The sequence below is a fragment of the Myotis yumanensis genome, unplaced genomic scaffold (assembly GCF_028538775.1).
Source record: "Myotis yumanensis isolate MYYU_CA2020_CCGP unplaced genomic scaffold, mMyoYum1.0.hap1 SCAF_43, whole genome shotgun sequence".
Lineage (NCBI taxonomy): Eukaryota > Metazoa > Chordata > Mammalia > Chiroptera > Vespertilionidae > Myotis > Myotis yumanensis.
This window is the reverse complement of record NW_027223794.1, coordinates 245,334-317,210: the sequence shown is the minus strand read 5'-3', so window position 1 is coordinate 317,210 and position 71,877 is coordinate 245,334. Positions and strand designations below refer to the sequence as shown.

General features: G+C 48.0%; 1 pseudogene; it reads left to right on the top strand.

Annotated features, from left to right (window-relative positions):
- The first annotated feature begins 35,090 nt into the window (after positions 1–35,090).
- On the top strand, positions 35,091–66,540 carry LOC139000925 (sulfotransferase 1C4-like; annotated as a pseudogene).
- Positions 66,541–71,877: the final 5,337 nt, after the last annotated feature.

Sequence of the window (71,877 nt, the reverse complement as noted above, 5' to 3'; positions counted from 1 at the left end):
ACGAGAAGAGATAAACCCAATAACTTACATACTTCCATGCACAGCCCATGGACACGGGCAATAGGGGGTGAAGACCTGGCGGGGGCGGGGGCGGGGGGCGGTAGGGGCTGGGAGGAGAGGGATAAGGGGGGATGGGAGATATCTGTAAATATTATCAACAATAAAAATATATTTAGCCGAGGCCGGTTTGGCTTAGTGGATAGAGCGTTGGCCTGCGGACTGGAAGGTCCCGGGTTCGATTCCGGTCAAGGGCATGTGCCTGGGTTGCGGACATATCCCCAGTAAGAGATGTGCAGGAGGCAGCTGATCAATGTTTCTCTCTCGTCGATGTTTCTAACTCTCTATCTCTCTCCCTTCCTCTCTGTAAAAAATCAATAAAATATATTAAAAAATATATATATATTTAAATGCAAAAGTAAAAATAAATAATATAAAAATAATTAAAAATGAGAAATAAATATTTTAAATATAGAAACTATCTTTATGTACAGAGGACTAGTGAGTATACTGAAAATTCATCAGGATGAATATATATACTATCGAGTTCACAATAAAAAATTGTATATCATTTAAAAAGTAGTTCAAAATGTATATTATTCTTGTCTCAGTATGAAAAATTTGTAAACTTGGATCTTATCTGCAGAAAAGCAATCACAAAATTCAGCAAGTAAGAGAAAAGGAAGTTTGAGCAAGTGATGAGAACTGTGTTTTCTCCTCAGAAACGCTCTGACCGTTTCAACCGTGAGTCGGCAGGTGGGTAAGCACTCTCATCACTTACACTGTAACTTACGTGTGTGTTTCCGCCTGGGGGGCCGTGTGAGCAGAGGCTGCAATGCAGATCCCTCATTGTCAGAGGAGGGCTTGGTTGGGGCAAATGCCAGGAACTGACACCACAGGAACCCGAGGCCTAGAGACGGGGAGCAGACCGAGCAGTCTCAGAGGGAAGGGGGCAGGAGGAGATGAACGAAAGAACTTACCTGCAAATACGCATCCGCCCTGGGCACAGACCGCAGGGCGGTGAAGGCCTGGGCAGGTGGGAACCTGGCGGCCGGGGGCAATGGGCGCGGGTATCTGTAATGCTCTCAACAGTTCAGATTCAAAAAGAGCTGGTCACATAAATTCATGTGTCCATGCGGCCGCCTGTGATTCCTGGTGCCAGCTGCTTTCGGGGTGACAGTGTGGGAGGGGAACAGGCCCCCGCTTTTCCCGGCTGCCCCTGCGGTGCTGCTGGGATGTGTTCCGTGTGTCGGCGCAGGTGTGGACACTGACTCCGCCTCGCGTCCCGGTGCCTCTTACGCCGCGCCCTTCGGTCCCCTCGCTGTCCGCAGTGAGCACAGCCAAGTCTTCCCGCTGAGACTCTGTTCCGCAAATGTAGCCGTAACTATTTTCGTGAGAAATGGCTGGAATGGCATGGCCGCCGAGAGAAGTCTCAAATCGGTGATAGTACCGGTCATAAGCAGTCACCCATCACAAGGCCACCAGGCGGTGGCCCCTGGCACTGCTGCGCTCTGTGTCCCGCCATCCTGTCCTCCCTTGGTACCGGATCCCGCTGTTTAAAAGGGCGGTGACAGGGTTCTTTTAGCCGAGAATACTTTATGCTGAACGACTGGGTCCTCTGTCTGCTCTGACCCTACAACCTGCGAGTGAATTACCCTTTGATAAATTCCTTTATATCTTTTTTTTTTAAATCCACACACGAGGATATTTTTTCCATTGCTTTTTAGAGAAAGTGGAAGAGAGTGGGGAGGGGAGAGAGAGCGTAAGAAATAGAGAGACAGACAGAGAGAGAGAGACATCAATGTGACAGAGACACATCAATTTGTTGCCTCCCACATGCGCCCCGACCAGGCCAGAGATCGAACCTGCAGCCCAGGTACAAGCCCTTGACTGGGAATTGAACCTGTGACCCTACAGGGCGTCAACTAACTCTCTAACCTTTGAGCAACACCGGCCAGGTGTCATGTTCTAGTAAATAAATAAAAATAAATAAAATGCGTTATTAATGAACAACCATATGCCAACCAGCTGGACAATGTAGATGAAATGGACAAATCCCACCCCCCCAAATACAATCTTTCAAAACTGAATCAGGAAGAATCAGAAAACCTGAATAGGCCAATAACAACTGAGGAAATTGAAGCAGTAATCAAAAAACTCCCAGCAAACGAAAGCCCTGGTCCAGATGGCTTCACAGAACAGTTTTACCAAACTTTCAAAGAGAGCTAGTACATGTCCTCCTCAAACTATTTCAGAAAATCCAAGAGGAAGGAATACTTCCAAGCTCTTTTTATGAGGCCAGCATTACCCTAATTCCAAAACCAGATAAAGACACTACAAAGAAAGAGAATTACAGACGAATATCCCTGATGAACACAGATGCTAAATCCTACTTGGTAGGATTTATTCCAGGGATGCAAGACTGGTACAATATTCACAAATCAATAAATGTGATACACCACGTAAACGAATTGAAAGACAAAAAACACATGATCATATCAATAGACACAGGAAAAGCATTTTACAAAACCCAAAACCCTTTTTTGATAAAAACTCTCAGCAAAGTGGGAATAGAGGGATCACACCTCAACATAATAAAGGCCATATATGACAAACCCACAGCCAACATCATACTCAATGGGCAAAAACTGAAACCATTTCTCCTAAGAGCAGGAACAAGACAGGAATGTCTGCTTTCATCACTCTTATTTAACACTAGAGGCCAGATGCACAAAATTTGTGCAAGAATAGGCCTTCCTTCCCCCGGCTGCCGGCATCAGCTTCCCTCTACACCCAGGACCCAGGCTTCCCTCGCAGCCCAGGCTTCCCTCGCAGCCCCGGCTTCATCCAGAAGGTTGTCCGGAAGGACGTCCAGTCTAATTAGCATATTACGCTTTTATTATTATAGATAGTACTGGAGTGCTAACCACAGTGATCAGACAAGAAGAAAACATAAAAGACATCAAAATTGGAAAGGAGAAAATAAAGCTCTCATTATTTGCAGATGATATAGTATATATAGAAAACCCTAAAGAATCCACCAAAAACCTACTACATTTAATAAACAAATTCATAAATGTAGCAGGATACAAAATTAACACCAAGAAATTGATGGCATTTTTATTCACCAATAATAAATTCTCAGAAAGAGAAACTAATCAAACAATCCCATTTACCACTGCAACAAAAATATTAAGATACTTAGGAATAAATTTAACCAAGAAGGTAAAAGACTTTCACTCAGAAAACTATAGGATATTGAAAAAAGAAGTAGAGGATGATATAAACAAGTGGAAGAATACACTAAGTTAATGGATTAAACATTAAAATGCCCATACTACCCCAGGCAACCTCTAGAGTCAATGTAATCCCTATTAAAATGCCAATGGCATATTTCACAGAACTAGAACAAATACTCCAAGCATTTATATGGAACCACAAATAGTGGCAACAATCTCGAGAAAGAACAAAGTTGCAAGGATCACAATACCAGATATCAAGTTATACTACAAAGCCACTGTAATCAAAAAAGCCGGTTACGCACAAGAGTAGGAGTATAGACAATGGAACAGAACAGAGACCCCAGAATTGACCCAAGCCATCACCCTCATTTAATATTTGACAAAGGAGGCAAGAGCATACAATGTTGTCAAGACAGTCTCCTTAATAAATGGTGTTGGGAAAATCGGACAGATACATGTAAACAAAACAAAACTAGACCACCAACTGATTCCATGCACATGAATGGATAAAAGACTAAAATAAGACTAAAATAAATGTAAGCTGTGAAACCATAAAAATCTTAGTTGAAACCATAGGCAGCAAAATCTCAGACATCTCTAGTAGCAATATGCTTACCAATGCATCTCCTAGGGCAGTGGTCAGCAAACTGCAGCTCGCGAGCCACATGTGGCTCTTTGGCCCCTTGAGTGTGGCTCTTCCACAAAATACCACATGCGGATGCGCACGTACAGTGCAATTGAAACTTCGTGGTCCATGCGCAGAAGTCGGTATTTTGTGGAAGAGCCACACTCAAGGGGCCAAAGAGCCGCATGTGGCTCACGAGCCGCAGTTTGCCGAGCCCTAGTTTGCCAACCACTGTCCTAGGGCAAAGGGAAGTGAGGAGAAAGTAAACGAATGGGACTGGGACCACATCAAAATAAAAAGCTTCTGCATAGCAACAGAAACCATCAGCAAATGGAAAGGGAGCCCACTGTATGGGAGAACATATTTGCCAATGATACACCTGATAATCTCCAAAATATATAAGGAACTCAGACAACTTAACAAAAGGAAGACAAGCATCCAATCAAAACGTGGGCAAAGGACCTGAATGGACACTTCTTCAAAGAGGACATACAGAGGCCAAGAGACATATGAAAAAGTGCTCAAAGTCACTGATCATCAGAGAGATGCAAACTAAAATGACATGAGGTACCACCTCACACCTGTCAGAATGGCTACCATCAACAAATCAACAAATGACAAGTGCTGGCGAGGATGCGAAGAAAAGGGGACCCTCGTGCACTGCTGGTGGGATGCAGACTGGTGCAGCCACTGTGGAGAACAGTATGGAGTTTCCTCAAACAATTAAATTTGGAACTGCCATTTGACCCAGTGGTCTCACTTCTAGGAATATATCCTAAGAAAACCGAAACACCAATCAGAAAGAATGTGCGCAACCGTATGTTCATAGCAGTGCAATTTACAATAGCGAAGATCTGGAAACAGCCCAAGTGCCCATCAGTAGGTGAGTGGATAAAAAAGCTGTGGTTGCCTGACCAGTGTGGCTCAGTGGTTGAGCGTCAACTTATGAACCAGGAGGTCACAGTTAGATTTCCGGTCAGGGCACATGCCCAGGATGTGGGCTCAATCCCCTGTGGTGGGGTGTGCAAGAGGCAACCGATCAGTGGTTCTATCTCATCATTGTTGTTTTTCTCTCTCTCCCTCTCCTTTCCTCTCTGAAATCAATAAAAAAAAAATACTTTTTTTAAAAAGCTGTGGTACATTTACACCATGGAATACTACGCAGCAGTGAAAAAGAAGGATCTCTTACCCTGTGAGACAGCATGGCGGGACCTGGAGCGTATTATGCTGAGTGAAATAAGTCAGTCAGAGAAAGACAAGTATCACATGGTCTCACTCATATGTGGAATCTAGTGAACAAAATAAACTGATGAACAAAATAGATCCAGAGACATGGAAGCATGGAACACACTGATGAATCTCAGAGGGAAGGCGTGGGTGGGTGGGGAGAGATCAAGCAAAGAACTTGTATGCACTATGCATGGCCCATGGACACAGCCGATAGGGTGGGGAGGGCCTGAGGTGGGGAGGGGGGCTGGGGGGTGTCTATGGGGGGGAAAGGGTGACATATGTAATACTTTCAACAATAAAAAATAAAGTAAAATGCTTTATTAACCCGATAAGTGCACTTGGCTTTTTGAATCTTTTCTTCATAGTGAGTGAATTTTTAAAAACCTATTCATTTTTTAAATTGTAGCTGCGGAACATTTAATTATATGATTCAAATGCATGACTTACATATTTCTCTCCGTTTTGATAATAATGGTGCTGGCGCCGTGTGCACTCCTGCTGTGCTTCCTTGTTGTGTAAGTGAAGTGTCTGCTCAACAGCGGGGCCAAACGTTTGAAAAGCACCTGCTGGCGGAAGGGCTGATGTGGCCCATGCTCTGCACACTCTTCAAATTTGGGGAAAATGTTGGTCAGTGACAAAAGTTACAGGGCAAAGTCAAGGAGACATTTACTAATGTTTCTATTGTCTGCAAATCATGCCACTGAATAATCGTGACGAATGGAGAGCCAATTGCAACATTTTCCTTCATTAATTGTGTGGAATGGCATTTCCTGAACGCGCTGTGTTCCAGGCCTTTCCCACGGTCGGAGGCGGCGGGAGCCGGTGCTGTGGCCCCTGCGGGGAGTGGTTTGGCACACAGGGTAGCCACCCGCAAGGCAGGGGTTCTCCCGGGACAGAGACTGGGCGCTGCTGCCCGGGAGCTCGCACAGCACAGGGGGTGCTCGGTCCCCTGGGCTGGAGGCAGAGCCGGCTGCGGCAGCCTGTGCCCCCGCCCGTCAGGCAGTCCCGCTCTCCAGGCTTGGGGCTCCCCGCGGGACAGAGTGGCTGGGGCAGCCGTGGCCAAGCCCCGCGTGTCCTCTCTTTCCGGGTGTGTGAGGCGGGCACTGTCCCGCGTGTCCTCTGTTTCCTGGTGTGTGAGACGGGCTCTGTCCCCGCGGGGCCAGCGCACAGTGGGGGGCGGAGGGAGGAGGGGCTTGGCGAGCGGCTGACTGCGGGGAAGAGGAGGCAAACCTCAGCGCCTGCCTCTCCGCGGATCCATCCCACCACTGACCCCCGACTCTGCAGCTCTGATCGCACCCCAGGCGCCCCCAGAACCCAGACCCGGCCTTCAGCTCGAGGAGCTAGTGGCCTCCAGTGTGTGGGCCTCCGCTCACAAGGCTGCCCGGGTTGTCCCTGCTTCCAGCCCCGCTGCCCCTGCCCCCGCTGGCCCCGCCTCCGCTGGCCCCGCCTCCGCTGTCCCAGCTCCGCTGCCCCTGCCCTCGCTGCCCCTGCCCCCGCTGGCCCCGACCCCACTGCCCCTGCCCCCAGCCCCTGCTCCCAGCTCCACTGCCCCTGCCTCCGCTGCCTCTGCCCCCAGCCCCGCTGTCCCCTGCCTCCGCTGCCTCTGCCCCCAGCCCCGCTGTCCGGAGGAGGGCCGGGCCCTGGGCGCCTGGGGGTCTGCTGAGGCCACAAGGGAGGGCTCCAGCCCAGTGGGGGGCAGGTGGCTGCCAATGACCCGGCTCCCAAGTGGCCTGGCCGCCTCGCTGGCAGGGCGGGGGTGGGGAGTGGGGTGAGGGTGGGGGCTCAGGGACGTAGGGGTCCGAGCACCGCGGAGTTCACCCCCAGGGCAGCTCACTGGGTCCTCAGTCCCGAGCACCGTGTCCCTGGTGCCCCGTAAAGCCCCCCAGACTGCGGCGGGGCTGCAACCCCCAGGTTGGCAGCTTGTCTTCGGGAGCCCCAGGTGCTCACTGAGCCGGTGTGGTGGGCGCTCCTGGGGCTGGGCTCCCCGGAAGGTCTCGGGGACCCTGCACAGCGACGGCTGTTCCACGCTGAGCAGAGGGGTTCGCTCCCGCTGGCGGAGGGCCCCGCCCCGCATCAGGGAAGTTTCTTCATGGAGGACGGGCCCTTCCCAGCTTGGCTGCGGGGAAACTTACCCAGTGAGCAGGGCCTCCTCTGAGCCATCACCGCAGCGGGGGCGGCACTGGCTGCGGGACCTGCTCAGGGCAGCGTGGGGGGGAGTGGGGGAGGGCGGGTCGTCAGGGCCGGAGGGGCTTCCCCAGCCGGGCTTCCTGGCCACACTCGGGGCATGGAGATGCCCCACGGGCACAGGGTGGCGTCCTGTCCCCCAGGCTGTGGGGCAGGTGCTGCACCCGAAGGCCTGGTTCCCCTTGTGGCTGTGGCTTTCTCCCCCCCACCCCGCCCCCACCCCACACGGCCTGAAGCCAGGCCCTCCCCCAGAAAGCAGCCGCAGGGCTCCCGAGGGCGCTTTGCCCAAGGAGGGTGGGAGGGCGCAGCTGCAGGGCGCCCCCCAGAGGGAGCCTTGTCTGTGGGGGCGCGTGGCCAGGACCCGGATTGTCCCCTGTTCGCACCCTAATGATTCTTCTGCCCTCGGAAACACTGTGCGCGGTTTGCTATCTGTAGCTCCGAGGATCCAGCAGCCCCAAGGAATTTTTTTCCCCTCTTTTTCTTTTTGGGTTTGTTTTGGCATTATAAATATATGTATTATTGATTTCAGAGAGGAAGGGGCAGAGAGAGGGAGAAACATCAGTGATGAAGAGAATCAAGGATCGGCTGCCTCCTGCCCACCCCCACTGAGGATCGAGCCTCTGCCCTGACCCAGAATCCAGTCTGCAGGCCGAGGTGCTATCCACTGAGCGAACCGGCCAGGGCTGTTTTAGCAATTTTGGCCTCAGGGCTTGTCCGCAGTGAATGGACAGGGACTGGAATGTTTGCAGGTGGCAGAGGAAAGAGGCTAGTGGTGAGAAAGGCTGCCTCGCAGACAGGCTTCCCACTGGGCACCATGCAGGCCCGCCCTGTAGCTCGGGGGGCCCAGCACCGGTGGTCCCACCAGGAGCTCAGAGAGCAGGGCCTGCGCTCGGGTTCCCCACCAGGAGCTCAGCGAGCAGGGGTTCCCCACCCGAGCCGACTGAGGCTGCAGTAAATGCCGAGAGAATCAGAGAGGCTGAGGCATTTGGAGAAAGAGGTCAACAAAGTAAGAGGGAGTGACTGTCGGTTAGGAGTCTGTACACGGGGACCTGACAGGGGAACCGGCCAGGCCTGGGGGAGCCTGTGAGGGTGCTGGGCTGGGAGCTGGGCTGGGGGCAGGGCTGGGCTTGGCCGGAGGTGCACCTGAGCCTGGCGGCCCGCGGGCGGGGAATAGCGGGCTAGGGCAGCCACCAGCTGATGTGCGATCACGATCACTTGGCTGGATGGCAAACTGGTCCCGGCCGGTCCGCATTGGAAGCAGGTGAGGCAAGAGGCACGCTGAGAGCCTCCTGGCCCTGAGCTGAGAACGTGAAGGTGCAGTCTTTCAGCCCCGCATCTCCACGGCCCTCATGAAACTCCGACCGGCTCCAAACAGCCCAGGTTTCCCAGGAAGCCTGGCCTTGCCTTGAGCTCAGCAGAGCCTGGTGGTGAGTGTGCTGGCCCTGCCTCCTGGCACGAAGCACTGTGTAAAGACAGTCTCTCCAACACACGGTCCTGGGAACATTGCACAGTACATGCAAAAGAGTGAAACCAGACCACCAACTCACACCACACACAAGAATAAACTCAAAATGGATAAAAGACGTAAGTCATGAAACATAAAAATACTAGAAGATAATGTAGGCAACTAAATCTCAGACATCTCACGGAGCAGAGTGTTTGCTAATACATTGCCTAGGGTTAGAGAAACTAAGGAAAAAATAAACAAGTGGGACCACATCAAACTCAAAACTTCTGCACAGCAAAATAAACCAGCATCAAAAGGAAAAGGGAGCCCACTGTGTGGGAGAATTTATTTGCCAATGATACATCTGTAAGGGGTTAATTTCCAAAAAACTAAAGTGCTCATACAAGTCAACAAAAGGAAAACAAACAATCCAATTAAAACAGGAGCCCTGGCCGGTGTGGCTAAATGGATAGAGTGTCAGCCTGTGGACTGAAGGGTCCTGGATTTGATTCTAGTCAAGGGCACATGGCCAGCTTGCGGGCTCAATCCCCAGTACTGGGTGTGCAGGAGGCAGCCGATCAATAATTCTCTCTCATCATTGATGTTTCTATCTCTCTCCTCTCCCTTTCTCTCTGAAATCAATAAAAAAATATATTTTTTAAAAAAAATATGAGCAGAGAACCTGAATAGACATTTTCCTAAAGAGGACAAACAGATGGCCAAGAGACCTATGAAAACATTCTCAATGTCACTACTCATCTGAGAGATACAAATTAAAACGACAATGAGGTACCATCTCACACCTGTCAGGCTGGCTATCATCAACAAATTACAAGTGCTGGAGAGGATGTGGAGAAAAGGGAACCCTCATGCACTGCTGGTGGGAATGCAGACTGGGGCAGCCACTGTGGAAAACAGTGCAGAGTTTCCTCAAAAAGTTAAATATGGAACTGCCATGTGACCCAGTGACCCCACTTCTAGGAATATATCCCAAGAAACCCAAAACACCAATCAGAAAGAATGTGTGCACCCCTATGTTCATAGGGACACTATTTACAGTAGATAACATCTGGAAACAGCCCAAGTGCCCATCAGCAGATGAGTGGATAAGAAAAACTGAAGTACATTTACACCATGGAATACTATGTGAAAGGGCGAGGGCTATGCCCTCCATCTTGCCCCAAATCCTCCATTTTTGGGCAGCAGCCATGTGCTCAGCAAGGATCCTCTTCCTGGAAGCCCAAGCCTCTGCTAGCCACACCTAGGATTTCTTTAAACTAACCAATGATAATCAAGGGATGTGCGCGCCATAGATATGACCACATCCTGTGTAACAAGACACCGACTTGCGCCTGGCCAATCGGCAGGGCCCACAGTCCTCTCTCCTCCCCTTACTCCAACCCCCTATAAAACCCCTCTACCCACAAAGCTCTCTCTCTCTCTGCCCCCTGCTGCTGCGTCGGCGAGTGTGGTGGACGGAGAGCACGAGCTAGCTCGAATAAAGACTCTTATGCTTTTGCATCAGACTCGGCTGGCTCCCTGGTGGTCTCTTGGGGATCCTGAAATCTAGGCATAACACTATGCAGATATAAAAGAGAAGAATCTCTTACCCTTTGAGACAGCATGGAGGGTCCTGAGATGTTTATGCTAAGTGAAATAAGCCAGTCAGAAAAAGACAAATATCACATGATCTCACTTATATGTGGAATCTAATGAACACAATAAATGATGAATAAAATAGAACCGGAGGCATGGAGACATGGAACAGACTGAGGAATCTCAGAGGGAAGGGGGGCGGGGCCCAGGGGGGCAGTGGGAAGAGATTTACCAACGAATTATATGCATATGCATTGTCCATGGACATAGACCGTAGGGTGGTGAAGGCCTGGCACGGGGTGGGAACCGGGTGCATGGGGCAATGGGGGAAAATGGGGGAGAGATTTGTAATACTCTCAACAATAAAGATTAAAAAATAAAAGACATCAATTAACTTAGGTCGCCCATTTAGAGTCTTGGTGATTAGTGCATGGCTTTAGTGCGCTCAAAGCCGAGCAGTTTAATTACCCACTGTCCTTGTCAATGTTGAAGAAGGTGGGGAAACTATGGGAGATATCAGGCTTGAGCAACTTCAGTCGCTTTCGTGTTGTTGTTTTTTATTTTATATTCACCCTAAAATATGTTAATTGGCTTTAGAGGGAGGAAGGGTGAGAGAAAGAGAGACATCAACGTGAGAGAAACAGCAATTGACTACCTCCTGGAGGACTGAATCAGCAATGCGGGTATGTGCCCTGACCGGGAATCAAACCTGCAGGTTTCTGGTGCCCAGGACAATGTTCCAATGAGCTGAATACGGGCCAGGGCTGCCCCTTCAGTTTCTCAGAATGCTACCTCCTTTCTTCCCATTGAGGGCATGGGCAGGAGCCTCTGTTAGTCCCACAGCCTGTATGGGGCTGGCGATGGCGTTAATCCCCACCCCCCCCCCCCCCCCCCCCTTGTTCCCAGGCCTGCAGCAGCTCCTGGACCTCCAAAAGGGGGATGTAGAGTTTCAAGACTTGCTTTCTCATCTTTTTTCTTTTTAAAAAAATATATTTAATTGATTTTTTACAGAGAGGAAGGGAGAGGGATAGAGAGTTAGAAACATCGATCAGCTGCCTTCTGCGCACCCCCCACTGGGGATGTGCCTGAAACCCAGGTACATGCATTGACCGGAATTGAACCTGGGACTCTTCAGTCCACAGGCCAACCTTCTAGCCACTGAGCCAAACTGGTCAGTGCTCATCTTTTTTCTTGTTTCTGAATTTTACTATCTGGGAGGGAGGGAGATTTTTTCCACCTTTTTGAACCATCAATTTAGATCCTTTCTGAGTAGAAAACTTATAATCTAACAACATGAAAGTTTGCACATAAGAGATCTTATTCCGTCTACTAGACCTTTAGCCAAACAAGTCCAGTTCGTTATCGGCTTATAGCTGTAAGTCGAACAGGCAGCTAGAATGCGACCTAATGGACACTCTGGTGTAATTGCGACTGAATCACCCAATTTAAAACAGAAACAAAGTTCAAAAGACAAAAACTAAGTTCAAAGAAACAAATGATCCCAACTCAATCCTGTTGGGAGGAGGGCCCGAGACACCCGCCTTAGGCGCACCTTACACCCATCGATGCCATGAGTGACCTTCACGAGGCCCAAATGCCACAAAGCCAAACGGCAGCAGCACAGGACTCCCGGGTGCACAGACAGCAGCCCCCGAACCAAGTCTGCCAAGTATAAGAAAGCAAGCAAATAGCAACTGTAACCAAAGAGACATTCCAGACAGATGGGGCTCTCAAATCAAACCCAAAATCCTCCCGTGGGAAAACCCGATTAAAGCCACTGAGCTCTGTTCCTTGCTAACCAACCCGGAAATGCCTCGTTGCTGAGTCCAGACAGCAGCCAGCCCAGGCGGCAGTGAGAGGGCTTTTGGTGTATGCCAGCTGGACTTGCTCAATCTTGGAGCCAGCTGACCCCCCAAAGACCATTTACTTTCACCAGCAAATCATTTATAGGGCGCTGATGTGGTGAGAGGGACAGGGAGAGTCCCTGAGATTTAAAAGACCCCTCCACAGCTCTGGGAAGTCCCTGTGAGTTCCTGGCACAGAGTCAGAGGGCCACAAGCAGCTGAGCGAGCCTCTGGGGTTGCTCGCCAAATCCTGATTGCAAACCAGGTTCAGCTGCTGGCCACTTTGAAAGCCGGTCCCAAGAGGCAGGGGCTGGTGTGAGGAAAATGGTTTATTCAAGTGCCAGCTGCCTGAGAAGATGGTAGACTCCCATCCCAAAGACCACTCTACTGTCCCGTTCGTGCAGGATTTTTATAGGGAGGGAGAAGGCAAGAGAAACAGAGAGACCTGGCGGAGGGGCTGTGAACACGCGGAGTGTCCTTGCTGGTCCTGATACAATCTTCAATGTCAGCACCTGGAACAGGTCCTGCGAGCCACATTCCTGTGGTTGAGAGCCTGTGTAAGCCAGCATCATGTGGCCAACGCCATTCCTTGTACAGCCTGAAGCTGCTGGTGCCTGCAGGATGCTCATAAGGAAACATTAGTGTAGAGGTCCTTCGTGTAAGTTCGTTAGTACATTTTATTCTAGTTCAATTTCATGGTTAGTCAGAGTATAAAGTTATTATTCCCCGTCACATTACTAAAATCATTAGATATTGTATGTCTAAAACAAACATAGAGAGGCTCTGAAAGGTGGAGAGAATCAGTAATTAATGAGAGATCTCCAACCCAAAACATGAGAAGGTGAGGAGTGGCTGGGGTTTCCTCTCACAGTTACTTGCGAGTGAGGGTGTTGGGAGTGTGTCCTCATGCGCCAGTGCCTGTCGGAATGTGCTTACGAGCCTCTGCCTGGGGTTTCTGTCTGCGTGTTGTCTGACACAGACTTGGTCCCGAAGAAGCTTGTAACCCAGAAACACAAACAAGTACAGACAAAAATGCCCTTCAAAGAAGCCGCTTTCTCTATCCAAAAAGCTAGGAAAGTGGTATCTCACAAAGACAGAAATCTTTTAGGTAATAACTACCCTGCTTCATCCAAACACCCTGGCCTGGGCCGCCATGACGCACCGGGCGTGGGAGATTGTAGCTCCACTGCAACAGGAATAACGAATCCTCTGACCCTTCTGCGGGCCGGGCCAGAGAGCTGAGCTGGGTTTCTAACCCCAGTGGTGTAGGGCGAGGGGGGCGCTCGTCCATGGGAAGGAACCTGCTCCCTCCAGCGCCAAGGAAAGCTGGGAGGAGACTTGAAATTCCCTGGAGGGTGTCAGTCTGCCAGCTGCAGCGGGAGGAGTTAAATAAGCCCGAGTCTCATAGCACAACAACTGCATGTCCAAGTTTCAAATAAATATTGCTCATTGTGCCAAGAAACAGAAAGCCCTCAATCTAAACTAAAAAAAAAGAAAAGTCAATAAAGAAATGCCAGTGATATCAGGATTATCTGACAAAGATTTTAAGGCTTCCATTATGAAAGTACTTAAATAAGAAATTATAAACATGTTTGAAGCTACTAAAAAGTATAAAGCATTCAAATTTCTGTAAAAAACACCAGAATATATAAGAACTAATAGAAATTTTAGAACTACATATAATACAATTTTAAAATTATATAACTCTGTCTGGGGTGTTGGAACTAAGACAGATTGGAACTAAGACAATATATGATGTAAACGAACCAAGCAATGCTTAGAGAGATGGAGTTGCACTTTATTATTATTATTATTATTATTATTATTGTTACTAGAGGCCCGGTGCACAAAAATTTGTGCACTGGGGGGGAGGGGGGGAGAGGGGTCCCTCAGCCCTGCCTGTGCCCTCTTGCAGTCTGGGACCCCTCAGGAGATAACGACCTGCTGGCTTAGGCCTGCTCCTGGGTGGCAGAGGGCAGGCCCAATCCCTAGGTGCAGCCCCTGGTTGGGCTCAGAGCAGGGCTGATTGGGGAGTTGGGGAGCCACCCCTGTCATGCACAGAGCAGGGCCGATCAGGGGGTTGGTGCGCCGCACCCTGTCAACCACAGAGCCACAGGGCAATCAGGGGATTGGGGAGCTCCCCCCATCAGGCACAGAGCAGGGCTGATCAGGGGGTTGGGGCACCTTCCCCTGTCACGAAGAGTGCAGGGCGGATAGGGAGGTTGTGGCCCCGCCCCCTGTCACACACAGAGCCCCAGGGTGATCAGGGGGTTTGGGCGCTGCCCCCTGTCACGCTGATCCAGTGCCAGGAGGCCTCAAGGCTCTGCTGATCCCAGTGCTGGGAGGCATATTACCCTTTTTCTATATAGGATAGAGGCCTGAGGGCCCGCTGGTTTGCCCTGAAGGGTGTCCTGGATCAGGGTGGGGGTCCCCACTGGGGTGTCTGGCCAGCCTGGATGAGGGGATGATGGCTGTTTGCAGCTGGTCACACACCCTTCAGGGTGGGGGTCCCCACTGGGGTGCCTGGCCAGTCTGGGTGAGGGGCTGAGGGCTGCTTTCAGGCTGGCGGTTGTTGACTGAAGCTCCCAACCACTCCTTTTTTTTCTCTTTTTTTATTTTATTCTGGGCCAGCTTTAGCTCTGGCTCTAGCTCTGAGGCTTCCTATCTGGTTTGTTTGCCGTTCTATAATCGAAACAATGTATAACTTCAGCTCTGAGATCCCGGCAGGCTGAAAGCTGGTTTCTGGGGTTTTGTTTAGCTTCTTATTTGCAACATAGTACATAGTTGCTTAGAGTTGCAACTCAGAGGCCGGCAAGTCAGGCGGGGAACGTTGGAGTCTGCAGTCACTGGAGCAAGCAAGCCTCATGTTCGCTTCCAGCTGCCTGGCTTCCGGCCGCCATCTTGGCTGACAGTTAATTTGCATAAGGATATGCTGATTAGCCAATGGGAAGGGTAGCGGTCGTACGCTAATTACCATGTTTCTCTTTTATTAGTGTAGATTATTATTATCATGTGCAGGCTGAGAGAAAACTGTATTTCAAATTCTGGGCCCCAACATGGAGGAACTTTCCCTATTTATACCATTTCACCTTCTTTGTCTCCCAAATATGGGGTTTTTCCGGTCCCCTTTGCAAGTTCTTAAAGAGCCCTATGTGCTGGGGCTTTGAGACCTCAACCAAAGGCTTGGCCTGGTGCCAGCACTGGTAACTTTGTCTGGGGAAGGTTTATGGCTTCTCTGAAATGAGAGTAGTCTTATTTTCCTTATTATTTAAGCAAGCAAGTATTTACAGGAGCCAAAACAGCACAGTTAAAATTTTAAATAGCAGTTTTTATATAAGACTAGAGGCCTGCTGCATGAAGAGATTCGTGCAATAGGCCTTCCTTTCCCCTGGCTGCTGGCACCAGTTTGCCTCCAGCACCTGGGGCCCAGGCCTTCGCTCTGTCTGAGTTCTGGGTGGAGCTGGCCCCGGAAACGTTAGGCTTCGCTGCTCCGCCAGCCCCGGGGCCATCAGGCCTCGCTGCTCCGCTGGCCCAGGAAACGTCAGACCTCGCTGCTCCGCTGGCCCAGGAAACGTCAGGCGTCACTGCTCTGCAGGCCCGGGGCCATCAGGCTTCGCTCCACCACTTGGAGCCTACTTAAGCAAATTAACTGCCATCTTTGTTGGCGGTTAATTTGCATATCGTGCTGATTAGCCAATGAGAGGTGTAGTGAAGGTACGGTCAATTACCATGTTTGTCTATTATTAGATAGGATGGATGCTTCAAAAGGAAAGCAGCCATAAATATATTAATATCAGATCAAGTTGACCAGAGAAAATTACCAGCAAATGAAAAAGATATTGTATAATGAATCAATTTTTCAATAAAACAACATAGCAATCTGAAATGTGCATGCACCAAGAAACAGACCTATAGTCCTGAGGTGAAACCTAAAAGAACTGAAAGAAATGAACAAATTTACAATGACATGTGGAGACTTCCACATCACTCAGTTCACACCACTAGACAAAAACCAACAAAATACACAACTCAAAAATACCACCAGCCAAGCCCACCCGACCCACATTTACAGAGCACTGTACACAACACAGGACACGCGTGTTTCCAGGCCACAGAACATGTGTCTGTGCCGTGAATGAGCCTGCGCCCACCTGAAAGGACCAAGGCCGCCAGTGTGCTGCCAAACTGCCTGGAAACAGAGCAGCGAGCACAGGAAGCAGCAGAAGGGCCACAGCGCACTGAGCTCACCCGGTCACAGCAGCGCCTCTCGGTAGCCCAGGGTCAGAGGGAGCCAAGGGGAATAATATATTGAACTAAATGAAATACAGCTGAGGTGGCACGAGTTGAAAGAACTTCTCCCAGATGGTATTTCCTTGCTGTCATGCACTCGCTCACCCAAATCCCTAATGATGACCTGATGCTCCCCCCACCCACACAGAACCCGGAATACTGACGTTCAGAAGGTAAGAGAATTGTGGGTAAGAAGCTGGTGAAGAGACTGTGAAAGGCCCTCGCTGGTGTGGCTCAGTGGATAGAGCCTGTGGTCCTGAGTTTGATTCCGGTCAAGGGCACAGGCCTGGGTTGCGGGTTCAATGCCTAGTGGGGGGCATCCAGGAGGCAGCTGATCCATGATTCTCTCTCATCATTGATGTTTCTATTTCTCTCTCCCTCTCCCTTCCTCCCTGAAATCAATTATATATATATATATATATATATATATATATATATATATATAATTTTTTTAAAGAGGCTGTGGAAGACTTGTCAGGACACTTCACTGGAAGATACAGAAAACCCCATGACCAGCCACAGGCTGCCCTCGCGCTGTGGACACTGTCTCCTCATTGACAGAGGCACCTGGCCAGCAACTGGGAGCTGCATGAGGATGACACGCTGCAGAGCTGGGGCGTCAGGAGGGAACGTTCGCACATTCTTGTCACAGTCACTGTAGCTGCTGCCAGCAGCTCCCAGGCTTTCTCAAATAGGATCCATTGAAAGAAAATAGACTGCTGTGTGTGTTATAAAAATTAGTGCTTTTTATTTATTTTTAAAGTTTACTTCAAGGAGAAAGCGTGGGGGACAGACTTCCCAGTCTCTCCAGGGTGACCTCACCGCCTCCCAGGGACTTGGGGACGGGCCGAGCCAGTCAGTGACCCAGGAGAGGAGACCGCTGCTCCCTGACCTTCCAGGGACCCGGGGAGCCGGGACCCAGGCCCTCGGGCGATTTCGCACCTTCTCCCGCTTTTCATTTCTTAAGAAATGACTAAACGTGCTCAGAGCTTCCGGCAAGAACTGGAAGCGAGGCGGTTCCTCCCGCGCCTGGAAATGAAGTCGTTGGTGAGTGAAGGGCTGGTCCCGCAGGTCCCCAGCCGCCCGCACAGTCACAGGAGGGACCTGTCACTCAGGAGGCAGAGGTTCTGCCTCCTCACAAGCTGCCACCTCCCTGTGGTCAAAGGGCCCCGCTCCGCCCTCCCCTGCCCTGGCCCTTTCTGCCCTGCCCTCCCTGCCCTCCCTGCCCTGCCCTGCCCTCCCTGCCCTGAGACTTTCTGCCCTGCCCTGCCCTCCCTGCCCTGCCCTGCCCTCCCTGCCCTGAGACTTTCTGCCCTGCCCTGCCCTCCCTGCCCTGCCCTCCCTGCCCTCCCTGCCCTGAGACTTTCTGCCCTGCCCTGCCCTCCCTGCCCTGCCCTGCCCTCCCTGCCCTGAGACTTTCTGCCCTGCCCTGCCCTCCCTGCCCTCCCCTGCCCTGCCCTGAGACTTTCTGCCCTGCCCTCCCTGCCCTGGCCCCCCCCCTGCCCTGCCCTGCCCTCCCTGCCCTGGCCCCCCCCTGCCCTGCCCTGCCCTCGCTGCCCTGGCCCCCCCCCTGCCCTGCCCTGGCCCCCCCCCCTGCCCTGCCCTGCCCTCCTCTGCCCTCCCTGCCCTGGCCCCCCCTGTCCTGCCCTGGCCCCCCCCCTGCCCTGCCCTGCCCTCCCCTGCCCTCCCTGCCCTGGCCCCCCCCTGCCCTGCCCTGGCCCCCCCCCTGCCCTCCCCTGCCCTCCCTGCCCTGGCCCCCCCCTGCCCTTCCCTCCCCGGGGAGAATCCCGCAGCTCCGCTGGAACTTTCTGAGAAGGGCGCACGCTAAGCCTTTCTCCCAGCCTCCCCTCTCCCCACCGGCTGCCAGTCTCCGGCCCGACAGCCCCTCCCGTGTCTCCCCGCCCCTTCCTCCGGGAAAGCTCGGCCCAGGCTCCTTCTCCCCAAACAGCGAGCGCCACCCCCTTGTGAGCGACCATCGTGCTTAAGGCCCCAGCACAGTCCCACCTGCAAGGACCTGTCAGGGTGCAATATTTGAAATTGGCAAAAAAGGAAAGAAAGACACTCACATAGCACAAAGGAACGATGTCAGTGACTGAAACTGCTGGAAGGCAGGGGCTGGGAGACTCGGAGGGGGGGGGGAGCCCTGGGGGGCTGCACGGAGGAGGGGGCTGGTGGTGGGCGTGGCCAGCAGCCACCTTGAAGCCGCTGACGCCGCAGAAAGGAGCCGCTTCCAAGGGAAGGAACACCTGCGGCTCACCTAGGGCAGCGCAGAGACACCGAGGAGCCCGGGAGCTGAGGCTGCAGGCATCGTGGCCGCAGGCTCTTTAGGCAGAGGAGCCTGCAGCAGCGGAAGGGCAGGGAGGCACCAATTGAAGACTGGGTCAGGCAGTATTTGACCTTTTTATTTTATTTAAAAAAATATATATTTTATTGATTTTTTACAGAGAAGAAGGGAGAGGGATAGAGAGTTAGAAACATTGATGAGAGAGATCGATCAGCTGCCTCCTGCACGCCCCCCACTGGGGATGTGCCCGCAACCAGGGTACAGGCCCTTGACCGGAATCGAACCCGGGACCCTTGAGTCTGCAGGCCGACGCTCTATCCACTGAGCCAAACCGGTTCGGCGTATTTGACCTTTTTAAATCTCAAAAAACGGCAGTGCAGTCCTGGCCGAGGCTCAGTGGTTAGAGCGTCGGCGTGTGCACCGAAGGGTCAAGGGTTTGATTCCGGGTCAAGGGCACCTACCTCGGTTTCAGGCTCGATCCCTGGCCCTGATCAGGGAGCGTGCAGGAGGCAACCAATCAATGTGTCTCTCTCACCGATGTTTCTCTCTCTCTTTCCCCCCTTCCCTCTCCTACTCTCTCTAAAAAAAAAAAAAACAATGGAAAAACATCCTCGGGAAGGGTTAACAGCTGTGAAAGACTGGAAACATATTTAGACTTTACCTAAAAGAGATGAAGCACTCGGCACCAGGCAGTTAGCACTTTCCCTCCTGCCTCTGCTCAGGGGCCCGGGCAGGGCTCCTCTGAGGATGAGCCCGGGGGACAGTGGCAGGAGCTGCTGAAGCTGGGGATGCTGTCTCCCAGGCGACCCCGTTTGAAATCTGCGCTTAATGTCCGCGCCCCACATTCCCAGGGCAACACACTGGGACGTTGGTGAGCAGAACGGCCCCTCCACCCCTTCATGGTGGCAGGGAAGATGCCCGCTAAGGCGGGGTCAGTCTGGAGGCTGCGAGACTTTCTGGCGGAGGTACCACCTGGGAAGTCTGAGTCCTCAGCAGCCTGGCACAGAGCGGCACAGGGGCAATGCTGGGCTCACTGCACAGCGAGAGAAACCCGGTGCCAGCAGCCAGCACAAGGTGAAGCCAGCACCCAGCACGAGGTGAGGCCGGCACCCGCTGCGGCCCCTCCCGCCCCAGGGAGAGGCTCGCCCGCAGGGAAAGCTCCAGGAAGCTCTTCTGATGTCAGCTGTGGCCCGGCTGTGTAGAAACGGCAGCTTCTACTCAAGTTAAACACACCTGTGCCAGCAGCTCAGTGCCCAGGCACACACTCAACGCACATGTCCACACACAAAAAGGGAGCATTAAATCTCATCGAAACTATTCATAACCATCCCAAACGGGAACCAACCTATCTGTCCATCCAAAGAGGAGGAATCACACAGACTAGGAGGCTTATTCGGGTAAATGGCACAGCAATTGAAATGCATAAACTACCGACTCCCACAACTCTATCAAGAAATGTCAAAAACCCGTGTTGAAAGGATGAAGCTGGCCAAGAAGGGTCCATAGAGGCATGAGGCCAGTATATAAAGTTCAAGGACGGGCAAGACTTGTTCGTGACAACAAGTCAGCACCCTGCTCGCCGCCGGGGCCTGAGCTGGTGGTGAGGAATTGGGGAAAGAGGCAGGAGGGGCCTGCTGAGGTGGCGGGATGTTCTCTTGATCTGAGAGGTGTTAGGTTAGGTGGCTCAGGAGGCGGCGCAAGAAATAGAGAGTCCAGTGAATCAGAAAAGAAAGGAAAGGAAAAGGTTTATTTGTGCGTCCCCGGGAGACCCATGTACCCCCAAAGACAGGGCACGTGGATTCACACCAACAAGGAGGGGGCGCCTTTTCTACACTGCGGTTGGGTGAGGGGCGGGGACATGAGCTGAGGCATTCAGCGAGGAAATCTCAGCTGCAGGGGGGCCAGCCAGGTATTCAGGAATGAGTCAGCATCCGCGTGGGGGTTGGTGTTGATTCAGGGAGAAGCCAGTATCTGTGTCTGGCATGCTGATCTGCCAGACATGCCAGGGGGGTCCACTATCTCGTCACATGTCTGCATGTATCCGATCCTGGGCTCTCTCCGACCTAAGAGGAGTTACATGGCGTCCACCAAGATGTAAGCTTAAGATTCTGCATTTTACTGCATGTTCATTGTGCCTTAATTTAAGAAAAAATTATCTGGTGAGACCCATTAAATATCAGCCTAACCTCACACTTACAGGAAAGAACCGAGCCCCGAGAACTGAGTAACTCGATTCGGACTTGGAAGTTGGGTGGAATTGCAAGCTGGCCTGTCTGGCTGGAGGCACGAGCGGCCTCCAGCAGGTGCAGGTTAACGAAGCTCAGTTCTGCCCGTGGTGGGGAAGGCCTTCTTCCCAATGTCACAGCGGCGAGCTCAGAGCACCGAACGCTAGCTCTGAAGGAAGAGAGAAAGGAAGGGTGGTTTCTGGACACTTGCCCCAGGTTCCTTCGGTGGCACCTCTCAACTCCCCACCTTTGTGGGCACCTCGGGACCAGGAAGTGCCCTCCGGGACCTGGGATGGCCCCTGGCTGAGCTGCCTTCCCACTGCTCTTCCTTCTGGCAGCATCAGGAAGGCGTGTCCTGGCCCAAAGCTGGCCTCTCCACCCAGTCCCCTCGGGACATAGGAGCCGGCACAGGAGGCCCCTTCCTTTGCCTGAACATACACGTGAGGTCCTCCCCCTCCTTCCCCATTGTTTTCCTATTCCCTCTGGGCTTCCTTCTCCTCCTTCTGGATGAGGGGCTTCCTTCTCTTTATTTTGTAAATATAGACCTTCCGCTGTTCCCAGCTCCTCATTCTATGGAAATGCACCTGTTGTAGCTTTTCAGCTCCCCATTCTATGGAAATATACCTTCTGCTCTGCAGCCCTGTGCTTCTTCCATGGTCCCCTTAATTTCTAAACTTTCCTAAACCTGTCTTTTTCACCCCCCAAAGTTCCTGTTTCAGTAGTACCATTAATGAAAACAGTGAATGAGGGAGGAAGAGTAAGTTTCCCTGAATATGGATTTAATTTTTCACCCATTCAATCTGAAATGCCAGATAAGCATGTAGCTTGGAAGACTGGTATGTGTTGAGAACAAATTTGTCATAAATATATGAAATTTAGAGCAATGAAAGAAGACGGCAAGAAAAAGTAAACGAAGTGAGAATGAACGTAGGCCTCTAAAAACCTTCCAACATCTAAATTAAAGGTTTTTTCGTTTCAATGCTCACAAAGCCCACTGAGACTCTGCAGGCAGCCACGTCTTCACCTCTGTTAAAGCCACACCTGCACGTTTGCACGCAGTTTAGAGGAGAGGCACAGGCCTCATGATGCCCATCGGTGTAAGGCCTCCTGGTTTAAGAGAGGAGGGCAGAGCAGGACACCCTGAAAGCAATGGCCACGGAGATGAGAGAACCGCCAAATAGCGCTGCTGTGGAGGAGGGCGTAAGAGGACGTTGCAGCCAGCTGAGCCCAGACCAGGCAGGGCCGTGTGCCTCCGGCTGAGAACTTTGCTTGGTCCTAAGGGCCATGAACAGGGAGTGAGGTTTTAGATGACATTGTCTATAACACTTCATTTGATCTGATGAAAAGGAACCCCAGGACCAACTACATCAATGATGCTAAAATGAATCACTGTCTTTCTCCCTCATGAGAAAAGGTGATGTATCCGTGCTCTTTGTATTTCCTCTGAGAGGAGGAAAACCGTGATCCATTCATAAAAAGGTTCCCTGACATTCCAATGAATCCCTAGGCCCAGCGTTTTCTGAGGGGGGTTCCTTAAGGCCAGAGCAGGCGGGAGAGCTGGCCAAGTGGCTTGTTTCCCAGAGAAAAGCGGGAAACGGCAAAGGACAGCGTACACTGCCCCCGGGAAGCGCAGGAGCACATCACACAGGCCAGATACACAAGGTGTACGTTTACATGGTTGCTAAAAACCCAAAGCTTCCATTTTCATAGAAAGGCAGGTTTATTTCGATAGAGACATGCTAAATATAAAGGGCTGAAATAAATGAATCATCGTTAACATAAAATAATAGAACATTTTAATAAAAATTAATATTTTATCTTGAACATTAACTTACTAGACACTGAATAACTGCACAGATTAATAAGTGTAATGCAAATAAACCCATTTTTCTGGTTCTCCGAAAGCGAAATGTTTCCTGTTGCGCACACCAAACAAGTCAGTACAAGACTAATGAGCCCTAACCGGTTTGGCTCGATGGATAGAGCATTGGCCTGCGGACTCAAAGGTCCCAGGTTCGATTCCAGTCAAGGGCATGTACCTTAGTGAATTTCATGCACCGGGCCTCTAGTCCTATATAATAAAAGGCTAATATGCAAATAGACTAAATGGCAGAACAACGGAACAGCTGGTTGCTATGATGTGTACTGACCACCAGGGGGCATGCGCCGAACATGGCAGGCACTGGCTGCATCAGGATGGTGAAGCTGGTGAGTGGGGGGGTCAGACCAAGACAGGCCGCTGGTCGCAGTCAACTGGGCGAGCCTCTGGTGGTTACTGAAAATTCTTTGCTCCTGTGCGCCACAGTCCCTCCCAGCATGCGTGTGCACCTGCTGCTGGCCTCCAGCGCCAGCCCCGATTGCTCGGTGCCGTCATGGGGTGCGAGCAGGCAGCGACTGCCTGCCCCGATTGCCCCTGAGGGCTTCTTCACCTCCCCCACTGAAAGGCGATCAGGCCTGGCAGCCGCTGGTCACACCGCAGTGCTGGCTGCTGGTGCGAGCAGGGCCAGCACCATCAGTGGGTGTGAGAGGTGGCTGCCGGAGCAGCCTGCAGCAGATAGGGGACCTGGGCTACAGCAGGAGGGGCTGGGTGGGGTTAAGGAGGATGGGCCGAGACCCGTCCCTGTGCCCACCGCAGCCTCATGGCCCACAGTTCCTTTCAAGGTGCACAGATTCGTTATGTATAACAGGATATTGTAAAAATTAAGTTACTAAGTTTTTATTAAAACCTTTCTACATACCATTATATTGGCTGGGCTACAAAAATATTCATTGTGGGCCACATGCGGTCCACAGGTTGCGAGTTTGACATGCTTAGCTTAAATGAATCAGACAGCATGGAGCAATCAGGAGAGAAATTGTCTTCTATGATCTCTCTGACCATTTTTAATTATTGAAGCTAAAAATATGAATGAATACTCTATTGCAACGGTTCTCAACCTGTGGGTAGAGACCCCTTTGGGGGTTGAATGACCCTTTCACAGGGGTTGCCTAAGACCATTGGAAAACACATATTGAATATATAATTACATATTGTTTTTGTGATTAATCACAATGCTTTAATTATGTTCAATTTGTAACAATGAAAATATATCCTGCATATCAGATATTTACATTACGATTCATAACAGTAGCAAAATTACAGTTATGAAGTAGAAACAAAAATAATTTTATGGTTGGGGGTCACCACAACATGAGGAACTGTATGAAAGGTTTGCGGCATTAGGAAGATTGAGAACCACTGCTCTATTGCATAAGCATGAACCAAAGTTAACCAACCCTACCACTCCTTTATATTATACTAGTGACCCAGTGCACAAATTCCTACACATTGAAAAAAAATCTACTTATACAAAAACCATAAGTGGTGTTCATCACATACAGACGAACAGCGACCGAGCAGAAGGAAGTCAGTCCTACAGGAGTTGTCCTGGCAATGGCTTCACCCTCCCCCAGGCTGTTTCCTGGAGCTGTTTTCTGTAAGGGCAGAGTTTGAGGCAGGAACCTGCCCTGGGAGTGTGGAGGCAGATCTTTCTAAAGTGTGCCGCGCCAGCACGGGGTGAACCTGAGTGGGGCGGCTGAAAGGCTTAGAAAAGACAGACAAGAGAATGAAAGCGGGGTCTTGGTGGGACGTTGCTTCTCTGAGAGACAGTGACCACGCCCACAGCCATGCCTTTATTTTATAGCAGATGCTACCAGGCAAAGTAAGGGCGTGACCAAGATGTTTACAAACGTTCTCCTGGGTTTTAATCCTACTCAACTACATGTACCTGAACTCTATCAAGCCCACATCACTCACACATGTGGGGCCACTTGTTCAGACCATAGGTTCAAGCTTACAACTACAGCTGTTGGCTATAATTGTGCTGGGAGGGCCCCGCCCTCCAAGCTGGGACTTGCACGTGGCAATGAGAGGACGGTGCCCTCTCATCAGTCCAAGGCTTGAACCTGTCCAAAACACTGTAGCGGCTCCCCACAATAAAGTTTTAATTCTGTTTCTTTGTTACTAATGTTGGGGCCCCACCCCATAACAACGAAACAAAGGAAAATTTCCCCATCGAATTTCTGAATAGTATTACTCCTTCGGGAATGCCATGTCATAAATTAAAATTGAAAGTGGGTGCAATCATTATGCTATTGAGAAATCTTAATAGTAAATGGGGTCTTTGTAATGGTACCAGATTTATTATCAAAAGATTACAACCTAACATTATCGAAGCTGAAGTATTAACAGGATCTGCAGAGGGAGAGGCTGTTCTGATTCTAAGAATTGATTTGTCCCCATCTGACACTGGCCTCCCATTTAAATTGATTAGATGACAGTTTCCCGTGATGCCAGCATTTGCGATGACTATTAATAAATCACAAGGACAAACTCTAGACAGAGTGTGCATGTTCCTACCTGAACTCGTTTTTGCACATGGTCAGTTATATGTTGCTTTCTCTCGAGTTTGTGACGTTACAGTTAAAGTTCTAAGTACTTCATCACAAGGGAAATTAGTCAAGCACTCTGAAAGTGTTTTCACTCTTCATGTGGTGTACAGGGAGATATTAGAATAAGTTTAATCACTTTATCAGTCATTGTTTGCATCACTGTTGTTTTTATGTCATGTTTTTGTTGTTTTCATATCATGTTTTTGTCATTTTTATGTCATGCCTCTGTTGTTGTTATATCCTTTTGTTACTGCTTATTTATTAATAAATTTATATATTATTTTCATATACATTTTACTAATTTCCTTTCATCTCTCACACTTCTATTATAGAGAAAGGGCAAATAGCAATGTTAAAATATATCTGCTAATTAATTCCTTTTTAAAAAATATATTTTATTGATTTTTACAGAGAGGAAGGGAGAGGGATAGAGAGTTAGAAACATTGATGAGAGACAAACATCGATCAGCTGCCTCCTGCACACCCCCCACTGGGGATGTGCCCACAACCAAGGTACATGCCCTTGACCAGAATCGAACCTGAGACCCTTGAGTCCGAAGGCCAATGCTCTATCCACTGAGCCAAACCAGTTAGGGCAATTAATTCCCTTTTAATGTGCACGAATTTCGTGCACTGGGCTACTAGTTAATTAGAAGAATTATTTTAATATTGCTATTCGCCCATTCTCTATAATAGAAGTATCAACCAAATTCACAATTGACAATGACAGATGGAAACATACGCATGCGACTGGCACCAGCGAGAGCTTTGTATGTACCATGCATGCGCGAGTCAACTTACCTTTTATAGATATAGAATAAACTTGCTTAATTAGACCTTACTTTCCGATGTAGCTAAACTTTTTTCCAGTCAGTGAAGCACCCCAACTTCTCTTTCAGGTAATTGTCAGCAACACAGCAATAAATATCAACACAAAGCAGGTTATATTTTGGATCACGCAGGGAGAACAAAGGGTAAAATATTTAACTGCAGCAGTGTCTGACTCTATTCTGCGCAGTGAGAAAAACTGAAGTCATTTTCAAGGTCCACCATTTCTTCTCTTCAGTTGGGTCAAGTTTCTAAGCTTTCTAAATCTCCATTTTCCGGCTAATGAAAAGAAAATAGGATTCCACCAAGTCTCCTATCTACCTACTCCAGGACTTCTGTGCAGATGAAATGAGATGAGGCATGAGAAAATGCTCCACAGACATTTGGTTAAAGTGTGAAATGTTTCTACTTGGCTATGAAGCAAGTTGTCATAGTGACTGGACCAGTGGTCACTTAGCATATTAGCCTTTTATATATATAGACTAGAGGCCTGGTGCATGAAATTCATGCAGGGCAGGGGGGTCCCGCAGCCAGGCCTGCACTCTCTCCAATCCAGGAACCCTCTCACAATCCGGAACCACTGACTCCTAACCGCTCACCTGCCTTCATGCCTGATGCCCCTAACTGCTCCCCTGCCGGCCTGATTGCCCTAATTGCTCTCCCCTCCTGGCCTGATCCCCCTGACTGCCTAACTGCTGCCTTCTCCCTTCTGCCTTCTCCTGTGGTATCTTCCCTCAAGGCCTCTGCAAAAGGGACCTCACAGCCGCAGTGGTTTTGTCTAGAAGAATGTCCCAAAGGACGTCCGGAAGATGTCCAATCTAATTAGCATATTATCCTTTTATTAGTATAGATTGCTTGAATTTATTCATATGTTAACAGCAATGATAATTCAGACTGGAAAGGAGAATTCTCACTTGTATTTAACTATGAATTCTGACTGAATAAAGCTACAAATAGGAGGAGCAGACAACACTCTGAGGAGGCAGCCACTCACATCAGTGCTCAGTGACCTGGAAAGAGAAGATAAGAAAACGAGCTCCAGTGAACTTACATAGACTGTGAGGTGTCCTGAGGGGCCACAACGGACTGGTGGGTGAGAAAGTTCAGGGTGCAAAGCCAAGAGTCAGATAACCAGGACCTGGATTCCAGGCCCTCCCCAGTGCTCAGAATACAGCTCCCTGCTTACAAGGGCCTCACTGTGCCCTGGGGAGTATGACCTGTAACTTCACTTATCATTCAATGGCAGCAGGACGATGAGCTGATGTCTATGAAAGGAATGTAAGTATTGAGAGGAAAGGGATTACCCAAACAAAAAATGGTCAAAGTTCATAAAAATATTACTTACACTGCTCTTCTCAGGAGTCCTGGGAGGTTGGAAAAGTCAGTTCACTGAAGCTCAGAACAAGCAATGTAAGGAGCACTTTGAGAAGAACATGGCCAGCACCTCGCTGTTGTTCTGCATGGAGCTCTAGAAACCAGAGCTTGGGAACGTGACCTGCTCTCACTGGGCTCTGTGAGGTAGAGAAGCGTGCTGCTTCCACAGGCCACTGGCGGCTTCCTCGACCTCCTGGAGGTCTGTGAACAATGCCCTGGACATTCTTACTCTTGAATGTATGATTTGCTCATTTGGATGAGCCCAATGTGACTGCATTTACCCAGCACAAATATCCAACATGTCCCTTCTCTCTCTGCAGGTTGTGAGTGTTCAGATTAACTTCAGTACACAGCATGTAACATACAATATACATTTAATAATTTGTTCCATCTACATATCCTCTTCCCATCTTCTGTTATAATTAGAATTGGAAAGTTTCTTTCAAAAGTTCTGTACAATACAATCCTACCTAGAAAAAAGGCCAACTCCATTCACTTGATGACAGACACATACTGAGTGCCTTACTCATGCTGAGAAATGGAAAGCATCAAAAGGTGACAAACAAGGCTCCATCCCCCAGGAAGGGTGCAGCTAGGAGTGAACCAGACAGGAAGGTCCTGCTGCCCCGAGTGAGTCAATGTGAAGAGACAGGTTGAATCTTTGTGGTGGTTTACTCACATGGCCCGTGATCCGAGAGGAGCAGGCATAATACCCTGAAAGAAAGCGCTCAGACATTTCATTTCAAACCAGCCCTTACCATAGGGTTAGAGGGTGGGAAAAGTCTAACACTAGTGATTCCCAGGGTCTGTTTTCTACCATCCTCCTTGCAAAGATGGGCCTGGGAACCTGCAAAGATGAGCCCAGAATGTGGTCTCCCTTGAGATAGGCCCTGCCTTTGACCTGCATTTAAAATGTATCTTCTTCTCTGAGTAATGGCCCCACCTGGGCTCATGGCCGCATTATCTTTTCAGCCCTGCTTGTCTTTTTGCAGCACGTCCTCCAGTGCCCCAGGGTCTGCAAGAACAATCCCTTTCTACAGCTAATATAGTGAACTAGTGGCCTGGTGCACAGATTCCTGAACATTGAAAGGAAATTAGTTAGAAGGTGGCTGGCAGGGCGGGACTGGGTGAGATGGGATGGACACACCCTGGAGCCAACCTCCCGTGGTCCCTCCCTGGCTGGCACACCTGGGGTGGCACCGCAGCTCAAAGGGTGTCTACGATCACCGCAGCTCAGTGGTAAACCAGATTCGGGGCTGACAGTGCCCCAGCAACAACATAACCCATGGCCAAAGGTGGAATTGCATGGCCCTGCGAGGAATCGGGCTCCCTCCTCTCTGGTTCTGGGTACGTCACCTGAGAACCACTGCTGTCAAGTCACTGCAATTCAGCAACTCCTGCATTGAGTGTCTTCCCCCAGGTGGTCAGTGCGCATCATGGCTACTGCTGGTCAGATGGTTGCTTAGCCTTTTATATACATAAATAGCTTATTAAACAACTGAGATTCTATTCTTATAGCTGCCCTTCCCCTAACGGCTAGAACTGTAGCATGGGCCCAAGTGAACTGTATTTCAAACAAACTGGTGATACCGGAACTGAGAGCAAGAATTGTTCCTGGGGTCTCATCTCCCAGGAGGGAGATTCACATGGGTTTCCCCCAAGCCTTCTGCTCTCCCCTTATGTCAGGTAACGCTGCTCCCTGTGGTGCCTCTCACTGATTGGTTCCTGGCCTTTTAGAAACATTTTATCACTTGCAAGAAAATGTTTGTCACTTGTAAGAAAAACATCCTTGTTTCAAAACACCCTGTGTTTCTGCTACCCGTCATGTTTTCCTGCCTTCCTGTTGCCTGCAAAACACATTTTCGGTTTGTTTCAGCCCATTCATCCTCTCCCACCTCCCCTCTCCACCCAATTCTGCTCTAACTCCTTTCACTCTGGTGCTCACTTCATGGGCTAAGAGCTGCACTGGGTCATAGAGACGCGGGAGTTTTGGACTGGAACATGCAGTGTCCCTCTGGGCAGGATGGTTCCTGGGTTCTTTGTCCTTTGGAGTCCATCAATGAATCCACGAAAGGAAGGTGGTATAGCAAAGGTGGCAATGTATTGAAGAACAAATGCAGACTCCCATGAGGGAGGGGGAAGACTCTCACAGCACAGACTCCCCTGTGGGGAGGAGAAGACTCTCACAGCACAGACTCCCATGAGGGAGGGGGAAGACTCTCACAACACAGACTACCACATGGGGAGGGGATAGACTCTCACAGCACAGACTCCCGCGTGGGGAGGGGAAGACTCTCACAGCACAGACTCCCACGTGGGGAGGGGATAGACTCTCACAGCACAGACTCCCCTGTGGGGAGGAGATAGACTCTCACAGCACAGATTCCCCTGTGGGGAGGGAAGACTCTCACAGCACAGACTCCCACGTGGGGAGGGGAAGACTCTCACAGCACAGACTCCCACGTGGGGAGGGGAGACTCTCACAGCACAGACTCCCACGTGGGGAGGGGAAGACTCTCACAGCACAGACTCCCGCGGGGGGAGGGGAAGACTCTCACAGCACAGACTCCCGCGTGGGGAGGGGAAGACTCTCACAGCACAGACTCCCGCGGGGGGAGGGGAAGACTCTCACAGCACAGACTCCCGCCTGGGGAGGGGGATAGACTCTCACAGCACAGACTCCCGCGTGGGGAGGGGAAGACTCTCACAGCACAGACTCCCGCGTGGGGAGGGGGATAGACTCTCACAGCACAGACTCCCCCGTGGGGAGGGGAACTCTCACAGCACAGACTCCCCTGTGGGGAGGGGAAGACTTTCACAGCACAGACTCCCCTGTGGGGAGGGAAAGACTCTCACAACACAGACTACCACATGGGGAGGGATAGACTCGCACAGCACAGACTCCCACGTGGGGAGGGATAGACTCTCACAACACAGACTCCCGCGTGGGAAGGGGAAGACTCTCACAGCACAGATTCCCACGTGGGGAGGGGAAGACTCGCACAGCACAGACTCCCACGTGGGGAGGGGAAGACTCTCACAGCACACATTCCCACGTGGGGAGGGGAAGACTCGCACAGCACAGACTCTCACGTGGGGAGGGGAAAGACTCTCACAGCACAGACTCCCGCGTGGGGAGGGGAAGACTTTCACAGCACAGACTCCCGCGTGGGGAGGGGAAGAGTTCCACTGACCTCCTTTTCCCTGCGGCCTATAAAGGCTGCAGATCCTGGTGCTTTGATACCCCCTCCCCCCCCCCCATTGGTCACTATAGTAACTTCTGAGCTCAAAGGTCGAACCTCACAGGGGACACCTGAGGTCCTGCCCCCTCCTTCCTTATTGTTTTCCTATTCCCTCTGGACTTCCTTCTCCTCCTTCTGGATGGGAGGCTTCCTACTCTGTATTTTGTAAATATAGACCTTCCCGTTCCCAGCTCCTCATTCTATGGAAATGCCCCTGATGCAGCTTTTCAGCTCCCCATTCTATGGAAATTTACCTGCTGCTACTTTGCAGCTGTGTATTTTTGTTACTGTCCCCTTAACTTCTAAAAGTTCTGAAAGTTCCTAAACCTGTCTGTTTTAAGCCTAAAAATCCTCGTTTCAATATTTTCAATAGAGAAGAAAAAGCCCCATGGGATGGAGCCACAGAAACAGGAGGAAACGGGGACGTGACCCGGGCATCTCCCTGCAGCCCGGCCCTGGCCACTAGTGCTGCACCCGGTCCGCCCGGCAGGTCCTCTCCCCATCACCGCAGTGCAGGCGGCCTCCCTAACCAGTTACAGGCCACCTTGAAACAAACCCGCTTGAACTGAGCAAGTCCACGTATACCCAGCTTTTTATACAATATCGTCTCTTCCTTATGATTCTCTTAACCCTTCGTACGCCATAAGCGTCTACAGACGCAGTGGGGATGGTTTCCGTTTTGGATGCGTGGCAGTTACCTGGTTAATAACATGTTCTCTCTAACTCATTTTTAAAAAAATATATTTTATTAATTTTTTTTTGTTTTTTACAGAGAGGAAGGGAGAGGGATAGAGAGTTAGAAACATCGATGAGAGAGAAACATCGACCAGCTGCCTCCTGCACATCTCCTACTGGGGATGTGCCCGCAACCAAGGTACATGCCCTTGACCCGAATCCACCTGGGACCTTTCAGTCCGCAGGCCGACGCTCTATCCACTGAGCCAAACCGGTTACGACTCTAACTCACTTTATTGGAAGAGCACAGTCTGTAACATGTAACACACAAATGCGTGCCACTTGACTGTTTGTTATTGGTAAGGCTCCGGTCACCAGCAGGCGACTGGGAGTTGGCTTGGGGGGATCAGAAGTCAACGCAGGTGTTTGACTGCGAGGGGGTTGGCGCCCCTGACCTTGCGTTGTTTAAGGGTCAACTGTGTTTCTAAAACCTCACAAGGTCACTTCCTTCAGAGGTTCGAGAGGTTCGAGAAGGCCCAGCGACCCTTCAAGACCCAGGGGAGTAATTCTTCAACAGCAAAGCCCAAGGGGGGGGGGGCATTCAGGAGAGAGGGGAGCAGGTCTCTCTCTTATCCCCCTCCCCCCACCTCTAGGGCCAAGTGCTAGGTCTCTTTCTATAACAGTCACTAGTTAATTCTAAACGAATAAAACATGTCACTCATGCTCTTATAAAGTTAAAAAGCTGTGGCTAATAGCTTGAATTAGAGAAAAAGTACAAAATAAGAGGAAAAATGTATTTTACTTTGAAGCATCCATTTTTCCCTCCAAGCGGTAGGCTGCTCCAGGTTCTCAGGCAGATTTCCTAGAAGCAGAAACTGAGGTAAGGACTCCTGGCACCTCGATGACAGAGGCAGGAGGAAGCATGACCAAGGGCAGGAGGATCACACGGGAGTGTGGTTCAGGGAAACAGCTGGGTGCGAGGTGGGGTGGGGGCGGGGGCCGCAGAGGCTGTTCTGCCTGGAGCCTGCGGCCCAGTGTGGGGAGCGGTGGGGCCTATTTCACTCCCCGGCGGGCGCCCTGAGCAGAGGGGCAGGAGGCTGGGGGCTGAGCCTGAGCTGCGGCACCTGCAGCCGCTGGGCTGGGCCTGCATCCACCAGGAAGCACCCCCAGGGCTTGGGCCGCATCGCACCTGCCAAGACTAGGCGTTTCCAGAGAAACAAAAGGTAAGAAAAACCTGCCAACAGAGAAGGAAAAGTTCATGAGTAAACAGGAAAAGAAACGGGAGGGACGCTCCAAGCTGCCTGGGTCCTAATTCCACCCACAGCAAAGCTTGTGCAGGAGGTGGGAGCTCTGAGACAGGGGTCGGGTTGGGGGGTCAGGTTGGGGGGCAGACCAGCTTGGCGGCTCACGTTGTGTCGCCCGAGATCACAAAGGTGGACGCCCTCACCTTTCCACCATGCGCTGCCTGAACCCTGAGCTGACCGTGATCACCGCGGATTGCAGGAGGCCCTCTCACCTGCAGGAAACCGACCATTGTCCTCCTCCTCAGGTCTCCCACTCAGCCCTCCCTCCGCTCGGGAGAGTCACTCCCGTCTCCTGTGGACACAGCCCCCAGCGCGGTACCTGCACTCACTTCCCAGGACGCACAGCTCCATAGGGAGTTCACGGTCCACATGCGAGGAGCTGGTACCATATTATTGTGATTCAGTAAAAGTTTCAAAGGCACCATGTATAGCAACGGATCCCTACACCCAAAGGACGGCTAATGAGAAGTCCTCAGGGTTGGTCAGAACCCAGGCTGGGCCCAGGAGTCAAGGCAAAAAGAGAAATCGTTTTCACTAACTTTTGAACAAAGGAATTCCAGTCCATTGAGAGAAGTAAAGCTTTTAGGTTCATTTTTGTCTTGCTTTTTCCCCTAATTCTTTTATATTTTGGGAAATCCTCACCCAAGGATATTTTCTGCCCTTGATTTTTAGAGGGTGGAAGGCAGGTGAGAGACAGAGGGAAACACTGACATGAGAGACACTTCGATTGGTTGCCTCCTGCACTTGCCCTGACCGGCCGAGGATCGAGCCTGCAATGGAGGTAAGTGCCCTTGGCTGGAGCTGAACCCGACCCCTCGGCCTGCAGCCGATGCTCTAACCCCCAGTGAAACGGGCGGGGCCATGTCTGCCTGGTTTGTGTTGCTGTTGTCTGGGATGGAACTCTCAGAGGCCACACACAGGCACTAAGAGAACCTTCCTGCCTGTTTTCCGCCTTCTCACTAGTAGCTTTAGGGGCCATTCTCACAACAGACTGACAACTTCTTTCTGTATTTTTGCTTCAAAGCCCAGGAGAGAACCTAACCAGCCTCACCCAGCTGCTCTCTCTCCAGCCATCTAGTGGGAGAGGTGCATAGTTCCAGGGCTGAGGAGAGGGGCAGAGAGGGTCCAGGCCCTTTCCCATGGCATCTGGGCCTGTCACCCCCCCAGAACATCACGTGCTCACCACCCACTGAAGCTTCAGTGGCCAGAGCTTTCTTGGGGCCTTAGCCAGTCTCCCCTCCCTGCAGGTTGGGGATGGGCCTGAAAAAGTTCCCACCCTCTAGCCATGCGCTTCTTCCGGGTGTGGCCAGCCCGCTCCGCTGGGAGACTATCCCAGGGCCCCCTGGCCCCTCATTAGCATCTGCCCAGGTGTGGTGGGAAGGGACTCCTCATGAATAAGCAAGGGCGCTCCAACCACAGGCACTTCCAAAGGTTAGGAGCTCTGTGCCAGGAAGAGAAACAGGAGCAGAGCGATGTCTGTTCTCTTGTATCACAGAACGACAGGGAAGTTGGCTGGTGACCAATCGCACTTAGCATTTGAAGGGACAATGGAGAGGAACCGGCCTATGGAGAGCTGGTCAGCCAGGAGGAGGGGGCCCCGAGGGAGGAGGAAAGCGGCTCTCAGGAGCCAGGCTGCTCCGGAAACGAGCCCACAGCCGCCTCTGGAGTGAGCCCCAAGGAGGAAGCAGGTGGGGCGAGTCCTAACGCAACCCCCCCTGTCACTCCCTTTGCTTTTGAGACAACCTGTTTAAGAGCCGTGAAGAGACGCCTGTTGGTAGGAACACTACACACTCCAGCAGGAAGGAACCTCCTCTCATGAGCCAGTTTGTTTTATTCTTTAAACCCAGAGCGGAGCCTGTCGGTTTCTGGGCCGGGAGGGTCCCATCCGGGACCTCGTGGGTCACAGCCACAGGCCTGCCCTCCGGCCGCCAGGAAGTGGCTCGCTGCTGCCATCTGTCACCCCTGCACTCGGCGTAGACCTCCCAGGAGAGACAGCTGAAGCGCCTGCGCCTTATCCCATGAGCACAGGTGACACGTGAGAGCTGGCCCTGACCCTTGTTGCATTGATGCCGAGGGCAGGGCCAGCAGCACCCAGCGCTCGGATTGGCGAGGCCCGGGGTGTCGCTCCGGATCGGCGGGGCCCGGGGTGCCGCAGTCGGGGGAGGACCCCAGCGCTCGGATTGGCGGGGCCGGGGTGCCGCAGTCGGGGGAGGGCCGAGGCCAGGAAGCGCCTGAGTGCGAAGTCCCAAACCACAGGCCGGCTCAGGGCGGGGCCACCAGGTAGCGGCTTTTCCCTGCCCCGCGCAGGCTCCCAGGAGGCTGCGGTCAGAGGCTGCCTGTAGGGTGTCCGACCACAGCTCTGTGCTGACTGAGAGCCCGCAGTCTGTGGGAATAGCACTCGACTCCCGACACCAATGGCCTTGAGCAGAATGGAGCTGAAATGGGATGGGACAGAGCGCATGACTGTGGACTATGTGAAGGGAATCCTGCAACCCACGCCCACCTGCGACAGCTGGGACCAGATCTGGGACTTTCAGGCCAGGCCCGAGGACCTGCTCATCTGCACCTACCCTGAAGCAGGTGGGGCGGGCAGGGAGCAGGGGAGGGGGCGGGAAATGCCTTAATAGTGAAATAAAGAGATGACCGGGTTTCAGAGGAGGCTGCTGGCTGGGCAGAGTGAGGCCACAGCAAATCGCCGTGGAAACTGAAACTAAAATGACCTACAAGTTTTAAGCGATTAATTCTTCCAGCAACGCACATTTCGTTTTACTTCCTCAGAAGGGCGTGAATAAAACAGCAAAGAACAAAAGGGCTCTAGACTTGGTGACTGATTCGTTCCCCAGGCAGGCCTTCCTGTGGGCCTGGTACAAAGCCGCTCTGTGTGGGTGAGCAGGAAAGGGACCCAGGCTGATTTGGGGACGAGTAGGGGAGCTGTGGTTCTGCACTGCTGACCTGCTCAGCAGCCCTCAAATCTGCAGGTCAGGAGCGGAGAGCTGTTCTTCCTAAGTGTCCCAGTTATGCCCCAATTAATTAATGATCTGTCTAGATTTAGTGGGACATACGCAGGTGACCAGGGGTCAGCAATAACGGCCTATCCCCTGGTACTTCAAACCTAGACAGTTGAGCCGAGCCGGAACACATGAACACACAGACAGAATTAGTATGCAATCACAACTATTCCTAGTGGGTCCTAGGCTCCAGCAAATGCGCCCGGCGATGCGCACCGAAAGACGGACGATGAAGACAGAGACAGACGGGCGGCCGCAGTTGGGTCAGGCTCACACAGCACAGCAGTCAATCAGGGGCTCGTCTCACAGAGTGACGTGGAGTCCGCCTCTCATCAGGCAGGAGATGTCCACTGAAGAAAATCTGCTCTTATACAGCCAGTAGTAAACAACTTGTGTCTTATCCGTGTGGGCCAGACGGTGTGCCTTATGCTAGGAGCAGGGTGTTTACACTTTAAGGGCTTAGGGCATTCACATCAAGATAGTGGGGCATTCACCACATTTTGGAAGTTACAGAGTATTGGGGTCTTCACACAGCAAACATTTCACACAGTAATTATTTCCACACATTAGAGGGGTTTCCTTATGACCATAACATTATTATAACATTCCACCTGGTGGTCCCCGAGGGACATATGGGGAGGGGGACCACAGGGAGCCAAAAATTAATTTTATTTTTTCTGCAGCGTAGGAATCTAATGAAGAAGGAGAGGAGGTAGATAATGGCTAAGACAAATAAAATGGTTTTAGCTGTTTGCCAAGTAGAGGTGACAGAGTTCCATCCTTTTTGGATGTAATAGAGGGGGTTAAAGAGATTCCAGTGTGGGGTGCAAGGTACAGTCCTCCAGAGAGAAGCGATGGTGGTCCTGAAGTCGCAGTGTTTGTCAAGGTCGGCCAGGTCTGCAGCTGTGTTGAGGGTCATGCTGTTGGGTGTCAGGAGTAGGTGGTCGATGGCTTTCAATGTTGCTCCAAGTTTCTTGATGGTGTCATCAGAGTGTTTCTGGAGTTCTTTTAACTTAGAAATGGTGTTATTAATGGAAATGGGTTGGTGTAATGCTTCAGGGAGATAGAGAATTGGATAGGTACAGAGGGATGAAAATATAGGGAAGTTCTTTCAATAAAGGAGGAATATTGGGTGTCATTAAGATATATAATATTCATAGGGTGAGAAAGAAGGGTGCAGTTATTAGAAGAATCAAGAGGAAGGTCAGAATTAGAGGTATAATCATAATATGTAATATTCACAAAGCAGGTAAGGAAATAAAAATGGCCGAAGTTATATATAAGGGGTTCTGGGGTATGGGGGTTCATGGGGACTGAGAAGAGGGACAGTTGAAGTGGGTTGGCAGCAATGTAGATATTAGGTGTGAATTCAACAAGGGAGTTTCGGGGGGAGAAGTAAGGTTCAGCATAAAGTAGGTCAGAATCGGGTTTAGCCCACGTACCGTCAGGTAAGAGTGCAGGGAGATTTAGGGCAGAATATCCGACCAGGTGTTCGCCACCTATTGTAGGAAGAATAGTTAGTTGGCAAGAGAATAAATCGCAGCCAACAGGTTTAGAGAAATCAACCATAGCGGTTGAATCACTCCAGGTTGGGTTGAAGCCATGTCCCAGAAGCATAGGGTATGAATGTCTTTAAGAGCACAGTGAGGAAGTTTTGGGTTTGTTGGCAGGAATAAAGTAGTTGGAAGTCTGAGAACCTGGTATTGAGATCCTGAAGGTCTACGTGAAGCTGGCGGATGTTGTCATCCATGGTTTTTGCTCCGGCTGAGAGTAGTTTCAGTTGCTGTTGGGTTTGGATTGCTAATTCATAGGCTGAGTGGAAATTTCTAGATATAAGGTGTAAGCGTTCATTATATCTAGAGTTTTGAAGTTTGGTGTATTTTTGTAGGTCTAAAGATATTTCGGCAATTTTGACAGTGTTAGCTAAAGAGACCGTGAGAGAAAGAGCTGCAACAGCGAGTCCAAGTTGAAGCAAGTGTCTGCGGTTGGTTTGTCCAATAGATGGCAGTGATGGAAGGTTAACTTGGAGTTTATTTCTGAGGGGTGCGCATTGGGGAATGATAGTAGTTACTAGAAAATCTTGTTTTGTAAAAATAATAGTTGTAGAGTGGATTATAGGTCTGTAGATAATTCTCATTGGGTTGTTTGTTTGGGTTATAATTGGTGGTGGTGGAGATGTAGAAGGTTGAGGGTTGGTGATGCCATAAGAGAATAGTGGTTGGTAGTGGTATGTTCTAAGGCATACTGTGCTGTTATAACATCCTCTATGAATAACGCAAGGTTGAAGAGGGTTTTTTGTAAAGCAATCCGCAAAAGAGAGTTGTGTGTAATACAGTGTGGTTTGTAATGGGTGAGTAAGAGTGTAGGTATAATTTGTTCCATGCACCATCCATATAGTGGAGCATGTATTGTTGGTATCTTTGTGATAGGGTTCCTGAAAGTCTGTGTGTGTTTGTTGGATTAATGTTTGCTCCAAAATTGTAGAACCATGCAATAGGTTTCAGACCATATGAGATGTTATATGTAAGGTTTACAAGGTCGTCCTGAATATTTAAACATGAATGGTGTCTTAGGTCAGGATTAGAGATGATATTAGGTCTGATTACAGTTTTAGGGTATTGATAAATGTATGTGGTGGAGTCGCTGGGTGAATTGGCAGTGTCTACGCTATTGCCAGTAGTGAATTTGAAAGGAATAGAAAAGTTAGTCCAGGAGGTAATAGGGAATGGGCCATAAGAATATGGATTTGTGTGAAGAGAATTGAAGGAAGAAGCATAGGTTTGATGTGTCTGGAGTAGGTAGGGTAGTTTGAATCCCACGAATTGGAGGTGAGAGACACAGCCACCTGTAAGGCTATACATGGGCGTAGTCCTTTTAAGTAGGAAGACTGGGAATTTGTAGTTTCCTTTCGACCATGAAACATTTGCCCATGTGTAAGGGTCTCCATCAAGGGTGTAGTAGAGAGTGTTTCTGAGGGTATTGTAGATATTGCTGTGTGTTATATTAGGAAGTTTCACAATGGGGAGTTTAGGGTATGTTGCATGAAAGTTGGGAGATAGGGGTATGTTAGTGAGATTTGCAAGAATGTATGCTCTGTGTCTGGTTGCTGTAGTGTTACAGAGGTGAGATCCATTAAAGGAGTAAACAGGTTTGTCTTCAAGTAATGTGTGTGTGTTGGATATGACTCCTGGGAAATGTGGTGTTGTGAAGTTTGTTTTCCAAAATCCCCAAAATTCGGGTTGGGATACTTTCCATTTAACGGATTCGTGTTGTCTGACAGTGTGTGCCTGGAGAAGCCATAAGACTTGAGGAGAGACTTTCTCCATGGCATTGAAGCAATTGAGAACCGTAAGAAGTTCAATGTATGCTCCAAGAACTAAATCAGAGTCATCATTTTTTTCTGTTTAAAGAAATTTTCTATGTTGGACTGGGTGTCATTCGGGATAAATGCAATGAAGCATATGCGAGCTATTTTACCAAGTTTAAGATTGTTATTAATTTGGAGTAAAGGATTGTTGAAATTTTTAAATACAAGTGGTGTAATGAGATCTGTAAGAACTTGTGGAATATGTATGGCCAGAAATTTTAGTCTGAGATTAAAAATTCCTGAGGGGTTATGACGTCCTCTAGTGGTGTTGTAAGAGGTGATATAAGTGTTGGTGACATGAGTCAATGCAGAAGTTGCCGAAGATTGGAAAGTTAGGAAAGCCTATGAGGTAGTATTGATAATATGTAATACTGTTTTCTGTGATTATATGAGTCATATTAAAATGTTCCATTTCATTGAATCCTAGTGGGAGAGTTGGGTTTAGTAGGTGGTGAAAAGAATGGATGTCTGTTAAAGATAGGTATTCCTGTAGGTGTTGTTGTAGGTGTAGATGTTGTAATTGTGTCATTTGTGTATTCATCATAACCCAAATTCTCATAATCCTCAAAATTGTCTCCCTCTTCACCCATGTACCAGAAATGCATTAGTCTTTCCATAAAGGGAATGACATTGAGATTTGCTCTTTGTATACATGAGTAACAAAGGGATCTATGTTTTGGATGGGTTGAGAATAAGAGGATTTGTTAATGGTTTTATATGTTGTAGTTGATGGTTCACAATGCTGTGTGTCTATGATTGATATTGATCTAGTGGTGAGTGCATCTTGAAACCATTGAAGTGGTGTGCAGTTTTTCAGTTGGGTGTAGTAATGAGCTCTAAGAGTCGTTTGCTCAGAATTTAGTGCAAGGGTTTGGCAAGAGTGTGCAGGAAGGTATGCAGGGCAGAGTTTATAGGTGCTATGGTAGTAGATCGAGGTATTAAAATCAAAGTGTCCTATAGAGTATGAGAATAAGGAAGTATTATTTGTCACTATGTGTACAGTTGGGTACACATAGTGTTTTCCCGATTTTTTTCAGTTTAGGTATATGGGTAGGATGTGTAAGAAAGATAAGTGAAGGGATTGTTGTTGTGGTAGTAGAGGGAGCAGTGGTAGGGTTCGAGATAGAAGTAGTGATTATAGAAGTATGGGTTGAGGCATTGGAGGTATCAATAGTAGTGGTAGCATTAGCAGAGGTGGCAGTAATAAGGGAGAGCATAAAGACTAGCGGTAACAGAAAATATCTAATTGCATGTCTCCCTGTTCTAAATCCTGAATGATGTCTTGTGCTAAAGTGCATGGTGATTTCTTCCTGAGTGATACTGGGTATGCATTCCCATATTGGCAGCGTGAGGGGAAATGGTGGGGATTGATAGTGGAGCATAAGAAGCAATGAAGGAGGTTGCTAATGAGAGTAGTTGGGATAGGATCTGGGTCTCTATTAGGAGAGTAGATGGCTGCCTCCACCAAGCGAGTGTAGTGCTGTAAGAGGTGGAGGTAATTAATAGTAATTTGCTCTGGGAGATATTCAGCAAATGCTTGAATATCTGCCGAAACCAGTTTGGCTCAGTGGATAGAGCGTCGGCCTGCGGACTGAAAGGTCCCAGGTTCGATTCCGGTCAAGGGCATGTACCTGGGTTGTGGGCACATCCCCAGTAGGGGGTGTGCAGGAGGCAGCTGATCGATGTTTCTCTCTCATTGATGTTTCTAACTCTCTATCTCTCTCCCTTCCTCTCTGTAAAAAAATCAATAAAATATATTTTAAAAAATGCTTGAATATCATCCAGCAGGTTATGGAGACTTTGTCTCACTGGGCCTGTGAGGCTAGTCTGTAGGTTTGCTGGGTTTTCAGAATAAGAGTTGGGTATCCAGCAGTACCAAGAATCATTACATATCAGGGGGTGAAGTCGTATGCGATAATTGTCAAGAGCAATACCAGGGTAAGGAGGAATTGTTGGGTATGGGGCTCGTTCTGAAGGAGGGTTAATTGGAAGTGGGGTAGAGAGAACAGTAGGGTAAGTGGGGGATTGGTTTGGTGTGGATTGTGGGGGTACTGGGACTGCTGAGATTTCTTCTAGAAATTCATCTAGTTGTTCCGGGTTTCCAGTGCCTGATCACTGAAAAAGAGAGGGGTACTATTTGTTTAGGATGCAGAGGGTATAGTTATAAAGAGCGGAGCAGGGGTTTTTTAAGGTCTCTAGGGTCGCGTGGACGGTGATGGCGGGCTCGGTGGTGGTGGTATTGTCACATGAAAGATACGGACACCACACCACATCCAATGGAGTGTCAGTGGGGTTGCTAAGAGTGCTATAAGGAGGAGGAATCCAAAGAGGGAGATGCAGACAGTCCTTAAGCACATTGTTAAGGAGGCATTTGAGAGTCAACACTAGAACTAGTGTGGGAAGGATTGAGAAGGGGAGTGAGAGAAGTGTGTAGAGATCAATATAGAAGCTTTTGGGTGAGCAGTTGGGTCATGCCAGAGGGTAGAGTTCTGTAGTTTGGTTTGTTGTAGGTGTCCTAGACTGTTTACAGTCCAGAAGAGCGATGATCCAGAGTGGGCGATTATTTCCTGTGGGGATAAGGAGCCAGCCTTAGCGGATTTGGTTAAGATTTTATAGGGTAATTTTTTGGTGATATTGAGGGGTGGTTCATGATCTGCAATGGAATTATTTACAACTAGAGGCCCGGTGCACAAAAATTTGTGCACTGGGGGGGGTGTCCCTCAGCCCGGCCTGTGCCCTCTTGCAGTCTGGGACCCCTCAGGAGATAACGACCTGCTGGCTTAGGCCTGCTCCTGGGTGGTAGAGGGCAGGCCCAATCCCTAGGTGCAGCCCCTGGTCAGGCTCAGAGCAGGGCTGATTGGGGAGTTGGGGCGCCACCCCCTGTCATGCACAGAGCAGAGCGGATTGGGAGGTTGCGATGCCACCCTCAGTCACGCTCAGGGTGGGGCCGATTAGGGGGTTGGGGCAACGCCCCCTGTCACACTCAAGGCAGGGTCGATGAGGAGGTTGCGGCGCCACCCCCTGTCACGCACAGAGCAGGGCCAATCAGGGGGTTGGGGCGCCGCCACTGTCACACTCAGGGCAGGGCCGATGGGGAGGTTATGGCTCTACCCTGTCACACACAGAGCAGGGTAGATAGGGAGGTTGTGGCCCCGTCCCCTGTCACACACAGAGCTGCATGGCGATCAGGGGGTTTGGGCGCTGCCCCCTGTCACACTGATCCGGTGCCAGGAGGCCTCGAGGCTCCGCTGATCCCGGTGCTGGGAGGCATATTACCCTTTTACTATATAGGATAGAGGCCTGGAGGCCAGCTGGTTTGCCCTGAAGGGTGTCCTGGATCAGGGTGGGGGTCCCCACTGGGGTGCCAGCCTGGATGAGGGGATGATGGCTGTTTGCAGCTGGTCACACACCCTTCAGGGTGGGGGTCCCCACTGGGGTGCCTGGCCAGTCTGGGTGAGGGGCTGAGGGCTGCTTTCAGGCTGGCGGTTGTTGACTGAAGCTCCCAACCACTCCTTTTTTTTCTCTTTTTTTATTTTATTCTGGGCCAGCTTTAGCTCTGGCTCTAGCTCTGAGGCTTCCTATCTGGTTTGTTTGCCGTTCTATAATCGAAACAATGTATAACTTCAGCTCTGAGATCCCGGCAGGCTGAAAGCTGGTTTCTGGGGTTTTGTTTAGCTTCTTATTTGCAACATAGTACATAGTTGCTTAGAGTTGCAACTCAGAGGCCGGCAAGTCAGGCGGGGAACGTTGGAGTCTGCAGTCACTGGAGCAAGCAAGCCTCATGTTCGCTTCCAGCTGCCTGGCTTCCGGCCGCCATCTTGGCTGACAGTTAATTTGCATATACTCACTGATTAGCCAATGGGAAAGGTAGCGGTCGTACGCTAATTACCATGTTTCTCTTTTATTAGTGTAGATGTGTGGTTGGAGTAATTCTTCTATTGGGGAAAGTCTATTTGCCTTAGGTGTGGAGTTTAGTTGTAGACATGCTTTGTCTAGTAATTCTTGTAGTGTCTTGAATGACCTGTCCATGAGTAGTGTTTGCCGTTTGTGTTTGAGGAGGCCATTGTGTCTATGTGTCCAGCTGCTTGTGGGTTATAAGGCAGGTGGAAATTCCAATCGATGGCTAAGTCTTGTGCTTCTTGTTGGACTGATGATGCTGTGAAGTGTGTGCCTTGGTCTGATTGAAAGATTTGCAGTGGTCCATAGAATGAGAACCATGTTGAGAGTGCTTGAATAGTGGTTTTTGCATTTGGATGTCTTGAGGCATAAGCATAAAGTATTCCAGTTGCTGTATCAACAATAGTGCATGCATATTTGTCTGCAAAGGGTACCTGAAGTGGTCCAATAAAATCAATTTGTAAGGCTTGATTAGGCAAGCCTAATCAAGTCTTAGGCACAAATGCATTAGTCAGTCTGGGTGTTATAAGAGATTTAAACGTGTGAGTGCCTTTGCATTGTTCACAGGAATTGATTGCTTGCTTGATGAGTTTAATGGGTGCCTTTAGGTTCCTCTTAGCAGGGGTCCTCAAACTACAGCCCACGGGCCACATGCAATACAAATACTGTATTTGTTCCCGTTTTGTTTTTTTACTTCAAAATAAGATATGTGCAGTGTGCATAGGAATTTGTTCATAGTTTTTTTTAAATTATAGTCCGGCCCTCCAACAATCTGAGGGACAGTGAACTGGACCCCTGTTTAAAAAGTTTGAGGACCCCTGCATCTTAAGGAACCAAGGGGCAAGAGAAGAATGTTTGAGGTATCCTAATGTTGTACGTATCTGTTGTATAGATTGTGGTGCAAAGGTGAGTTCTGACGTAGATGGGAGCAATTTGTATTTGCCATTTTCTTTCCTAAATTTAAGTTTAGGAAGAAGGGTGATGGACTAGTCATTATTTTCATTTCTTACTAATTTTAGATTAATTGCTAATGATTTTGATTTGTCCACGATAGTGATGTTGTCTTCAGGTGTGATGCCTTCTGCTAATGTATCTGCTATTGGGTTGTGGAGCATGTGGGTGTTTTGTCTGTGGCGTGAGCGTTGACATGCATCATTGTATATTTTATTTTATTTTAAACTTAAAGAATGTTTATTGAAAGATACACAAAGGGAGTCAAAGACATTTGGAAGAAGATACATGCATCACATATAATAGGCAAAGGGCCACCCACCCAATGGGCAAAAACATGGCCAATAAACATGAAAATATGCTATGCTTTGCTAGTAATTGAACAAATGAACATGTAAACCCCATGAGAAAACATTTTATACCAACCAGACTGGCAATCAAAAACAATATTGTAATAGCAATGATTAGCAAAGGGTATAGAACACCAATGTATTTCTGGTGACAATGTAAACTGGTATAATTCTCTTTAGAAACCAAATTCAGTTTACCATTATTTAATAACTTTGAAGGTATATCCAATGAACCAGCAATTCCACACCAAGAAATACACCCTGGAAAAATCGTTGCATAGGTGTACTTAGGGAAATATACAAAAGAGCTCCTAGCAGCATTATTTCTAATAGCAAAATAAATAGAAATAACCCAGATGCTAATCAATAGCTAAATGGATTAATTAATACCAGTTACACAGAACCACACAAGTGAGTCTCAGAAATATAATGCTGAACAAAAAAAAGTGCCTTGTAAAAGAATGCATGAAAATGATTCCTTTTATATTACGAGAAAAAAAAACCATGCAAAATTGTTCAAGATGTTTTTGGGACAAAGCCTAGGTGATAAATCTATGAAGAAATACAAAGGAATAATAAACAAAAAGCTCTCAATGGGGGTTATCTCTGAGAGGGGTGGGGGGGGGGATTTAAGGGATAGTCCTGTTGCCCATCATAAATGTAAGGTCTGGGGCTGGGAAAATAGGGTCTTTCCTGATCCCACCAGCTGAGTTGAACAAAACAACCCAGAACTGCCGAGCCACATCCTGCTGGACAATAGCTGCCATCCTGGGACCCACCAGAGCATCCTGTTGTGCTGATGGCCAATAAATAACCACCGGAGACTTCTCAAGATGGCCAGGGTGCAGCTGTACCAACTTCCCGCTCATCAATCACCCTCCACAAGCTACCTCAGATAAACCTGATTGGTCCAACAGCAGCATAAAAAAGCTCTGCCAGGCATAGCGGGTGTGACTCCCCCGGCCTGCACCCCCAGACCGTGGGACCTTGCCCGAGAGCTTCCAATAAACGCGATATTTTGCTCTTACCCTGCTTGTCTTGGTCAATTTATTGGCTTTGGTCAGATTAAATCTTAAATCTCAGATTAAACCTTACATTAAACCTAACAATAAACTGGGAGGTGAGTTCATAGGTGTTCATTTTATCATAAGTCTTTATGCCTTAGATTCATTTTCCTTTTTCTTTTTTTTTAAATTAAATCTTTATTGTTCAGATTATTACAGTTGTTCCTCTTTTTTCCCCCCATAGCTCTCCTCCACCCAGGTCCCACCCCACCCTCTGCCCTTAACCCTCCCACTGTCCTCATCCATAGGTGTATGATTTTTGTCCAGTCTCTTCCTGCACCCCCACACCCCTTTCCCCCCAAGAATTATCAGTCCACTCCCTTTCCATGCCCCTGGTTCTATTATATTCACCAGTTTACTCTGTTCATCAGATTTTTTATTCACTTGATTTTTAGATTCACTTGTTGATAGATATGTATTTGCTGTACATAATTTTTATCTTTACCTTTTTCTTCTTCCTCTTCTTAAAGGATACCTTTCAGCATTTCATATAATGCTGGTTTGGGGTGATGAACTCCTTTAGCTTTTTCTTATCTGTGAAGCTCTTTATCTGACCTTCAATTCTGAATGATAGCTTTGCTGGATAAAGTAATCTTGGTTGTGGGTTCTTGCTATTCATCACTTTGAATATTTCTTGCCACTCTCTTCTGGCCTGCATAGTTTCTGTTGAGAAATCAGCTGACAGTCATATGGGTACTCCCTTGTAGGTAACTGACTTTCTTTCTCTTGCTGCTTTTAAGATTCTCCCTTTGTCTTTTGCTCTTGGCATTTTATTTTATTTTATTTATTTATTTTTTTTAAATATATTTTATTGATTTTTTACAGAGAGGAAGGGAGAGAGATAGAGAGTTAGAAACATCGATGAGAGAGAAACATCGATCAGCTGCCTCCTGCACATCTCCTACTGGGGATGTGCCCGCAACCCAGGTACATGCCCTTGACCGGAATCGAACCTGGGACCTTTCAGTCCGCAGGTCGACGCTCTATCCACTGAGCCAAACCGGTTTCGGCTGCTCTTGGCATTTTAATTATGATGTGTCTTGGTGTGGTCCTCTTTGGATTCCTTTTGTTTGGGGTTCTCTGCACTTCCTGGACCTGTAAGTCTATTTCTTTCACCAGGTAGAGGAAGTTTTCTGTCATTATTTCTTCAAATAGGTTTTCAATATCTTGCCCTCTTTCTTCTTCTGGCACCCCTATAATTCAGATGTTGGTACACTTGAAGTCCCAGAGGCTCCTTACACTATCTTCATATTTTTGGATTCTTTTTTCTTTTCTTTTTTTTAAAATTAAATCTTTATTGTTCAGATTACATTTGTTCCTCCCCCCCCCCATAACTCCCCTCCTCCCAGTTCCCGCCCCACCCTCCGCCTTCATTCCTCACCCACTGTCCTCATCCATAGGTGCACGATTTTTGTCCAGTCTCTTCCCGCATCTCCCATTCCCCTTCCCCCCCCGCCCAAGAATAGTCTGCCCATTCCCTTTCTATGTCCCTGATTCATTATAATCACCAGTTCATTCTGTACATCAGATTATTTATTCACTTGATTCTTAGATTCACTTGTTGATAGATGCATGTTTGTTGTACACAATTTGTATCTTTACCTTTTTCTTCTTCCTCTTCTTAAAGGATACCTTTCAGCATTTCATATAATGCTGGTTTGGTGGTGATGAACTCCTTTAGCTTTTCCTTATCTGTGAAGCTCTTTATCTGACCTTCAATTCTGAATGATAGCTTTGCTGGATAAAGTACTCTTGGTTGTAGGTTCTTGGTATTCAGCACTTTGAATATTTCTTGCCATTCCCTTCTGGCCAGCAAAGTTTCTGTTGAGAAATCAGCTGACAGTCGTATGGGTATTCCCTTGTTTGTAATTGAGTCTCTTTCTCTTGCTGCTTTTAAGATTCTCTCTTTGTCTTTTGCTCTTGGCATTTTAATTATGATGTGTCTTGGTGTGGTCCTCTTTGGATTCCTTTTGTTTGGGGTTCTCTGCGCTTCTTGGACCTGTAAGTCCATTTCTTTCACCAGATGGGGGAAGTTTTCTGCCATTATTTCTTCAAATAGGTTTTCAATATCTTGCTGTCTCTCATCTTCTGGCACCCCAATAATTCTGACATTAGTGCGCTTGAAGCTGTCCCAGAGGCTCCTTACACTATCTTCGTATTTTCGGATTCTTTTTTCATTTTGCTTTTCCGGTTGGGTGTTTTTTGCTTCTTCGAATTTCAAATCTTTGGCTTGATTCTTGCACTCCTCTGGTCTGCTATTGGGTATAATATTCTTTATTTCAGTCCTTGTATGCTTAATTTCTAGTTTCTTTATCGTAGCATCGAGGGTCTCATTATTTTTTGTGAGGCTCTCCACAAGTTTATTGCAAGCCCTCAAAATTGCGTTTTTTAGCTCCATATCCTCCATTTCTGTCATGTTTTTTTGTCTCCGCATTTTTTATGCTTTCTTGGTGCACCCCCTTGTGGTCTTTGTGCGCAGTCTTGTTCTAGTTAAGCCTTGATTTTTTTAGTTAATACTGAGGGATTTGACCACCAGGCTGACTGGCTGTGAGAATCAGCTGTGTGGAAAACTTCTGTCCTCTGGGGAGGTGCTAATCTAGCCTTTGCCTGAGGCAATCCGGCAAATGGCTCTGTGCAGGGCTTGGGCGGGGCGGGATCAACAGGGCGGGTGGAGGGAGCAGTTATGGCTGCTCTCAGTCCCTTCCCAGAGGCTCTGCTTCTCAGAACCCCGGCAGCCGCTGCAAACCTCGGAGAGAAAGCTGTCCTCAGATTCCAACTGATGCCGGACAATCCCGCTTCTCCCGTCTGAGTCTGAGTCCCTAGAGATTCGCCCGGATCTGGAGCTCAGAGTCTGAGACTCCCTCCCGACTGAAAACGACAACGGCGCCCTCAGCCACCAGCCCGCTTTGCGCGCGCACCTCGGTACCTTTGTATTTTCCACACTGCGCCTCCTCTGAGCCTCGGTTTGCTGTTGTCTTTCCTTCTAGTTGAAGAGTCTCTCCTCAGCCAGCTTTCCTGTGGTTCTGGGTGATGTCTGTTCCGTCTTTTAGTTGTATTTTTGAAGTGGTTGTTTGCGGCGGCAGTCTTGGTGTTTACCTATGCCGCCATCTTGGTTCTCCTGGATTCTTTTTTGTTTTTGCTTTTCCGGTTGGGTATTTTAAATCTTTGACTTGATTCTTGGGATCCTCTTGTCTGCTGTTGGATCTCTGTATATTATTCTTTATTTCAGTCAGTGTATGCTTAATTTCTAGTTGGTCTTTTTTCATATCCTCCAGGGTCTCACTAAATTTGTCAGCAGTTTCCAGAAAATTCTTGAAAAACCTTATAACCGTGGTTTTGAACTCTATATCCAGTAGTTTGCTTTCCTCCATTTCTGTCATTTGTGACCTGTTTCCTTTGTCTCCACATTTTTTATGTTTCCCTGAGTGGCTTTGTGCACTAGGTGTCCTATAGGGCCCAGTGGCTCAGCCTCTCCAATTACCTGAGGTGGACACTCTTGGTGCACCCCTTTGTGGGCTTTGTGCACAGTCTTGTGTAGTTAAGCCTTGATTGTTGTAGGTATCACTGAGAGGAATTGACCTCCAGGCCAATTGGCTGTGAGAATCAGCTGTGTCTGCAGTGGGAGAACTTCTGTGCTGAAGACACCCTTCTGGGGCAAGACTTGCTTCAGTGGGGCTTTGGTGCTCACTGAGTCTGCCCCCTGAGTGTGTCCCTTATGGATCTGAGGAGTTGTAATCTGGATGGTCCCACTCTGACCACTGGGTACACTGGGTCTTGGATCTAAGGAGTTGCTAATTTAGCCTCTTCCTGAGGCTACCCAGCAGGAGCTACAAAGAAATCTGCAGATTCCCCTTTCTTTCTTGGGGTTTGGAGGTGCCCAGATGAGGCCCAGCTGTGAAGCAATGTAAGCCGCTGTGGGGCCTGGGGACTTCTCTTGGAATTTCTGGGTCTGTCTGGCCCAGTTGCAATTTGTTAGGTAATTTTCAGATTGCGAAGGGCCAGGGCATTCCTATGCAAAAGCCTCTGCTGCAGCCTGGGTCGGGTGGGGTCTCAGGGAATCAGCAGGGCAGGGCAAGCAGCTATGGCTGATCCTCAGCCCTGCCCTAAGGGGCCCCACGTCTCAGTGTCCTGGTAATCGCTGCAAGCACCTTTGAGAGAAAGCAGCCCTTGAGTTCAGAGTTCTGCCTTTGCCAGACAGTCCAGTTTCTCCCCGTATGAGTCTGGGTCCCCAGAGACTTCCCGCAACTAGAGTTCAGAGCAGTCGGGAGCTTGAGACTCCCTCCCGATTAAAAAAGACAGCAGCATCCTCAGGTGCCAGCCCCTTTCCGAGCGCTCAAGCCTCCGTACCTCTGCACTCCACCTCCGCAGCTCCTCTGAGTCTCGGTATGCTTTTCTCTTTCCTTCTAGTTGTAGAATTTCCACTCAGCCAGCCTTCCTGTAGTTCTGGATGATGTCCGTTTTGTCTTTTCGTTGTACTTTTGAAGTTGTTGTGGGAGGCAGCAATTTCTGGTGTTTACCTATGCCGCCATTTTGGTTTCTCGTGTCATGTATATTTTAATTTGCTTGGAGAGGCCGTAGAGTTTTATCCAATAGTCTTGTGACCATAAAGGTTTGCGATTAATTAACCAGCCTTTTTACCATTCAGTGATTCCTTTACAGACTGCCCATGAGTCGGAAAAGACGTAAATTTTGAGCTTATGATTGTCAATTGAGTCCTTAAAGGCTAAATATGTAGCTATGAGTTCAGCATGTTAAGCAGATTTGGACCTACTAGTCGTCGTTAGCACTTGTGATGTCGCTGGATTGAAGGCTGCTGCTCTCCATTCGCACGGGTCACCGGTTACAGAAACTGATCTGTCTGTAAACCAGGCGTTGTTAAGTTCAGGGCTATATTGTGGCCCTTTCACACTGATCGGATTGGGTGGTCTTACAAACTTGTTGGCACGGGTAGGTGGTTCCACCTCAAGTTTGTTGACCTCCTTGGTGAGGAGGGCTGGTTCACTGGAGCCAGAGGTTTCTCGTGTGTTAATGTACCACTTCCCCGAGAGAACCTTTTCATCCATTTGGGAACCTGCCAATTCTTCAGCTGACATTTTGAGCCATGCCTTAAGGGGCAATGTGCTGTGCACGGTTATTGGGTTAAGTCCAGTCAGGGGCTCCATGTGCAAAATGCCACATAGAGTGTCCAGGTTAGTTTCTGAAAATGAGAGAATTTGTGGTAAGAGTTAGGGAATCTCTGAGTCCAGAATCCTACAGGCATTAGTTTTTCGTCTTCTGTTCCTCTTTTGTCTAGTCCCCAGCTAGTTTCATGTTCTGCCATGAAACTAATGCCTAGTATTATTTTGTCTCCTGGTCTGATACTTTGTAGGGATTGAAAGTGGTGTATGTAATCCTTTAATTGTTTAAATGCTTGTTCCTGTTCTTGGGTTCATATGAAAGATACTGCTTTCCTGGTGACTTTGTATATGGGTTTTGCAATGTCTGCCAGATATGGTATGTGTTGTCTCCAGTACATGAAAAGTCCCATTAATTGTTGTGTTTCTTTTTTGTTGGTTGGGCCTTTTAGGTTTAGCAATTTCTCTATTACTTTGTTCAGTATGTTTCCGCCTGCAGAACTCCAGTGGATGCCTAAAAATGTTGTTTTGGTGTCTGGGGGCTGGATTTTGTCAGGATTAATTATCCAGCCTAGTGATCTCAAATGAGATACTAGTGCGTCTAAGTCAGTTTGAAGGGTATCCTTGTCATTGTTATAGAGTAGGATGTCGTCTATGTATTGTATAATTGTAGATTTACATTTGGTGGGGTCGATGTTATTGGCAAGTAAATTGTGTGCAACTGTAGGTGAATTTTTGTATCCTTGTGGAAGTCTTTTGAATTGCGATTGCTTACCTTGCCATGTAGATGTGGTAATAGGTCTGGATTCCTTAGCTATTGGGATGGCGGAAAACATGTCTGATAGGTCAATTGCTGCCATGCGTTTTGGGTCGGCTTTTTGGGTCATATTGATTACATCTTGTGCGTCAGGCAGGCAGCCATCTCTCTTTGGTGAGGCCTTATTCAGGTTGCGATAGTCTATTGTGATCCTGTAGGTGCCGTTAGGCTTTTTTACAGGCCAGATTGAGCTGTTATAAATGTGTGACCTGCCTGGTTCTATTTTAGCCTCTTCCAGAAGTTTTTTAAGTGCTTTGGTTCCATCATCATGTCCTCCTTTTAGAGGGCTTTGAGGTGTGAATGAATGTGTATTTGGTTCTGGTAATGTTAATGGAGGTATTTGTAGTGCTGTTAAGAATGTCTGTATGTTATGTAATGTAGGTTTATGTATGATGTGACTAAAGAGTTGTGGGATTAAGTCCATACCTATAATGTTTTGAATTTCTGGTGCTATCAAAAAGGTTGCTGGGATTTTCTTTCCTTTATATGCGTCCAGGAGTGGGTGCTGTTCAGATTACATTGCCCATTACTCCTTCTGTGACTACTTTGTTGTGTGTTACTGTGCCTTTTAGTAAAGAGACTTGTGTTCCTGTATCTACTAAAAATGAGTGGTTTTGAAAATGACTTCCATGTAGTGATACTTGTAGTGTTATGTATGGTCTATTGTCATGTTCCATGAGAAATGTTTCTGTAATATTTATGTTGGGGAGGGTTCCAAAGGGTAGGGGTGGGTAAATTTGTTTGTGCCCCCTACTGCTGAACTTGCTGTGGTCGGTGGGAGCCCTACCAGTTTCCCTGATTTGATTTGAGTTTTGTTTAAAGGGGTTAGTGCCTTGTCCATTTTGGAAGGGGTTGGGATTTCGTTTAAAGTTTCGATTTCTAAATAAGTTATTGTTCCCAAAAGGGTCATTTTGTCTGAATGGGTTTTGTGGCTGGGTGGATTGATTATTCCTGAATAGATTATTATTTCTAAATGGATTACTATTGTCTCTGACTGAGTTGTTATTATTACTTCTGAATGGATTATTGTTCTTGAAGAATGAATTGTTCCTTCTCCAGTAATTAGCTTGTCCTTGTCTGTACTGGTCATTCTGCCTGTTTTGATTGGTTTGGCGTGTTTGTAAGGGCTTTGGAGGTCCCCTATACTGTTGCATGGGGAATGAATATTTCTTTGATTCCTCTGCTGTGAAGGCGAATTTCTTTTCTGCTAACAGGTCTTGGTGCAGTTGGATTTTCTTTTTAAAATCCTCTGCAGTGCTGGACCCTGCGATAAGGTTCTGAGGCTGCATTTTGTAGCCATCTGGGCGTTTCTTATTAGTACCTTGACTATCCCTTCTACCTCTGAATTTTCCCATGGTGGTTTAGAGAGGCTTGTTAGAATCACCCATTTCCTTAACTGGGTCTGTAATTGTGTAAGAGACCCCAATGTTCTGACAACTGTCCTGAAGACAGGTCCACTGCTGGGAATGCTCTTCTCCACACATCTCCTATCCAGCTCCATAATGATCTTACTGTATTTGAATGTTGTTCTGCAATTTCCTTTAGTGCTGTTTTTAATTTGGCTAATTGTATTGCATCTATTACTACTGTGAGTTCATCTGCACTTAACATAGATGTGTCGCCTCCAAGTTCATACTATGTCCGTTAATTCTCCTTTAATCAATCGTTTTCTGAGTTCTGCTAATTCCTGCCTTGAAAAGGAGGTGCATTCTACTGATTGCTTCATTTTCCAATCTGATTACCTTCTTTTTTACTACTACTGGCTTGCTGGAGTATTTTGCAACGACCTTCTGTGCTAGTGATCTTCCCTTGTCAGTGTCCTCCTGCAGGTGATGGATTGTCTGTAGTAATATTCTTACTACCTCCTGTGGCCTTCTTTCTATTATTGCAGTGGTTCTCAACCTTCTGGCCCTTTAAATACAATTCCTCAAGTTGTGACCCCCAACCATAAAATTATTTTTGTTGCTACTTCATAACTGTAATTTTGCTACTGTTATGAATCATAATGTAAATATCTGATATGCAGGATGGTCTTAGGCAACCCCTGTGAAAGTCGTTCAAAGGCCAAAGGGGTCGCGACCCACAGGTTGAGAACCACTGTATTATTGGACTCAGATTGTTAGGATCTACTATGTTTTTGCTGAGGCCAGGGGCTGTCTGGATTTTATATTTGGCCCTCAGGGCGTCCTCTACCGTCTCCATTTGCTTTCTGATGGTATGTTAGGCTCGGCAGGGTTGTTTCTTTTGAAAGCTTGTTGAAGAAGTCTTTAACCTTCTGCATGGTGTTGAGTGAGGCGGAGTCTTGGTGCGTACCCACCAAACCGACAGAATCCTTGTGTATGCGGTGTGTTCCTATTGCAGTACGTGGTTTCTAGATGGAGCGTTGTTAGTTTTCTTAGAAAATTAGGGAGAGTTTTAACTAGTTTCTTCAAAATTCTGTTCATAAGTTCTGCTCTGCTGTAAATTTATTCTTCAAAAAAAATTCATTTTCCTTTTACTTTCAGTTTCCTTTAATTTAAATCTCTTAATTTGAAGGGGAGTTTTGATTTTGGACTGAACCCGGTTACGCTCCGGTGTCGAGTCTCCGGATTGGGAACAGGTTGGTTGCTGTAATCCGCCAACTCGGCTCCACTAGGACAGAGAGGCTGCTGCGACCCTCAGGCCTCAGCCAGTCGGGAGTCAGACTCTCCTGGGCAGGCCCTGGTGGTGGACGACCACTGACCCGTGTCCTTAGAGACTAGTTCGCTTTCAGTTGGTGCCAGATTAATCCCCTTTAAACTCGGTGGCTGTTTCCTTAATACTCTGACTGAAACTTGAGTGTCTTTTTGTTGTTGTTGTTTTGTTTTTTTGAGCAGTGGTTCTCAACCATCTGGCCCTTTATTTTATTTATTTCTTTTAATTTTGTTTTATTGCTTAAAGTATTACAAAGATTATTACATATGTCTCCTTTTTTTTCCCTGCTTGACATTCCCCCTGCCTCCCCTACCCCCCAGTGTCTTGTGTCCATTGGTTATGCTTATATGTATGCATACTAAGTCCTTCGGTTGATCTCTTACCCCCGCTTCCACCCCCCAACCCTCCCCAACCTTCCCGCTGTAGTTTGACAGTCTGTTCGATGCTGCTCTGCCTCTGTATCTATTTTTGTTCATCAGTTTATAATGGTCTTTATTATCCATGAATGAGTGAGATCATGTGGTATTTTTCTTTCATTGCCTGGCTTATTTCACTAAGCATAATGCTCTCCAGTTCCATCCATGCTGTTGCAAATGGGTAAGAGTTCCTTCTTTTTTTACAGCAGCATAGTATTCCATTGTGTAGATGTACCACAGTTTTCTAATCCATTCATCTGCTGATGGGCACTTGGGCTGTTTCTAGATCTTCGCTATGGTAAATTGTGCTGCTATGAACATAGGGGTACATATAGCCTTTCTGATTGGTGTTTCTGGTTTCTTGGGATATATTCCTAGAAGTGGGATCACTGGGTCAAATCACTGGGAGTTCCATTTTTAACTTTTTGAGGAAATTCCATATTGTCTTCCACAGTGGCTGCACCAGTCTGCATTCCCACCAGCAGTACACGAGTGTTCCCTTTTCTCCACGTCTTCTCCAGCACTTGTTGTTTGTTGATGTGTTGATGATAGCCATTCTGACAGGTGTGAGATGGTACCTCATTGTTGTTTTGATTTGCATTTCTCCGATGATTAGTGACTTTGAGCATGTTTTCATATGTCTCTTGCCTTTCTGAATGTCCTCTTTTGAAAAATGTCTATTTAGGTCCTTTGCCCATTTTTTGATTGGGCTGTTTATCTTCCTTTTGTTAAGTTGTGTGAGTGCCCTATATATGTTGGAGATTAAACCCTTATCGGTGATAACATTGGCAAATACGTTCTCCAATGCAGTGGACTTTCTTGTTGTTTTGTTGATGGTTTCTTTTGCTGTGTAGAAGCTTTTTATTTTGATGTAGTCTTATTTGTTTTATCTTTAGTTTCCAATGCCCTAGGAGCTGTATCAGTGAAGAAATTGCTTCGGCGTATGTATGAGATTTTGTTGCGTTTGGATTCCTCTAATATTTTTATGGTTTCCCATCTTACATTTAAGTCCTTTATTCATTTTGAGTTTATTTTTGTGTATGGTGTAAGTTGGTGGTCTAGTTTCATCTTTTTGCATGTATCTGTCCAATTTTCCCAACACCATTTATTGAAGAGACTGTCTTGACTCCATTGTATGTTCTTGTCTCCTTTGTCAAATATTAATTGAGCATATTGGTTCTGGTCGATTTCTGGGTTCTCTATTCTATTCCATTGATCTATATGTCTGTTCTTGTGCCAGTACCAGGCAGTTTTGAAAACAGTGGCTTTGTAATACAGTTTGATATCTGGTATTGAGATCCCACCTACTTTGTTCTTCTTTCTCAAGATCGCTGTAGCTATTCGGGGTCTTTTTTTATTCCAGATGAATTTTTGGAGAGTTCATTCTAGGTCTGTGAAATATGCCCATTGGTATTTTAATGGGTAGTGCGTTGAATTTATAGATTGCTTTGGGTAGTATGGACATTTTGATGATGTTGATTCTACCAATCCATGAACATGGTATGTTCTTCCATCTGTTTATGTGTTCCTCTATCTCTTTTTTCAATGTCCTGTAGTTTTCCGCATATAAGTCTGTTACCTCCTTAGTTAAGTTTATTCCTAGGTATCTTAATTTTTTTGATGATATGGTAAATGGGATTGCTTTTTTAGTCTCTCTTTCTGTAATTCACTATTGGTGTATAGAAATGCCATACATTTCTTGGCATTAATTTTGTATCCTGCTACATTGCTGAATTCATTTATTAAGTCTAATAGTTTTTTGATGGAGTCTTTTGGGTTTTCTATGTACAATATCATGTCATCTGAGAATAAGGACAGTTTTATTTCTTCTTTTTCAATTTGGATGCCTTTTATTTCTTCTTCTTGTCTAATTGCAATGGCTAGTACTTCCAGTACTATGTCAAACAGGAATGGTGAGAGTGGGCATTCCTGTCTTGTTCCTGTTCTTAAGGGAAATGGTTTTAGTTTTTGCCCATTGAGTATGATGTTGGCTGTAGGCTTGTCATCTATGGCTTTTATTATGTTGAGGTATGATCCTTCTATTCCCACGTTGCTGAGAGTTTTTATCAAAAATGGGTGTTGGATTTTGTCAAATGTTTTTTCTGCATCAATTGAAATGACTATGTGGTCTTTTTCTCTCAATTTGTTTATGTGATGTATCACGTTTATTGATTTGCGGATATTGTACCATCCTTGCACCCCTGGGGTAAATCCTACTTGGTCATAGTGTATGATCTTTCTGATGTACTGCTGGATCCGATTTGCTAGGATTTTGTTGAGGATTTTGGCATCTATGTTCATGAGGGATATTGGCCTGTAATTCTCTTTCATTGTGTTGTCTTTATCTGGTTTTGGTGTTAGGGTGATGCTGGCTTCATAGAATGAGCTTGGAAGTGTTCCTTCCTCTTGAATTTTTTGGAATAGTCTGAGGAGGATAGGTTTTAGTTCTTCCTTGAATGTTTGGTAAAACTCCCCTGTGAAGCAGTCTGGCCCTGGGCTTTTGTTTGCTGGAAGCTTTTTGATGACTGCTTCAATTTCTTCCATAGCTATTGGTCTATTGAGATTTTTAGATTCTTCCTGATTGAGTTTTGGAAGGTTGTATTTTTCTAGGAATATGTCCATTTCCTCCAGGTTGTCTAGTTTGTTGGAGTAGAGTTGTTCATAATATTTTTTAACAATAATTTGTATTTCTGTGGGGTCTGTTGTTATTTCACCTCTATCATTTCTGATTTTGTTTATTTGGGTCCTCTCTCTTTGCTTCTTGGTGAGCCTGGCTAGAGGTTCATCAAACTTGTTTATCCTTTCAAAGAACCAGCTCTTGGTTTCATTGATCTTATGTGTTGTTTTTTTGGTCTCTAGGTCATTTATTTCTGCTCTGATCTTTATTATCTCCTTCCTTCTGCTCACTCTGGGCTTTTCTTGTTGCTCTCTTTCTAATTCTTTGAGTTGTAGAGTTAGATGATTTACTACCATTTTTTCTTGTTTTTTGAGGTAGGCCTGTAGAGCTATAAACTTCCCTCTGAGGACTGCTTTCATTGTGTCCCGTAGGTTTTGGATTGTTGTGTTTTCATTGTCATTAGTTTCCAGGATGTTTTTAATTTCTTCTTTGATCTCATTGGTAACTTGAGTGTTTTTGACAATTTTAAATAATTATCCGCCTGCGCTGCAGAGAAATTTGTTTTGGAATCCTGCTGGCTACGCCAATTATCCCAATTATGCCCCAATTAATTAGTTATCTGTCTAGATTTAGTGGGACATATGCAGATGACCAGGGGTCAACAATAACGGCCTATCCCTGGTACTTCAAACCTAGACAGTTGAGCCAAACCAGAACACATGAACACACAAGACAGAATTAGTATGCAATCACACAGGGTTTATTTACTTATTCCTAGTGGGTCCTAGGCTCCAGCAAAGGCCACCAGGCAATGCACACCGAAAGACGGACGACGAAGATGGAGACAGACAGGTGGCCACAGTTGGGTCAGGCTCATACAGCACAGCAATCAGTCAGGGGCTCGTCTCACGGAGTGAAAGTCCACGGAGTCTCATGTGGAGTCCACCTCTCATCAGGCAGGAAACGTTCACTGAAGAAAAATATGGTGCTTATATAGCCAGTAGTAAACAACTTGTGTCTTATCAGTGTGGGCCAGACGGTGTGTCTTATGCTAGGAGCAGGGTGTTTACACTTTAAGGGCTTAGGACATTCACATGAAGATAGTGGGGCATTCACCACATTTTGGAAGTTACAGAGTATTGGGGTCTTCACACAGCTAACATTTCACACATTAATTATTTCCACACCTTAGAGGGGCTTTCTTATGACCATAACATATTATAACACTAAGGAACAGTGCAGCTCAGTCAACAGGACAGCAGCCCAGTGAATAGCTGTGGCAGGAAACAATGAACTGCACATAAGTCTACTTCACATTGGAGCTTTTTCATAAAAATCATACTATGGTAAAACAAGGTATAAAGAATGACGTTTTCTTAATTCCATCACAAACCTGGCTTCACAATGCACACAGATGTCTAACAAACACTTGGCCATCTTTAAGGATACAGTATCCTAATGGTCTCCTCATTTCTACCTCCCTGTGGAACAAGGGACCATGTGGACTCAGGAGATGGTGGACTTAATACAAAATGAAGGTGATGTTGACCCAACTCAACGAGCACCTACTCACATGAGTTTTCCTTTCATCGAATGGTTAATCCCGTCCATAGGATCGGGTGAGTGTGGAATAACTTCACTTGATTATACTCCTAAATGCAGACTCAGAATGCTGACTATCAAATAGCCTCCCAAAACTCTAGACATTCACACAAGTATATCAATATACTTGTGACTGTCTTTTTAAAAAACTGTATCTGGCCCATGCTGTTCTCCAGCCATCTCTTCTAATGGAGTCACTGTTCATATGGAAGGAAGTTAAATGTTGATCCTCTAATTAGACATTAATTGTACTCCACAAGGAGGAGCCTAAGTGATTTTCTGGTCAACAGGTTGGGATTTGGGTTCTTATTTATTTGGTTTGCTGTTTGTTATGGTTAGACATTGTTCAAGCCAGAACATTAATTCGTCGGTTGGACACATCCTCGTGGGTCAGACCACAGAGCTGCCTGACATTGTCCAGTTGGCCCTCAGGTGGTGAAGTGAAAGCAGCATATTGTGAAGCACAGCGAACAATAGTGGGAAATGATTAGAATCATTTTACAGGCTTGGAACAAGCTAATGCGATGCCCTCACCACGGACCCTGAAAACACACCTTCCCTTCTAACTGCTGCCTCCGTCTTTCCTGGTGAAAAACTGTCAGGTAAAGAGCAACAGGAGTTCTGAGTGACACTCTGGTCTTCAATCTACTTCCTCGGAAAGCTCTTCACTTATTAAAGGAAAACCCTTCACTCCTTCCCAACAACCGCGTGCACGCGGCTCTGAGCCTTTCACCTCCCAACACCCACATCCGGGATCCTCATCCGAAAGACGGACAGACGGACGGATGGATGGATGGATGGACAGACGGAGCTTGTGGACACTAACCAGCGCGCAGCGGCCTCACGGGCTATTTCTCTCCCCCCTCTCCCCGCAGATAATCTATGTGGCAAGAAACCCCAAGGACAACCTGGTGTCTTACTATCATTTCCACAGGATGAATAAAGCGCTTCTGGCCCCTGGGACCTGGGAGGAGTATTTTGAGAGCTTTCTGACTGGGAAAGGTATGAGCATTCAGCTCTGAACCCCTTTCTAAGCCTCCAACACCATCAAAAGGGTCATTTCCTGAGGACTCATGGGACCTGCCTTCTTGGATGTGAGGGGATCACCACCTGACACTGGGAGCTCTCTCCTTGGTGGAGTGTCAGCTGGTGAGTGGGACTCACCCTGTTCCCCTTCCCATTCGCCTGGCCCTGTTCCCATCCCATTCCCCTGTCCCTGTCCCTGTCCCCATCCCATTCCCCTGGCCCTGTCCCCATCCCATTCCCCTGGCCCTGTCCCCCGTCCCATTCCCCTGTCCCCTATCCCATTCCCCTGGCCCTATCCCATTCCACTGGCCCTGTTCCCCATCCCATTCCCCTGTCCCCATCCCATTCCCCTGTCCCTGTCCCCATCCCATTCCCCTGGCCCTGCTCCCTGTCCCATTCCCCTGGCCTCCATCCTATTTCCCTGGCCCCATCCCCACCTTGTCTTGCAGTGTGCTGGGGCTCTGGGAAGCCATAGACCAACACCACATCCTCTACCTCTTCTAAGAGGACCTGAAGATGGTGAGGGGCGGCACGTTCCTATTTGACCATGAAATATTACATCATAGCGTAGCGGCTGCATCAGGGAACAGGGAACAGAGAACGGCTGCATTTCACTGGCGACAGCTGTCCCTGTGCGCAATGCACTGGGCTGTCCTGGCTCCTGCATCGCTTCTCCCGCAGCCCCCGGCTGCTGGTCCCTCGCCTCGCCTTCCAGCACATGTATTTTAAATTCTGCTTAGGAGGGAAACGTTTTTATAACACATTTTTTCCATTGAGGAACATCAATTTCAAGAAACAGTTTAAGAAATGATGGTATAATGGGAAAATACTAATGATTTAGAGTCAGAATTATTGAATTCAAATTCTAGCTTTACTGCCAGATATAAAATATTGAGAGTGAAAAAACACAGAATCGTTTTCTATGTTTTGAATCGAGATAATTGAGGTGTAATATAGTGTTAGTTTCAGGTATACAACAGGATGACTTGATATTTGTACACCTTGCAAAATGAGCACCACAATAAGTCTACTTAACATCTGCACCAAATATAGTTATAATTATTCCTTATAGTGCAGCTCCTCTCAGGTATGCAACGCAGTATTATTAACCACAGTTGCCTGCTACACATACACTCCAGGACTGACTGAGCGGACAGCTGGGCGTCTGTACCTCTGACCCCTCACCCACTCCGCGCAGCCCCGTCCTGCCCCTGCACCCCCAGTCTGTTCCCCACGTCTATGAGTTCTTCTTTTGTTTTAAATTGCACTTTATGGTTTTTCAAAATAAATAACTTATTACATTTCTAATATTCTAATACACAGGCAGTCAAACCTCAGAGTCCCTAAACCCTTTTACATGTTCTGTGGTCTTATTCTGGAATATTCCCTGAACGTAGTCACACAAAGCTCAGTTTTCCGCACTCTTGCTGATTCCTACTCTGTAGGCCAATTAAATTAAGCACTTTCTGTTGTCATTAATCTTCACCCAAGTGTATGTTTTTTCCCATTGGCTTTCTGAGAGGGTGGGAGGGAGGGGGAGAGAGAGAAACATAGATGTGAGAGACACATGGATTAGCTGCTTTCCCCACGTGGCTTGACTGGGGCCGGGGATCCAGCCTGCAATTGAGGTACGTGCCCCTGAGCAGAATTGAACCTGTGGCCCTTCAGATCACAGGCAGGGGCTCTAACCACTGAGCCCCCAGCCTGGGCAAATTAAACATCCAACCTTTTAAAGCAGAAGCTCATCATAAAGCAAAAGATACAGTCTTGGGGTAAACTCCTCCACTTGCCCTCCCCCCACTCCTTCTAGAAACAGGTACGTCCCACGGCCACAATCTCCCAGGGCTCTGCCTCCCTCTGACGAGAGAACACTGCTCCCTAGGCACTGAGACACCTACGCACCGGTCAGACGGGCTGGGCCTGGAGTCGTCAGCCATGAGCGCCTCTCAGTCGCCTCCTGAGTGCAACAGGTCCTCTCCATCCTCTGCCGCACAGCACTGTCTGGGCGCGTTTCTGTCAAAGTCAGAGCCAGCAGCAGCCTCCCCCGTCAGGCCTCCATCGCCTGCCCCGTGCCTCTGTGGTATCTTCATTCTCATCACCAGGCTACAGACTCTCCCTGCTGCACACGTGGCCGACCAAGACCCTCCAGGAACGGCCCGAGCAGGACATTTGGAAATAAATTTAGGGCAGCATTCCCACACACTGCATCATACTCAGTGGTGCTTCCATCTCAGAACAGGAAAAGCTTAATAATTATGGTCAATTTTTCTTTTTCTTTTTTTAAAAATTTTTTAAAAAGTGGTTTCAGAGAGGAAGGGAGAAGGAGAGAGAGAGAAACATCAATGATGAGAGAGAATCATTGATTGGCTGCCTCCTGCATGCCCCCAACTGGGGATCGAGCCCGCAACCTGGCCATATGCCCTTGACTGGAATCAAACCTGGGCCCTTCAGTCCTCAGGCTAACACTGTATCCATTGAGCCAAACCGGCTAGGGCATGGTTAATTTTTTAAAAAATAAATCTTTATTCTTCAGATTATTACAGATGTCCATCTTTTTTCTGCCCATAGCTCCCCTCCACTTGGTTCCCACCCGACCCAATGCCCTTACCTCCAGCCACTGTCCTCACCCATAGGTGTAAGATTTTTGTCCAATCTCTTCCCGCACCTCCCACACCCCCTTCCCCCTGAGAATTGTCAGTCCACTCCCTTCCTATGCCCCTGCTTCTATTATATTCACCAGTTTACTCTGTTCATCAGGTTTTTTATTCACTTAATTTTTAGATTCACTTGTTGATAGATATGTATTTTTTTAAATTTTGTTTTATTGCTTAAAGTATTACAAAGAGTATTACATAGGTCTCCTCCCCCCACCCCCCCTTGAGAGTCCCCTGGTCTCCCCTACCCCCCAGTGTCTTGTGTCCATTGGTTATGCTTATATGCATGCATACAAGTCCTTCGGTTGATCTCTTACCCCCCCCCCCCCAGATATGTATTTGTTGTTTATAATTTTTATCTTTACCTTTTTCTTCTTCCTCTTCTTAAAGAATACCCTTCAGCATTTTATAAATCCTGGTTTGGTGGTGATGAACTTCTTTAGCTTTTTCTTGTCTGTGAAGCTCTTTATCTGACCTTCAATTCTACGTGATAGCTTTGCTGGGTAGAGTAATCTTGGTTGTAGGTCCTTCCTATTCATCACTTTGAATATTTCTTGCCACTCCCTTCTGGTCTGCATGGTTTCTGTTGAGAAATCAGCTGACAGTCACATGGGTACTCCCTTGTAGGTACCTAACTGTTTTTCTCTTGCTGCTTTTAAGATTCTCTCTTTGTCTTTTGCCCTTGGCATTTTAATTATGATGTGTCTTGGTGTGGTCCTCTTTGAATTCCTCTAAATTGGAGTTCTCTTTGCTTCCTGGACTTGTAAGTCTATTTCTTTCATCAGGTAGGGGAAGTTTTCTGTTATTATTTCTTCTAATAGGCTTTCAATATCTTTTTTAAAAAATATATACTTTATTGATTTTTTACAGAGAGGGAGGGAGAGGAATAGAGAGTTAGAAACATCGATGAGAGAGAAACATCGATCAGCTGCCTCCTGCACACCCCCCACTGGGGATGTGCCCACAACCAAGGTATATGTCCTTGACCGGAATCAAACCTGGGACCATTGAGTCCGCAGGCTGACGCTCTATCCACTGAGCCAAATCGGTCAGGGCAAGCTTTCAATATTTTGCTCTCTCTCTTCTTCTGGCACTCCCATAATTTGGATGTTAGTATGTTTGAAGTTGTCCCAGAGGCTCCGTACACTATCTTCATATTTTTGGATTCTTTTTTCTTTTCTGGATGGGTGTTTTTTGCTTCCTCGTATTTCAAATCTTTGACTTGATTCTTGCGACCCTCTAGTCTGCTGTTGGATCTCTGTATAATATTCTTTATTTCAGTCAGTGTATGCTTAATTTCTGACTGGTCCTTTTCCATTTTTTTTTTGGCATTCTCATTAAGATCCTTAAAGGTCTCACTAAGTTCCTCCTCGGAAGTTTGTAGAAGATTCTTGAGTAACCTTATAACTGTGGTTTTGAACTCAAAATCCAGTAATTTGCTTTCCTCCATTTCTTTAATTTGTGACATGTTTGTCTCCACATTTTAGTTGCTTCCCTGTGTTGATAGTGGCTTTGTGTGGTAGGTGTCCTATTGGGCCCAGTGGCTCAGCCTCCCCAATCACCTGAGGTGGACACCCTTAGTGCACCCCTTTGTGGGCTGGGTGCACAGTCTTGTTGTAGTTAAGCCTTGATTGCTGTTGGTATGCCTGGGAGGAAATGACCTCCAGGCCAATTGACTGCAAGGACCCACTGTGTCTATAGTGGAAGAACTGCTGTGCTGGAGACACCCTTATGGGGCAGGACTTGCTTCAATGGGTCTTTGGTGCTCACTGAGTCTGCCTCTTGAGTGTGTCACTTATGGTATCTGACCACTGGGTACACACACTGCCTCCTGGATCTCCAAGGAGGTGCAAATTCAACCAATGTGTGAGTCCACCTAGCAGGAGCTACCGTGAGATCTGCAGATTTCTCCTCTTTGTTTGGGGTTTGGAAATTTTGGAGCTCTCTGACCCAGCTGCAGTTTGTTAGGTTAGGCTGCAAAAGGACAGGCAATTCATTTGCATCGCTGCACACAGCTTGGGTGGGGTTATAAATTGGGTGGGGCGGGGTCTCAGAGAATCACCAGGGTGGATCAAACAGCGATGCCTGTCGGTCAGCCATCTCCAGGTCCCCACGTCGCCGAGTCCCCGAGTCCCGTGCCCCCACAGTAACAATGATCCCTGTGAGCAGTTCTGCAATAAAGCCACCCTCGCTTTCCGACCTGATGCCAGACCCTCCAGTTTCTCCCCGTAGGAGTCTGGGTCCCCAGAGTCTCGCCGGAAATGAGCTCAGTGCAGTCCGGAGCTTATATCTCTCTTCCAGTTGAAAAAAACCGCATACCCAGGTGCATCCTGGTTTGCGCGCCTCCGTACCTCTGCTCTTGGCGCCTCCGCACCTCCTACCCAGCCTCAGTGTGCTTTTTTCTTTTCTTCTAGTTGTAGAACTTCCACTCAGCCAGCTTTCCCGTGATTCTGGATGATAGCCCTTTTGTCTTTTAGTTGTAGTTTTAATGTGGTTATGGGGGGCAGCAGGTACAGGTATATACCTTATGCTGCCATCTTGGTTGTCTATGGTTAATTTTTAAAAATCTGTGTCACTGTATTAAAATGAGTCATTTCTGGAAAGTTGAGCATTTGGGAGGCAGTATTGTTTTTTATTTTATGTTATTTATCACCATTATTAATTTAATGCAATATTTTTTAAACTGTTTTATATCAAATCTTCACTTTTCTTTTCACTCTGATCACAGAACCCAAAGCATGAAATCTGGAAGCTGGGAGAATTTATTGGGAAAAAGCTGGATGACAGCATCCTGGGTAAAATTGTCCATCACACTTCGTTTGATGCTATGAAGCAAAATCCCATGGCGAACTACTCGGCAGTCCCCTCGGAGGTCATGGACTGCTCGGTGTCTCCGATCATGAGGAAAGGTGATTCTCTCTGTGCGTCACGACCTTGAAAGAACTGCCGAGGACCCCAGAGCCTGTGGGGAGGTTTCTGTGGATAAGACAAGGTCCATAATAAATGATACTGGGGAAGGAGTATTTAAGAGACCACAGACGAAATGAAACCAATGTGTAGCCACAACTAGAGAGTACGGTTTAGTGCCTAAACCCACCGCCTTATCTCACTCCCCTCCAGAGTTCTCAATAATAAGGTGGAAATACACTTAGGTCCGATGGAGCAAAGCATCCATGATATAGATGGCTCTGTGCTATCTGACATGCAAGAGGACGGGGAAAGACAGGAGAGCCCCCAGGCCTGCGGTTTTAACGTGGTGTCCCCCCCTTTTACCCCCGCCATAATGTGGCTCCGGGGCAGCAGGCTCTCCTGGCCTCACAATCAGACAGATGTCCTCTTCCCTTCAGATGGAAAGGGATGGGCTGGCAGGAAGAATGCCGAGCCCAGCCCTGCCCTCCTGCAGGGTGAGTGGACACCGCATACAAGAGCAGGACAGAGGGCACACAGTCCTCCAGTAGCTCTGACTTCCACGTCTTTTCAGGGGCAGTTGGAGACTGGAAGAATCACTTCACTGTGGCTCAGAACGAGAGGTTTGACTAAGACTACCAGCGGAGAATGGCTGGGACAAGTCTAATTTTCCACTTCCAGTTCTAGAGAGAGAAAGTGTTCAGTTTATTACCCAACTCACTGGGCAGCAACCCATAGCAGCTTCCTTCCCAGACCACACAGCATTGGGCCCAGGTTCTCAGACCAGTTGTTTGTCATGTTAGCTTTTGTTCACTCGACAAAGAAAAGATTAGAGTTAGCAGTGAGGGGGGAGGTGGGGAGTGGGAACTGTGGGGAGAAGGTTCAATAAACTACTAGTTACAAACATGGCATTGGTACTAATGATCATTCTGCTAAAGCTTACGATCATGTGCTTGTTAACATTAACAATGCTCCAGTCCTCACATAAAAACACACTCGAGTTTTCAGATTAAGTCTTGGTTAAAGGTAGCATCTTTTTATTGATTGATTTTAGAAGGTGGGGGGTTGAGATAAACATCAATTTGCTGTTCTACTTATGTATCCATTGGTCGCTTCTTGCATGTGCCCTGACTGGGGATCAAACCTGCAACCTCTGCGTAATGAAGACACTCCTTCTCTCTTCCCTGCACATGGGCAGCATGCCCAGCCCCCGCGCCTCCTGCTCCTGAAGAGACTCCTGTCCCTCTGACTCCTCTACACTTGGTATAATATGCCTTTTTATTAATATTAAAGCATATTGTGCTGTCGCTGGTCTGTCTATGTTGTCTTTCCTGTGCTTGTTTAAACTTCCTCTGTGTATTTTTCTCCAAGATAGGGACGACATACCTCATTGCACACTAAACAGCATGCACCCTGCACAGAAATAAGGAACTGGAAGAACATACACTCAAGAAAATTCTAAAAAGCTAACTGTTTATATCCTAAGGAGCCCTAAAATGGCTCCTCTGTAGCTAGCTGTGCAGCACCACGGGAGTAACCACGCACGGCTGTGTGATCAGCATTTACACTCCAGCTCCTCACTCTCACCAGCCAGGTTTCCAGGGCTCAAGAGCATGTAACTGGGCCTATCATTTGGACAGCGCGTTTTTTAAATATATACTTTATTGATTTTTTTACAGAGAGGAAGGAGAGGGGATAGAGAGTTAGAAACATCGATGAGCGAGAGAAACATCGATCAGCTGCCTCCTGCACACCCCCTACCGAGGATGTGCCCACAACCAAGGTACATGCCCCCTTGACTGGAATCAAACCTGGGACCCTTCAGTCTGCAGGTCGACGCTCTATCCACTGAGCCAACTGGTTAGGGCCACCATTTCTTCTTTTCAGTAGGGTCAAGTTTCTAAGCTTTCTAAATCTCCATTTTCTGGTTAATGAAAAGAAAATAGGATTCCACTGAGTCTCCTATCTACTTACTCCAAGACTTCCATGAGGATCAAAAGAGATGAGGCATGGGAAAACACTTCACAGATATTTGGTTGAAGTGTGAAAAGTTTCCATCTGTGTTCCTGGAACTCCAAGGAGGCTAGTCACTAGGGACAGGAAGCTGGGCGTTGCTACCTGACATCATTACTTGGCGGCCACAGCCACCGTTTCCAGGATGGGCTGGGCTATGGGCTGCATTTTGCGCCACGGGGTCTTGGCAGCGTCCACTGTGATTTGGTGGGGTGTCGCTCTGGGGTGGTGGTGGGCCCTGTGTCCCACTTGGGGGAAGCCACGCATTGCTTTCTGGGTGCCAGGTACATGGTGTCATTTCTCTGTGCACGTCACGGCAGCTCCTGCATTGAGCATCTGCCCCCTGGTGGTCAGTGTGGGTCATATTGACTGGTTGGAAGGTGGGAAGGACACTTAGCATATTAGCCTTTTATATAGATAGACTAGAGGCCCGGTGCATGAATTTGTGCATGGGTGGGGTCCCTCGGCCTGGCTGGCGATTGAAGTCCTGGGGTGGGGGGGACCTGCTGGCCAGTGGCAGCAACCCCGGAAAGTTGGCCAGCCGGCCCCCCAATCATGGCCTATGGGGGGCGGTGCCGGCCGGCAGGGGTGGGTGCGGGAAGTTGTCTGTGGGAGCGCACTGACCACCAGAGGGCAGCTCCTGCATTGAGCATCTGGCCCCTGGTGATCAGTGCGCGTCATAGCGACTGGTCGACCAGTCATTCCAGTCATTCGGTTGTAACGGTCACTTAGCTTTTATATATATAGACTAGAGGTCTGGTGCACAAGAATTTGTGCACTCGGGGGAGGGGGTGTCCCGCAGCCTGGCCTGCGCCCATTCACAGTCCAGGACCCCTTGGGGGAGGTCCACCTGTCAACTTAGGCCCACTCCCCAGGGGATCAGGCCTAAGCTTGCAGTCAGACATCCTTCTGGCAGCCAGGGAGCCCTTGGGGGATGTCCAACTAAAGGCTTAGGCCCTCAAGGGATTGGGTCTAAATCGTTAGTTGGACATTCTTAGTGCTGCCACAAAGGTGGGAGAGGCTCCTGCCACTACCACTGCGCTGGCCAGCCATGAGCCAGCTTCTGGCTGAGTGGCACTCCCCATATGGAAGTGCACTGACCACCAGGGGGCAGCTCCTGCATTGAGCATCTGCCCCCTGGTGGCCAGTGCGCATCATAGCAACCGGCCATTCTGCCGTTCAGTCAATGTGCATATTAGCCTTTTATTATTATATAGGATGTCCCTATTTCCCCCTTTTTGCCCCCTCTACCCAGCTCTTGTCCCCCACTTCTCTCTGGCCATCACCATACTGTTGTCTGTGTCCATGGGTTGTGCATATATTTTCTTTGGCTAATCCCTTCTTTAAATTCACTTCTTTAAATTTTTATTTTCAGATAAGTGCTTATAACTGCCCTATTATATATTTTCTATTATATCATTTAGAATTAAGATATTTTTTAATTGAACCCTTGTGAATTTTAGCACAATTTAATAAATTATGCTAGAACCAATTAGGAGATTTTTCATGTAATGCAGATACATTTCAATTAATATTTTATTAATTTTTAATTTTTTAATATTTTAATTTGAAATAATCGCATACATGTAAAAAAAACCTATAAAATACTGCAGCATATTATATGTACCCTTCACCCAATTTCTTAGGTGTTAATAATTTAAACATAACCATTATACAACTAACAAAATTTGGAATATATTTTTCTTATAATCTCTTTAATGTTACTTAATCCATTTACTTTGTTTTTGTTAATCTTCACCCAAGGATATTTTTCCATTGAATTTTAGAGAGAGTGAAGGGGAAGGGAGAGACACATTGATTGGTTGCCTCCTGCATATGCTCTGATAGGGACTGGGGATCCAGCCAGCAACTAAGGTACATGCCCTTGACTGGAATCGAACCTGGGACCCTTCAGTCCATGGGCTAATGCTCTATCCACTGAGCAAAACAGGCTGCAGCTTAATTCATTTACTTTTAATCTATATGTGTCTTTATATTTAAAGTGAGTTTTTTTTTAATTCACCCTCATAATCTGTCTTTTAATTGGTGCATTTATGCCACTGACTTTCAGAGTGCTTACTGATAGAGTTACTACCATATCGGGCAGCTTCTGGGGCTGGCCTGCTCTGGATGGCGGTGCGCTGTCCCGCCCTGCCTGCAGTATGCAAATTAGCCGCCATTTTTGTTGGTGGTTAATTTGCATAGTGTGCCGATTAGCCAATGGAAGGCATAGGGAAGGTGTGGTTGATTACCATGTTTGTCTATTATTAGATAGGATTATTGGATTATTTCCCAGATGAAGGACTGTAACCCTCCTTTCACCCCCTGTGTGTCCCAGGTGCTCCCTGGAAATGCGGCCTTATGGCCTGGACTGGGCCGGCTGCACTTCCTCCCGGGTCTGCAGCAAAGGCCCAGGCCTGGTGGGTGGGAGTCATTGAGGCGCCTGCTAATTACAAACAACTCAACAGTGTTTCCGGAGCTCCTGGTTGAAGTTTTCAAACTCCTGGAGGGAGGGAGGGGGAAAGAGAGGGAGGGAGGGGGAAGGAGAGGGAGGGAGGGGGAGGGAGGGAAGGAGGAAGACGGAGGGAGGGGGAAGGAGGCAGGGGAAAGGAGACGGAGGGAGGAGAAGGGAGAGAGGGGGAAGGAGAGGGAGGGAGGGAGGAAGACGGAGGGAGTGGGAGGCTCTGGATATGGAACTTTGATATTTAGATGTTTGAATGTGAAAAAGTTGATTCTCATTGTTCTCATCATGATGTCACCGCAAACACGGAGTTGTCTCAGACATGTTATGTCTGATACATGTGATTGATGGTTAAGGCTGCGCTCGCTGCCAGCAGCCCTATAACTCTGGCAAACCTCTCATGTGTTCCCTGTTATGCCCAGAGTTCGGGGTCCCCAATAATTCACCACCAGGGAGCCTCTTCCGATGCAAAAGCAAAGAGTCGTTTATTCAAACCCAGGTTTGGCTCCCGGTCTCTGTCCGAAGCAGCGGTGAAAGGAGAGAGCGTGTCCCGGGAGAACAAAGGTTATATAGGGCAAGTTATTTAGGTGGGCTTTAGGGGTGACGTGAGTTACAGAGATTGGTCATTTAGGTCAGAAGGGTTAGGGAGTGAGGTGACCAACACATTCTGAAGGTTAGAGCCGTCCTCCTCTACAGCCTTATTAGGACCTGAGCTGCATTTCTGGAGCTTCATTGGTCCATTCAGGTAGTGATTGGGGGAGTTAGGACAATACCAGCATTCTTGCAGTCACTCTCAGAAAAGCGGGGGGGCTTGGGCTGAGGGCCCAGCCTTTGCAAGACAAGATAGAGGAGAGGGAGGAGAGTGTGTCTCTGCTCTGTCCTTGAAAAGGGAGGAGGGCATGTTCCTGCTTTGTTCTTTCATTCCCCTCAGGCTGTCCCAGGGCCTTGAGCCAGGACCCTGGGCAGACCTCCACACCTGGGAGCATGTCCACAGCAAACCCACCAGCAGCAGCACAGACGTGGGGAAGGTGGGGCACCGTGGGGGGAGGGGGCCCTGTGGGGTGAGTGCTTGGGTCCAATCCCAGCAGGTCCAGGGGTCCCCAAAGGTGTGGACGGAGTCGGCGAAGAAGGAATGACATGGAGACTGGGTTCAGTTCATCAGCATAGCGAGGTTCTCCCTCCAGGATCTCCAGCCAAGTTTTGTCCAGCGAAGTTCTGGCTAGGATGTCCAGCGAAGTTCTGGTTAGGTTCTCCAGCCAGGTTCTGTCTTGGATCTCCAGCCAGGTTCTGTCTAGGTTCTCCAGCCAAGTTCTAGCCAGGTTCGGTCGTCAGGTTCTGTCCAGGTCCTCCTGCCATGTTCTGCCTCTAGGTTCTCTAGCCAAGTTCTGTAGCCATGTTCTGTCCAGGATCTTTTGCCATGTTCTCTTGCTATGTTCTGTCTCTAGGTTCTGTCTCTAGGTTCTTCAGCCAGGTTCTCTCGCTAGGTTCTGTGTTCTGTTGTCTTGTTACATCTGTATTTATACCAGTTGATTTTAATCCTTTCAACTTCCATTCCAAAGGTTAGGGTGTTTCTTATCTCCATTCCAGGGAGTAAAGATTATGTAGCTTAAGCGTGATTGTTCGTAGTTAAAGTGATTAACTACCCGCCTGGCACTTAGTTAAGGGGTTTTATTCCCTCCCTAACTTCAGGGAAAAATCCTTAGCTGGGGAAACAACCTTTCTTGGAGAGGTGACCTTGGTTAAAACACATAGCGCCAAGAAGGGGAGCAAACATATTAAGAACAGTATGCCATATACGCCAGGTCCCTTGAAACATATGTTGTGCAGATGTTTTTTCTCTGCAGCGACTGTGTCAAGCAGCAAGGATGGACCAGCTCCCGGCAGGTGAGAGCTGTGGACCGAGGGCAGGTGCCCCTGTGCAGCCCCCGAGGGACATCCAGGGCAGTGCCTGCCACTTTCCCAGGGAGCCTGCCCGGGAGGCCAGGGGCCGGGGCTGGTGCGGGCGAGGGCTGCACCCCAGGGAGCAGGGCCGGGGAGCCTGCGATCGGAAAGGAGAGGCCGCTGCTTGGACGCAGGCCTGTCCTGCAGTAGCGGGGTTGGGGGGGGTAGAGGGCGGCGGGGG